Genomic DNA, 72089 nt, shown 5'->3' with positions numbered 1-72089 from the left:
TCAACGTAGTTCGGGGAAGGGTTGTACGCCTTAGGATTTAGAATTTGATTTGGTATGGTTTGAAGGCTTTTTGAATGGCCTATCGTAGTTTTGAATAAGGATGAAAATCCGCAGTTTGATTTGAAATGTTTTGAATGTTTTAGATTTGGGAAGTGTTTTAGGATTGGGCGTACAACCCTGATTTAATATGTCACATTAGTTGCAATAATCAATAGGTTTGATTACCATGGCTAACAGATTAAAGGGAGGATTGCTAACCACTATAATCGATAGATTCGATTATCACGAATAGCAAATGTGTGTATTTTAATTATCGTTACTCCTCATAATCGATAAATTCAATTACAAATAATAACGAATTTTGATAAACGGAGAATGCTAATCATCGTAACCAATAGCTTTGGTTAAAACCATTTAGCAAAATAAAGTGTATTTTTATTTCTCACCAACGCGACTATTAGATATAATCGGATCGAAGAGAAAATTGATAAATTAATCAAGAATTAATATTAATATATTAATTTATTTGTTTTATTTTAAAAAGGGTGTATTTTGTTAAAATTGTTGTTTTTGTTATTTTTAAATATTTTGAACCTACATCCAAATCGAGAATTATCTATGAGTGGTATAAACTAGATTTTAATCGGAGAATTAGAAATATTTACAAGCTAATGATTTAATTCAAAGACTTAGAATCTATTTTTCGTATTTTATTTATCTTGTATTGTTTTTGGTGTTTTAATTAAAATAAGTGTATTATTTACTAACATCACTATTTTACAAATTCTTGTTCTCCAAAAGAAAAGCTGAGACAAATTGAAAGAAAAAAAAAATGAAAAAAGAAAAAGAAAAATTCTAAACAACACCAAGTGAGTATGATAGACATTTAGGTGCAAAACCAACCTCTTCCACGTTGCAGCAAAACTCATTACTAAATAATATAATAATAATAGTTATATATGTAATGGCATGATGATAAACAAGGATAAGAACAAAATGTATCTCTCCCTTTTGATATCTGTGAGAGCAATAGATCAGAAAACCAAAATCCATTATTTACTCTTATGAGTTCTCTCTATTCTATTTATTTTGTTTACCCACATAATCAAAACAACCAAACAAATTTCATGAATAAAGAAAAATCAAATAGTGTAAGAACCTGAATGCTATGGCTGACTCGAATGGTGGCACAAGATATTCCGACTGGGAGTGGTGGTGGTTACCTGCGGTGCTGCTGCGTTGGGATTCTGTACGGTGTGAATTGACCTCCCCCTTTAATTGTTAGAAAACTTCTCAATTTATAATGGTCTAGTTAGGGTTTTCTACACCCAATGGGCCTATTGCCCAACTAATTAACTAATTATATTACTAATAATAATAATTGAGAATAATAATAATGATAATCCTAATAATAATAATAATAATATCCTAATAATACTAGAATTAACATTAATAATAATTAAACAAATATCAATTAATAAAATATTAGTTAATAAACTTATAATTATATCTAATAATGGTTAGTAGATTATTGTAGAAAAAGAAAGATCTAAACCTTATAGTGGGATAATTGGGCCAAATGATTGGGCTCAAAATTTATAAATCTAAATTTAATTAAAAAGGTTTTATAAGAGGGTGGGTTTAACAATAGATATGTTAAACCCCATAACTCTTAATTTTAATACCTTTAATAAATTAGTAGACGCATACTGGATCAGGCAAATTTTGGGATATGACAATAGGTAAAATTCCTTACTCAACAAAATTAACTAAAGAAAAAAAAAATCACCTTTCATATGTATTATCCATCCATTCTTTAAAAAGTAATACACAAAACACAATTTTAGAAATATTCATAAATCATATTTTTACAAATTTACCTCATATATTTTCAAAAATAAATATTCAAATTAGACAAAATACAAACACATCCACCCATTGGAAATTTCTTCTCATTGTATCAACTTCGTTTAGATTTTCAAGTTATAAGTGATAAATTGAGTTCATCTTCTTAGCGTGAATCACTGAATATAACTACTTTTGTGTTGCAAAAAACTCTTAAACCAAATGGCCGACATTTTTGGATATCTTTTGTTATTATTGTTGTAATCTATGAAGTAAATTCCAAATCTTTTGGTGTAGCCTGAACTCCATTCAAAGTTGTCAAACAATGACCAAGCAAAATATCCTTTCACATTGGCGCCATCCCTAATAATTTACGGATATAATAAACATAGATTATCAATTATTAGAATATTGTAGTACTTTAAAAATAATTAATGCCTAAATACTGAAAAAATGAAATGTAAATGTTCTAAAGCTTTAATCAAATAATTTAGAAGGAGAATTAGAGACAAATTTCACACTATTTTTTGAAAAATATTATGTCACTAATTAAATTATTTTCTAGTAGTGTTGCTTTTATAGTTTGACAAAACATACCTTATTGCAGTTTGAAGATAATAGAGATGATCATGGTAATAATCAATCCTGATTATATCTTCAAGGGCTTTCTCAAGAGACATTGTTGGATCATTTAAATCATCCATGCCTACGTATAGATTCACATGTAAATTTCATTCCTAAATTTTAGTATAGATAAAAAAAATAAAAATTTCACTTTGTAAAAATAAATTGAAAATAAATATAAATGTTATAGTAGTATTACCATTTTCAGTAATGTAAATCAAAGGATTGTTATAGTTTTCTTTAACATAGAGCAACAATTCACGAAGTCCTTTTGGATAAATTGACAACCAAGATGAAGCAGCCTGGATGAATAATACATGTTTTATTTATGTTAAATATTTCTATTAAAATTTAAAAAATAAATAACTAAAATAAATAAAAAAGTATATTCAATTGAAAATAAATAAATTACATATACATACTTTTGGACCAATCGGTATTCCATTGCGCTCCTCTGTAAAAAAAAATAGAGGCATCATATTCTATTCCATTGTTGACAAAATATTATGAACATAATGACCATTGATAAATATTTATGTCTAACACTTCATACCCATTTAATCAATATCTTTTTAAAGACTTTATCACTTCATAATTATTATAACTAGCGAGTCTTCCTATTCAAAGATTTGCATCTTTCTTTGAATATGCAATTCGACTTCTTAATTAGTGATACCTTTAGCCAAATTATCATACAACATATTGTTTTCTCACACAATTAAGACATGTTAATCATTTTTATATTGAAATAAAATGCACAATGTACTCTATTAATGAAATGTCTTCATAAAACACTTACGTGTAAGAATTATGAGTGGATCTGTGATGTAGTTGGACTCTTCTTCACTTAGTTCAGGTGCATTGGTTGCATAATAAGAAGTATAATAGTTTAGTCCAATAAAATCAAAAGAACCTCTTACAAACTTTACTTGATATGCTGAGAACTTTGGTAATCGACCTCCTACTAAGGACCGCATGGAGCTTGGATAGTCTCCTAATGTCAATGGATCCATAAACCTGCCATCCATACATTTTTTTTAAATGGTTCGCATAATCAATGTCATGATTTAAAGAGTTAAAAATTAGTTATGTTGCTAGTTAATTTAATCCTAGGTTAATAAGAAGTTTGTTAATATGATGGTTATGTAGTTATAAATCTATTTTTGTTTACTAACTTGAAATTAGTTTTATAGTAGGATGACATTGTATAAATGTTGTAACTCACATTGTATGATCAATAAAGCCTAATCGAAATAAATTCACTACTTTGATCTCTCTTAAATTATCTGTTTATTTTTCATTTCTTCATTCTTGTAGAGCGAGCAAGCTTTTTCTCTAGTAGATTCGATATCTCGATCCTTTTTCTCAATTGTGTAGAATAACATATACTTTCATCTGTTTATTTCTCATCCCTTCATACTCCATCTGTCTCATAATAAGTGTCTTATTTGAGCTATGCGCAGTTCTTAAGAAAATGATTAGATGTGTTGGTTTTGATGATAAAATTAGTATCATTTACTAAAATACCCTTATCTATTATAGGTAATAGAGTAGATGAAAAGCGTGAAAGTTAATAAATAGAGATATAGTAGTGTAAAAAAATAATAAATATTATATTGGTATTCTAAATAGACATTTATTTTGGGACATTGAAAAAGTGCAAATGAGACACTTATTATAAGACGGAGGGAGTAGTTTGTTCTCATTTATTTATTTCTCATCCCTTCATTCTTGTAGAGCAAGAAAGATTTTTCTTTAGTAGATTCGATATCTCGATCCTTGTTCTCAATTGCGTAGAATGCACAGATTCAAGAAATTGTATCCATTATCAACCAAGTAAATATGATTGGCGGTATTGGCCTTCTAAACTCACTTCCAATCCTTGATGGCATGAATTAGGAAACATGGCACAAATGAAGGTTTTGTTTGGCTATCAAGACACATTTTAATGGTTGCATATGGATTTCAAGAACCCCCTTCAAATGCAATAAAAGCACATAAGAATGTTCATAAGAAAGAGAAGAAGAAAAATTACAACGCAATATACTTGATACAAGCATCAATAGATGCTACCAATTTTGGCAAGATTTCTCATGCCGAGAATGAAAAGAAGGCATGGGACATTTTGATCAAATAATATGAAGGAGTTAACAAAGTGAATAGTGTGAAGTTGAAACCACTAATAAGACAATATGAATTACTTTATAAGGAGAAGAATGAAACTATTACATCCTATACACCAGAGATTCAAGGTTCGGTTCATATAATGAAAAATTATTGTGAAGTGATGATTGGGAAAATGGTGATTGAAAAGTTAACAAGGACGCTCACTCCTTATTTTAATCATGTGATAGTTTGTATACAAGAATAACGTGAGTTGAGAATTCTTGAAAGAAAGGAAGTGCGAGAATTAGTTTAGGCTATGAAGGTTTAAACTTTCAAGAAGAATGGTAGTTTTAAGGGCCACAAAGGCAATGAGATTGAAGATAAGATCAATAAGTATGTAGGTTAAATCTCCTAAATGACTAATCTTGATAGTAAACCTAAATCCTTCAAGAAAGAAGCACATTTATTATTATAGTTGTGAAAATAGGGTCATTATGCTTCATATTGATGGTAAAATAAAGGAAAGGAGAAGGCTTAACATTATGATAATGATGAAGCCATGCTAGTCAAAATAACTCAGATGACGATACTGTAGTGTTCATGGTTGCAATCATCGATATTTTTAGATACAAGTTGCTTAAAACATATGACACGCCACAAGAACTGGTTGGGGAAATTTGATATAAAAAAGAGTAAGATGAGGCTAAAAGATAGTATAACCTTATAAGATTAAGGAGCTGGGAACATGGTGATTAAAAGGAATGATGGGAGATATGCAATCGTGGAGGATTTGTTGTTTGTACCAGTAATGAAGTGCAATCTACTAAGTGTTGGCCAGCTTATAGAGAAAACTTTCTCTATAATATTGAAGAATGATGTATTTGAACTACTATATAATCCTACAAGAATCCTTGTCTTCAAGTCACTACATACAAATATTAAGACCTTCAAGATGGTGATCAATCCCATATAGGTAGAGTGTTTGAGAGATACGCTGAAGCACAAGAAAAGATGGCAATGGGATATAATGTTATGTCAACTTAACTTTATATCCCTGAATCAATTAGTCATCCCAACTATGGTGCTAGGTTTTCCAAGCTTCACAATACCTGATAAGATGTTTGATGGTTGTTTGGTTGGTAAGTAATATAGAAACTCATTTAAGGCCATCATACAAATGAAGTCATCTAATGTTCTAGAAGTTGTCCATTTATATGTTTGTGGAAGTTTTAAAGAGAAGTCACTAGGAAGCAATATATACTTCATAAAATTTAATGATGAGCACGACATAAAGATGTCAATCTATTTGCTTCAATCTAAGGATGAACTGTTTGACTTATTCAAGAAGTTCACTACTTTGGTTTAAAAACCAAATCAATAGAAGAATAATTCTAAGAGCTTATGATGGTGAAGAATACATATCAAAGGGTTATGATTCATTCTATGGTGATCAAGGTATATAATATGAATCCAGATCTCATTATACATCAAAACATAATGGCTTAGATAAACAAAGAAACATAATTATCTTGGATATGGCCAAATTTTGGAATGAAGAAAATAACCTTGAAACATACATGTTAAACAAATGTCTAACTAGAAGGTTAAGGAACAAAGTACTTTAGGAAGTTAGGAATTCTAAGAAGATTAATTTGCAAAATTTTAGAGTATTTGGTGCACTATGTCACAAACATGTACCTGATTCCAAGAGAAGGAAGTTAGATTACAAAAGCACACCAATAATTTTAGTTGGCTATATGAAACTGGTGCCTATAAAATGCATTATCCATCCTTTATAGCCTGTCTATCATCATAAATATGGTAATAAACGGGGTAAGCTCATATGATTGACAATTAGGGAGCAATACAAGAAAGTCTCAGATGAGCTCATTACTCAATGATAATGGTGATTGTAATGAATCAATTGAGGAAGATGTGGAAGCACCTGATGTTGAGGTGATTGAGAGACCACAATGAATAAAGAACATTATAAGAAGGCTATAATAATGTAAACTGATCAATAATGAAGTGAGTGAAGAGGGTGACTTGGTTCATATGGAACTATTAGCAAATGCTGAGCCCATCAAACATCAGAAATCCTTAAAGAACAAAGCATGGAAAAAGGATATGAAAAAAGAGTTAGTGCAATTGAAAGGAATGATACATGAAAGCTAATAAAATTCGCATCCGATAAGAAGGATATTAAAGTAAAGTGGGTGTTAGAGTTGAAACACAATCTAGATTGACCAATTCCAAAGCACAAGGCCATATTATTTCCTAGAGGTTTATTTCAAAGACCTGGCCTAAACCATTCTGAGGTTTATGTTTCGATAGCAAAAACTAAATTAATTACGCTTGTCATAGCCATAGAAAATGCAATGGGATGTCCATGTTCCATCTAGATGTCGAGCCAACAGTCTTAAATCACAAAATGAAGGAGTTGGCCACTCAACAAATATGATTTTAAATCAAAGACAAGGAATGGATGGTGTACAAGTTTAACGGTAAACAAACAATAGAGCCTGGAACAAGAGAATGGATGGATTTCTATTGCCATTGGGCTTCAGTAAATGCATGATTGAGTATGGTGTGTATGTGAAGAAAACAACATCAAACATAATTCAATTTGGTAATAAAGTGGATAGGAGAAGTACCATAGGATACTATGTTATGTTCTTTGGCTCAACAATTTCTTGGTGATCAAGGAAACAACCAATTATGCCTTTATCATAATGTGAATCAGAGTACATAGCAAGATTCTATGTTGCATGTCATGCCATATGGCTGAAATTAGTTCTAAAGGAAATAAAGATTGAAGTCAAGAGATCAATCAATTTGTGCAATGATAACAAGTTAGCTATCAATATAGCAAAGAAACCATTTTTGCATGGTAAGAGTAAACATATTGAGGCAAGGTTCCACTTATTAAGGGAAAAAATTAATCAAGGAAACATAGAGGTTTCATATTGACTTACCTCTACACTGGTTGCAAATGTGCTATCAAAGAGTTGAAGACTGTAAGATTTTAAGAAATGCATTAGGTGAATTTATTGTCAAATGAATGTTATAAGATTGAATTCAAGGAAAATTTCAATAGTTAAGTCAATCCTAGTTTAATTTGGAGTTGGTTAATGTGGTGGTTAGGTAGTTATACCTAACTCTATGATTGATTACTAACTAGAATTTAGTTAGTTAGTAGCATGACATTGTATAAATGATAAAACTCACATTGTATGATCAATCAAGCGTAATTGAATGAATCTCACTACTTTGATACCTCTCAATTTATCTCATTATTTTTATTTCACTAATTTCTTGTAGAGAAAACAAGCTTTTTACCTAAAAAGTTCTACATATAATTTTATATTCATAAAGTAGTTAATTACCATCCAAACATGAAATCAATGCCTCTTTGTGCAGCTTGATGATCCAATTTTGTATCATAGAGTGGCATTATCCAATGAGACACTAGCGTTATCCCTATTTTTCCTTTTTGAGATGCCTACATAGGTAAAGGAAAGCAAAGTTTAAGTCTCAATATAAATAATAATTAATCAAGTAACACACAATACATGAAAATTAAAATAAAACCTGATACTGAGTTTTGTAGACATTGACAGCATATGCATGAGCAAGTAATTGATTATGAGCCACTATATATGGTTCAGTGGCAGAGTCTCCACCAGTGCAATTAGGGTTTTGCCAGTGTGAACATCGTCCAGGTGCAAACATCCCTTCAGCATAACCATGTTTGGCATAGACCCATGGTTCATTCAATGTAATCCAATGTTTTACTCTATCTCCAAATAATTTAAAGCAAAGCTCTGCATAATCTCGAAAATCATTCCTGGATATAGTGATAATAAAAGTAAAAACTTGTGACAATATACTTAATTTAATAATGACATTTGATTATTTTGTGTTATAACGAATGTGAATTACACTATATTTGAACTTAAAAATCCACCATATTCATCTTCAAGTTCCTGAGGAAGGTCCCAATGAAAAAGGGTTACAAAGGGTTGAAGACCTACATTCACATATAAAATTAAATTATTTTAGAAAAATAATTTTTTTTGGGAGATTCAGGATTCAAGTCCTGGAAATGATTTAAATATATATATATATATATATATATATATATATATATATATATATATATATATATATATATATATATATATATATATATACTAAGAATTTATCATTAAAAAACTTGTAAAAATCAAATCTAAATTAAATAAAGCTAATATACGACAACCTTTAGTTAACAGTTCATCGATAAGGTTGTTGTAATAATGTATTCCTTCTTTGTTTATACCTCCACCAAGTTTTCCTTCTGAAATTAGTCGTGGAATCAAACATTAAGTGAATAATAATTATATTCGTTTACATAAAAACCTTAATTCGTTTATTATAATCATTAAAGAAAGCAAATATTTGAAAGTTTTCACAAGATAAATCTTTGCTCCTAGTTTTAGATTTCTTACTTGGCAGTATTCTAGACCAGGAGATGGAGAATCTATAAGCATCCATATTCATGTCTTTCATGATCTCAACATCTTCCTGTTTTATAGAAACAAATATTATTTTTAGAAAAATCTCAACTATATTAGCTTTAGCATGATTGAAGGTTTAATTAGTAGTCATTTGATAAAACAATTGAACTTTTATTAAAATGAACAAGAAACAATTGTTCTTGCAAGACAGACTCTAAAGCTCTCTAAAAACAACAAGATCCCCTTCGTAGACATAATATAAAAAACAAAAAACAAAAAACAAACCAGAGCAAGATTAAGTTTACTCCTTGTAAAACTATTTATGATAAATCACTTCAGCAAAGTTTGAAAAGATCTAGAGATCATGAATACACACATATCAAAATGGGAGAAGAAAGACTAAAAACATCGACAAGAAAAGTGGAAACATAGGTTGGAAAAGCATATATATAAAATAAGCACCATTTCAAAAAATAACAAAAGAGAAATATCTAGGATGGCCGCGAGCTCTATATTTTTTCGTGGGCCGAGCCGCAAAAAACCTTCAAAAAACACAACACTATCTTTTTGGGCTAGTTCATCGGGCCTATGTTTTACATGGACCGGGCCGGCTAAGCGGGTTTCGGGCTGACCCATTAAAAATAAAATTTTAAAATAATTTTAGTTAATTTTGGAGAATAAATGTTGAGTTAAGGTATAAATGCATAAGTGTATTTCAATTGAAAAAGAAAAGTTAAAGAGGATAAAAATATGTTTTAAGATGATATGGTTAAAGAAATAGTTGTGAGATAAAGAGAAATTTTGATAAGTATTAGAGATAATATTTAGTTTTTCTATACTTTTACATAGATATCTTCGTGGGATTCCTATATATGGATGTTGATTTGATGAATATTTTAAGTATCACTTAACTAAGTTTATCATTACTCTCTATTTATATTATGTAGTTTTTAACCATTACATCTTTTTTATAAATTTAAAACTATTATGTTAAAATAAAGGACTGACTGACCCATCGGTCAGGTCCACCGAACCACAGAGCCTACTAGTAACTTGGTCGGACTCATTTTTGGCAGTCCATGAAATAATCGGGTCGATTCACTTCAATTCCTTTATATATTTTGACCCCGGGCCGAAGCGCACTGGATCGGGCCGACCTATTTGAATTATTTAAATAAAATTGAGACGGGTGACATGGTAAACATACAATGGTACAAATATGGAGCATAATTTCTACTATTTAAAACAAGGTTGTATGGAATTTCTATAACATCTAATGAACTTTTTCAAAAGTATCGAACCCCAAAAAAACATCACATGCAATTGGCCTATCAAATGATTCTATTTTATGTAAGACTTCATTGTCTAGCAAAATAAGCATAGAACAAACCATGGCTCTTCCATAACAACGAAGTTAAAGCATAGAAAAATTTGAAAAATGGTACAAATTAAATAGTTGCATTAATCTTAATTATCAACAATCACAAACAAATAGCTAAGTTTAAATATCTAACGAGTAACTGATTAAAAATTATATCTTCAACCAACATGATTATTTTTTTAATTATATTAATCACGTACAAGTGAAAAAGTCATGGTCACTTGTTTGTAAGAGCTTAGTATCTCACCTTGTAAATATGATATTCATCAATGGCCACGTCTCCATTACTTCCGTCAGTTATCATTTCTGTTTTAATAACAAAATTTAGAGGTGTTTTAACCCGAAGGAATAAATGAAATTTTTTTATTAGTTATATCTAAATAATAATTGGTTAGAATCAACATAGCTTTTTCATACTACTCATCATGATACACTAATGCTTATCAAATTTGACTCTTAGTGTTATTCCAATATTTTATCTTTCTTTTAGAAAGATGGCTCAAAATGTAGGAGGAAGGTGGTAAAAATTCAAAGAGAATTCTTGGTAAGAATTTTGACTATTATATTTGTTTCTGCCGAATTTAGTATTACCAAGATTGTTGCATCGTTACATAAAATATTGATGGATAGACTCTTGTGTGATTAAAACTAAATATTCTTGCAATTTGGAATATAAAAAAAAACTCTTGCTTCAAACGAGTTTAGAAATATACCAATTTTAAAAAAAAATAATTGAATTAAAAATCTAATCACATGCAATCATGCACCAGCCTCATCATTAAGTTTTATCAAATAAAATTGTGTAGGACCCATCTTAATGGCGTTGAAAAAACGAGTTTAGACTAATAAGTTTAAAAATTTAATTGAACTGCACTGATTTGATTTTATATTGTCACTTAATCACAATAGTTGAAAAATTAGTAATATTTCATTTTAATTTTAATTTTTTAAAAATAATCTAATTAAATGATCATGATGCACTAAAATTGTAAAACTTTTTACATATAGCAATTAAACTCAAGAGTTAAATATTATGCATCTTTTAAAATAGCGTTAAATATGTTTTTTTTGTCTCTATAAAATTATTAAATTTTATTTTATGATTCTATTAAAAAAATGAAATGTTTTAGTCTGTACAAAATTATTATATACATAGTTTTAATACTATTGTCAAACCAATGTGTATTTTTAAATGATTATTTTACCGATATGTTTAACACGTTATAAAAAGTTCCTTAACAAAAAAAAACTTCAAATTTGATTTCTAAGTCGAGATTTACATTACTTTTATCATTATTTTTTGAAATTTAAAAAATTCATATTTAATTCTTCTCATTTTAAAAAATTCTAAAATTTTATAATTAAATATTTCATAGTATTTTAAACATGTATGAAAAAAATTAGTAAAAAATTTAAAATTTAAAGGATAATTAAATAATTTCAAAAATTTTATAAAATAGGAAGGACTAAATGCATAAAATTTTTGTAGGAACTAAAATATGTATTTTTTTAATAGAGATTAAAAATAAAATTTAAAATATTTATAAACATATTTAACTCTTGAAGTAATAGAAACCTGGATAATTATGTGTGAAAGTATCCCATATACTTGGTCCTCTTCCACCAACATTTGCTGCACCTTCAACCTAAAAATTGTGCATTAAATTAAATCAGTGATTAATATTAGAAATAGAAAATTAAAAATTTGATATATTTTTTGAAGTACCTGGTAAGCTGATGTAGCTGTTCCAAAAATAAATCCTTCTGGAAAACTACTCCGATTGAGAGACTTAGTAATATCATTATTAGTTAACGATATTTTAGCTTCAGTTATTATAGACACAGAGCTGAGAATTAGAACGATTTCAGAAAGAAGAAGAAGAAGAAAAAGATTTATTGCCATGACTCTATATTTTGCATTATATTTCAACCAAACTGGGATAGCTTAGGCCCTTAAATAGTGGATTAATTAAGATTATAAATAAAGTAACACTTGAACGTGACGATTAAAAAATGTATATGAAAATCAAAACATATTTTTTGGATGGGATAATTAATTATTCAGACATCGTGATCTATACATTTAATTAAACTAATTAAAAAAAGAGTTGAAGAAAATTAAATTTTTATTAAACTTAATGGAAAAAACAAGACTTGTTCATCGCCGTGTTGAGCGCATATCTTGGATTAACTAAATGAAAATGAGCTCTTTTGATCTCATTTAGATTTGTTATAAGGATTTGCTTACACTTATTTTGTCCTATCTATTTCTCATGTTATTTTTTTAATATGAGTTTTTTCTTTGGTTTAGTTTAGTCACATAAATGTTATCTTTAATAATGAATAAGTGGGATGTGGCCGATTCGAAACCGCGCTCTTGCATTTAATGTTTTTGTACAAGTATTTTAAAAACTGGATCAGACATTAAACCGGTGGTGAGGGTATTGGGTTATTGGTTTATTGGTCGAACCACTGGGTCATTGGTCGAACGACATGACTAAACAAGATTAAACCGAATAACTCGGTTGAATAGACCGTCGTTATAACAAAATTATATAGGTATAAAATATTGAAGGGTAATTTAGTATTTTTAGTATGTTGCCTATATGACCATAGTTTTCTGTGTATAAATAGACTAGTAGTAGCTTCATATAATTGGATTTTTCTAACCTATGCAACATTACATAGGGTAAGGGCAATTAATACATTATTTCTTTCCATATAAATTATCATATTAATTATTTTTCTTTTGAAAAGTAATCTTTTATATTTTCTCTCTCATATCCAATTAATTGATCAACATAAATAATAATATATATGGTAATTTATATTTAAAAAAGTTGTATATTAATTGTCTCTTATCCTATGCAAGGTTGCATAGGTTAGAAAAACCCTTTATAATTAATCATTTGTAGCCTTCATTGTAGAGCATTAAATATAATATTCCTTTTGCTTTCATCACCTACTAACAATTGGTATCTAGAGCTCCAGTTCAGATCCATAAGGATACACGGGAAACACAAGTGAAACGGTGAGCCATTGTGTGATTGATTTCCTTTCTTGAATTCGTGTTAAATCTTGAAAGGAATCGTAACACAATCACATTTTCTGATTTTGTGGGATTGGGAAACACCGTGTTTGGTGATATTTGAGTGACTTGCACAAGGTTGAATATGAACGAAAACAGTAGTCTGAGCACAAAACTTCTAGTGTTCGATGGTAAGAACTAGAAACGTTAGATGATTCATATTCGTGTGTTGTTTGACGCTCAAGATGTTCTTGATCTCATCAATGATGGTTATGTTTCAGTTGCACTTTAGAAAATGCAACTGATCACAAAGAAATGCACAACATGATTTGAGGAAGAAAGATCATAAGGCATTGTTCTACATCCACCAGTGTGTAGATGTGAATGTGTTTGAGAAAATCGTTGATTCAACGATGGTGAAGGAGGCGTCAGGCACACTGGTCAAATGTTATGGTGGTGACGCATCCGTGAAGAAGGTGAAACTTCAGTCCCTGAGAAATTAGTATGAAAATCTCAACATGAAGAACCACGAGAAGGTTTCTGAGTATATCTCTAGAGTGATTCTTATCACTAATCAAATGAAAGCGTGTGGAGGAAACTCTTTCTGAACAAGTAATCATAGGGAAGGTATTGAGGTCTCTTACTCCTCAATTTGTTTACATTGTTGTAGCAATTGAATAATTTAAAGATCTGGACACCATGAGAATAGAAGATCTGCAAAGCATTCTAGAGGCGCAAGAGTTGCGTCTGACTGAAAGAATTTCTGAGAGGGAAGTTGAGCAGGCTCTAAAAGCTTCTTTTGTCAAGAAGGTTCCAAAAGCATTCTTGGTCAGAAGCCAAGAATAGATGTGGTGATAGAGTCCATAAGTCAGAAACCTCTACTTCTAATGAGAAAGGGAAAGGAGAAGTTTGACAAGAAGAAGGTTCAATGTTACTGTTGTAAGCAGTTTGGCCATTTTGCTAAAGATTGTTGGTCAAATAAGGGAAGGAAATCAGAATAAGCAAATATAGCCAGAGGATTTTTTGATGATGAACCTGTGCTATTGATTACTCGATGAATACACCTAACTCCACCACTACAAGAAAATAGCCCCCCAGCGTCTAGAATTTGTGACGTGTTATTCACGTGGGAAAAAAAGGTTTGTTCCGACGTGAAAAACACGTCAGTATAATATTTAAATGATTAATAATAACAATCACGTAAACACATGGGGAGTCAGAAAAAAATTTAAAAAAATACTTGTGACATGCTATCCACATCGCAACAAATAAATTAAATTTTCAACCATTGAAATCTGTGAAGTCAAATGGTGGGAAAATAAAATTTTCAAATTTTTTTGTTGTGATGTGTTTATCACGTCGGAACTCCTCAACTCTGACTTTGAATGGACATGAGTAGGCTTTGGCAGGTGAGTGGCAGCTGAGGACAGATAAAAAAATTAAAGTTTATGACCGTTAGGTCATTATCGACGTGATGTTAATGTGTGTAAATAGCGACGTGATTTAAAAGCCGGAAGCCAGCTGACCGTTGGATTTTGTGACGTGTAATACACGTGGGAAATTATTGACGTTTCTATCACGTCGCTAATTTCTCCATGATTATTTCAAAAACGCTCCCTTCTCACTTCCATTCCGTCTCATTTTCTCTTCACTCTCTTCCTCACTTATCTCATTTTCTTCCTCTCTTCCATAGCATTTCTGTTCCTCTTCCATTAACAATTTCTCTCTTCAACTCTTCTCATTTTGTTCCTTTTCCTCACACCATTTTTGAAGGTATATTTTTTCTAATTGTATTTTATATTTAGTTTATTTATTATTTATTATTTGTATTGATTATGATTCTAATTTATGTTAATTTTTTTATTCAAGATTTTGAAGTATATTTTGAAGATTGAGGAGATATAAAAATTGAACTAGAAGATTGGAGGAGATTAGAAGATTGAGGTAACAAAATTTAGTTTATTTTAATTTAGTTTAGTTTTATTTTAATTTGAAATTGTTTGGGATAACAAAATTTTACTTATTATATTTTAGTATTTTGGATATTATATTATAAATTTAATATATTTTAGTAGTTTAATATATTTTTATATTTAGTTTATTATTATTAATTTAACTAAATAAATATTTTTATAAATATTTATTAATTTCCAACAAATAATATTAATAATAAAACTTGTTTTATAATAATAAAAATCAGATTTTTTTTTTAAAAAACATTTTAATATTTGTGGCGTGTTTTACATGTCACTGATTTGTGACATGTCAAACACGTCGCTACTTTCATAATTAATTTCAAAATTAGCGACGTGATAGCCACATTGGAAGTTTGTGTCATTTAAATCACGCCACAACTTTTCTTTGTGTCCTGTGCCACACTGCTTTTTGCAGTCCTTGTCTGTCCCAACTGTAGATGGAGACTTTTATTGTGCAACATTAGCGACGTGTTTTCCATGTCACAAAGTTGTGACGTGATGAACACAACACAACAAAGTTCCCATGCGACGTATATGACCATGTCGCTAATTTGTTCTCTGACGTGATTTTCCATGTTGTGGCATGGAATTCACGTCGCTACAGACGTGATTTTTTGTAGTGCACCATCAACTAACATCCCTTATATCATCCTTATAAACTCGGCAAGTATTCACTAGAAAATACCATATCTTCGGCACTTCGTTCTCATCTCCACAACCCACCAAATCAAACATGTAAATCAAGGCATACCATTCTCCTAGGCTTCTGATACCTAGTTCTTCACCTCTAACAAACACATACGCATAGCAACTGCGTCACCTTACACATCCGCTGCACAACTCTGATAATCCATCTTAAGTCACCATCCATATTATATCTTTCCGTCAACTATATGGTTCACAAGTCTTAATCTAGCTCAGACTTCCTTAAACATCAATCACAAAATCGTTGTTCACTCGACATCTTCAATCCTTCACTTTGCGATGTTATCTCGCCTACAAACCAGCTCCTCCGACTTGTTCATTACTTCTCAACTGTTCATGGATAGTTTCAGAAATGCATCTCCGAAATCACTCTTTTTTTTAACTTCGGAGATGCATTTCCAAAGTAAAGGAGCATTTAGAGAATTTCAGCGAGGGTGGCCAAGAAAGTAAGAAGGTCAATAAAGAAAATTCCTTCATTCTTTTTGACTTTGTTAAAGATAAGCCTTTATTCATCTCTTATTAATATTTCATCTAATCTTCATTTGAATTTTTGAAAATACCTAATTAATATATATATATATATATATATATATATATATATATATATATATATATATATATATATATATATATATATATATATATATATATATATATATATATATATATCAACTATTCACGATTTTGGCGCAATGAAACCTTATTCTAAATATAGCAATAACAACCCATTGCAGCATATTGTCATAAAATAAGAGATGTGAAAGAAATTAAACTAGGGGAAGTACTTTTGAATCTATAATAAGCATAAAAAAGAAAAAAGTGAAACAAACTATCAGACTTTTCAATCGAAGAAGATGAATACTCTGCATTCAAACAAACCAAAAACTATATTTTATGATAATGTGTGATCAATATACATGTTTCCATTTTAAGTTTTAACAAATCTTGGCCATTGATATAACTAGACGATTTAGATTAAATGACTCACTCATGAGGTATTTACTAGAAGGTGCACCTTAGACACAGGGACGGATCCAGACATTATATATTAGTGTGGCTAAACATGAAAGTATGACTTAAATTATAATGAAAAATTGATAATTTAAACTGCCGGTCAAGTCCGGTAAAACCCAAAAAATCGATAGTTTTCAAAATTTGGTGGTCAAAACTGATAAAAAAATGGAAAATCTGCCGTTTTCAAAAAATGACAGTTTAAATGCTTACTTTTTTTTCTCAGACAAAATGACGTCGTTTTGATAATTTTTTTAAAAATATTAAAATAAAAATATCAATAAACTTTGTGCAAAACTTATTTAGAACAATTTTTTTCATTGAAATTAAATTTATTAGACATTGCAATATTTATTACATTATTTTGTACTATTTTGTTGTGTGTGATAACTATATTTAAAATTTAAATTTAAAGAATGAATTTATAAATTTTAATATTTTAAAGTTTCTCTTGATTTTTTTAGAGATAAGTCATCTGGTTTGACAGGTTTATTAACTATATAATTTTGTTATAGATATTGTTTTATTTGACTGAATTATCTAATTTAGTCAGATTGAATAATACAGTTCGACCAGTGATCAAATAGTTCGACTAATAAACCAATGATACAGTATTTTCGTCATTTAAATGACCGATTTAATTTTTAAAGTACTGATGGTAAAGTTTGAGAAGGAAAAAAATATAAAATTATAAAAGAAGAAAAGTTAAAGAAAAAAATAATTAAGTTATTATTTTATTTTTAGTTTAAAAACATTATATAATATATAAATATGAAAAAAAATTAAAAATTTTGGTGTGGCTATAGCCACACCTTGCCTCAATCTAGATCCGCCCCTGCTTAGACATCACCATTTTAAATGATTTTTCATAAAAATCATTTTTGAAAGATAATTTTTTTGAAAAAATTGTGATTTCGATTATGATTTGATCTTCAATAATGTATGTTTATGTGGTAGAATGTCAAAATTAGTTTTTCAATTTAAAAAATCAAATATAAAAAAACTTATTATATTATTAAAAATACAAAAAAATAAAAATTTAAAGGTAAATCTAACATGCCCAAAATTATTAGGACTAAGTCTTCAAATAAGTCCAATAAGTCAATATAAGTAAAGGATAAGTGAATAATATTGTGTCTCACACACACAGATATCGTGTTGTCATGAGTGTGTTCTTTCCTAATGAATACTAGATTACTAAAACGAGCATCAAGCTGCATGCTTGTAAAAATATTTGGCAAAACATAAACAATTAAATGTAACCGAGTATCAACACCAAGAAAAAGAAAAAAGTTAAATAAACTCATTTCGAAAGTGAGATGAATCAGGCGACTCAGTCATCATCTTCAAGTCCCTACATTGTATTATTTCTAGAGCTATATGTATTATTTCTAGAACTATATGTGGTATTTTCATGCACATGGGCGACTTCTTAAAGGGCATCATGCTGGAATCTTATGGGGTATCCCAGTACCTACAAGCGGCTTCCTATTGGGTATCATGCTAGAACTCTACAAGGTAACCTTAGGACTATGGGCAACTCTCTATGGGGTATCATGATGGAACCCCACATGTTATCTTAGCGCACACGAGGGAATCTCTATGAAATATCATACTGGAACCTAAGAGGGTTATTCTTGTGCTTTCAAACGACTCCCTGTCGGGTACCATGTTATAATCTTAAGGGGTATCCTTGTGCCTACAGGTAACTACCTACGGGGTATTATGCTGGAACCCTGTGAGGTATCCTTGCACCTATGGACGACTCCCTACAAGATATCATGTTGGAACCCTACTACTTATCCTTACGTCTACGAGCGACTCTCTACGAGGTATCATGTTGTTATCCTACGGGGTGTCTACAAACCACTCCCTAGGGGAATTATTGCTTGAACTCTAAGGAGTATCCTTGCTCCTACATGCGATTTCCTACATGTATTACCTGTCAATTCCACAAAGGAAAGATCACTTACAAAGTTAGGGCACCCAAAAAGGGGAAGCCACAAGAGGGCGTGTTCTCCCCTACCTCAAAGCTATTAAACGAGGAAGCTAGTTAAAATTGATAATACATCAAGTACAATGTAAGATTGAATTTTTGTTGACTCACGACCTCACCACTGTAAAAATAAACTCTAATTGATGTCCACTTGCTGAGTTATAAAGACAAACTTGCCATATCAACTTCTTCAACCGATCACGAGTCATATCGACCAGCTTATAAAATCACTCTACCCTAGGTCGAGAAAATGACTCAGAAATAAAAAAATTCAATCTAGAATTGGACAACTCAAAATAAGTAAATCTTCGGTATTCTAAAAAACCATAGTCTTAGAAACTCTCCTTAAAGCATTTCACTCATACACGACTCGTACTTGAGTGATTGAGAAACCTCTCCTTAACTCAAGGCTAGCTCGATATGAATGGTAAGGGTGAGTCTTCTAAATGTATGACCAAATTAGTATTGTACTACTAGGATTTCTTACTTAAATCACTTCTCCCTTTGAAGTCTCGTGCTTGACGGACTGTGTGCTAGTATTCCCATAATGACTCAAAGTGGTATAAGCAAGCTCAGGCCAATCTCGAGTCATATCGAATTTGCCATTTAGAGACAATAAAACAAGATCGATAATGGACATAACATCCACGCTCAATGTAACACCATATGATAAGTATCTTGAATTTATTATACAGTATTAAATATAACATTATACAAATGTGGTCTTTTGGAATGTAATCGGTAAGATCTCCTTAAAAGAATACGTAAAATATTTTTTTCATAGGACAAAGCAATGGATAATCACAAGGCTCGTGATCCAATGTTCAAATAAAACACTAAAATCCAGGGGATATAAAAAGACCATCTTGCAAAAGTGAGAGGGAGGTTCAAAAGTTGTGAGACTTGAGAAATAACTTCGGAAAATATCTTGTTTGTAGAAGAAGTCTGAACCAGAAGTGAAGAGATCCTTTCTCTATTGAAGAAGTGTTGAGCTGTCCGGCGTGACAAAACCCGCCTCCTATTGATTAAAAGATTACAAAGAATAGAAGTGTTATACATTTAGGTCTTGATTTTCTTTTCACATCTAAATCTACTATCACATCAACCATTTTGTAGGTTTAGACAACATGCTGCAAACTTTTATTTTCATACCATATAAGTCTACAAATTATTAGCATTGTCATCTCAATTTAACTATTGCTTTTGTAAATCAAAGAAAATGTCGATGAAGCCAATGCTGGAGATGAATGGGAAGTTGTTACATTATAATTTAATATTTCATCTTTCACTTAATTTTTCCGAATTTTCACCAGATTGACTTGCTATCTTACTAACCATAGTCCCATTACTTATCTAAATTTATTTTCAAACTGATCTTAGGACCTCGAAATCACTTCAAAGCATAAATCTTGACTTGTGACACCAACTGCGGCTGCAAAAGGGTTGCTCCCGATGATTCTAGTGAGTCAACAACTATGAAATATCTTTGTGATGAAGAAATGTCGTCGACCAAAGTGAACAAACACATAAAAATGGAGAAGAAATAGATAATCCCATTCTGCCTGTTCTGCTATAAGTTGTAACACAAAAATTAAATTTCTATTAAAACCACTATGTCTGACATGAAAACCATTTGGAACCATAATGTGTGGTACCTTTTTGCAGGTATGTTTCGTTTATTACTAACACTACACAATCCTTATTCTTTACCATATTAAAAACAAAAATTACTCATTCAATTAAATCATAAAATTGAGTTGCTGTCACAAAAAGTTAAACAAACCTTACATTTAAGCAGCATCGCTAGTTTGCATTGGAGAATTCAAGATAACAGACATGAGTGCAGAATTCAGATAATAAAAAAGATGAAAAATGTAAAGAATGACGTGACTAAGGAGACAAGGAGGAACTAGCAACAAACAACATGAATTGTTGTCGGAGTTTGGCCCACTCCGCCTCAATATTTGTTCGAGTTATCCCTGCCAATTGTTGCTCAGCCTTCAGCCTTGGAACATTCTTCATCAAATCATCCCTTTTGTATTTCACTTCTCTTCCTTTCACGTACAATTCCAGCTTTCCCCTACGAATTTCATCTCTCTTTTCCGTAGATTTTGCAATCTCAATATTAACTATTTCGATTTCTTCTTCGAGCTTTCTCTTCCTTTCCTCCAAGCTCACCAGTTTATTACACAAACACTTCTCCTGTTTGACCATTTCATAGAACTCTTTAGCATTAGCTTCATAATCATTCATCACTTCAGTAGCTTTTGATAGTTCTTTTTCTGCAATTTTGGAATGATGTGATGCATTGTGATACTCCGAACTCCATTGTTCAAAACATTGTAACATATTCTGTATTTCTGATTTTGTGAGCATACAAAATCCTTCATTTTGTGGCAACGTGAGAAGGTATTTGAGAGTATCTTTCATAGTTATAGAGCGTCCTGGATGCAACAATAGAGAGAAATCTCTTGAAAATAAATCTTGGAGAATTTGAATTGCTTTCTTGGTTTTTTCACTAGGGCTAGAAGATACATCATGTGATGGAGGAGTTGTCCCCGATGATTCAAGAGATGTTTCATCATGTGCCTCCTGATTTTCCATAGTAATTTTGACTTATACATTTTGCTTTGATATATTTAACCTAGTATATATACTAGTAACAACATTGAAGGCTGCGTGGTGACGGCTCAAGAAGAAGAACTAGGTTTTATAAAAGAGAAACCCTAAATTAGCCCAAAAAAATAGTCTTTCAGTAAGAAAAATAAAAATATGAACTCAATATTTGACACGGTTGTAAAAACCTTATTAAAAATTATTTTTAAATATATTATGTTAAAATATAATATTATTAATTTTCACACATATACAATCAAATCATATCTTTTAAATATTTGTGAGATATTTTAGAAAATTTTATATTGAATTAATTACTTTTTTTGTTATTTTATTTTATACATTGTTAAATAATCTTCAAATTAATCAAAAGAAAAATAATAATTTTATAAAAATCTTTATATACTTTTTTACATGGCAAAGAAAACTTTAAATTTGTCAAAAGAAATCATCATATTAATAAAAAGAAATTTCGAGTACATTATAAAAAAGACATTTTGTACTAAATGTAACTTTTATTTTGAAGAAACTTCTATATTTTTTTCCTATACAAATCTGTTAGAATATCTCATTGCACAACATCCGTAACTTTTCAGATAAATTAAATATTAAGTAAAAAAACCGAAAAAATTATCAAATACATATAATATTAAGTAAAAAAATCGAAAAAGTTTTTTTTATGTGAAATTAAAATATAGAAGTTATATTGTTTAAACAAAACTATTAAATTGATAAGAAAAAGATCAAAAGTAGTATTTATTTGTAGAATATGGTTTAATATAAATAAATAAAAGATTTAAATGCACTTTTGGTCCCTCTATTTTCAGTTTCTTAAAGTTTCAACCCCCAATTTAAAAGTCAGTTTTCAAGTCCCTAAACTTTACATAACTTGGGATTTTTGTAGCCCCCCTCCACATGGCTGTTCATTTAATGACATGGCAATGAATTTTATCTCCCACGTCAGATTTTCTAATTTATGTTATTTCTAAAACATTTTTAAACAATAAAAATAATTTATAATTTTATAAAATCAATTATTTATTTGGTCTCTCTTAAATACTATTCAGAATCCTAATTCCTAAATTCCATCCTCAATCTTCATGAACCAAGGTAGCAAACTTCATCTTCAAGAACTGCAGCTGCTGCGACCTTCATCTTCAATATTGCATCTTCGTCTCTTACTTCTTCAAGATGTCCCATAAATCAGTTTCTAATGGTAGCTGGAATCGTGCGTTTAGGAATGAATGTCATTGCGGTCTCGATGCTCCATTAATTACGGCATGGACTGATTCAAACTCAGGGCGCCGCCTCTACAGTTGTGGGATGTACAAGGTATGAACTCATTAATTTATATTGATGACACTTGATTTCATGTTCTGAAATTTTCTTTCATCTCCATTGATGCAGCTTCAAGGTTTCAAAAAGTGCAGTAACTTTATCTAGTTGGATGAGGAAATGAACCCCAGGTCAAAGGAAGTGATTTCGTCGTTACTGAAGAATTTGAATGATGAGAAGCAGAGGTCTAAAGTTTCTATCGCAAAAGAAGAAGAAATGAGGATGAAGATGAAATTGTTGAATAAACAATTGAAATTTAATTGGTCTATAACCATAATTGTGTTAGTTGCACTAGTGGCTGCAATAATAGCGAAATGAGGAAATACTTTAGGTTCACTTGTTGGTTAGGTTCAGTGTTTGTTTAGATTGAGTCTTGTCTAGGTGTGTTTATGTTCATGTTGGTTAGGAAATGTTTATGTTCAATTTGGTGCAAATGTTGCATTGGTTGTAAGGATCATTATCATTAACTATTAAAATGAAGTTGTTTTCCATTTGCTCACTTTATGATTCCACAATACATAACATTAACTGTATAAACCAGTAACACAACTTAAACTTGTTTATCAAGTCTAACTTATAATACATGACTTATAATACATTACTTGTTCATCAAGTCTAACTGAAGTTGTTCATAACATAACATAAGACAATAACATTAACTTGTTTATAAACCAGTAACACAACTCAAAACAATAACATAATTGGAGATAACTTGTTCATAACATTACCATATGACTTGAGTACATATTACTTGTTCATAACATTACCATATACAAAACATTCAACCATTCCTTAAACATATTCCAAAACATTCAACAATTCCTAATTTCATATTACCAAAACATTACATCCAAAATATAATAGACCAGAAAATGTTTAATTCCAAAAAAAAATGCAATCATTCTTAATTTCATCTAGTCTTGGGTAGCTGATGGTGCTTGGGATCCCTGTCCAATTTCAACTTAGGTTTCCTTGCCCTTCTTTGTAGTCTTTGCCTTCTTTGTTGAATTTGTAGTGTTTGCCTTCTTAGACTTGTTACCTCCTTTTGGTATTGTCATATCAGCCGCTCTCTTACCCTTACATGTTCTCTTGTTGTGACCAGTTTGTCCACACTTCATGCAAGTCACTGTTGCAAATTTTCTTGAAAGCACGTGAGGGTTCTTTGGCTCATCAGTTGCCTTCTTTCTCATCTTCTTTGGTCGTCCAATTGCTCTTCTGATGACAGGAGGACTAATGACCACGTGGTCAACACTAGGCCATAGTTGTGGGCCATTTGTAGGAAAGACAATATTAGCATATGTCTTCTCAAAAGTTACCTTGCTGAAAAAACATAAATTAACATTTACATCATCTAACAAAAAGTAACATGTTTTAACAATTTGCAACAAACCTGTAATAGTGGGAGACATAAGTTTCTGGCTTTTTCTTTATGTTCCATATGCAAGAGATTATAACATGACAGCATGGGGTTCCAGATAATTCCCATTTTCTGCAACTGCAAGTTTCATTCTCAAGATTCACACAGTATATATCTTGTCCTTTGGTCACTCCAAATATGGAGAGATCATCATCACCATGCCAAGTTGGTGTCCACTCTTATGCCAAATATGTATCTTGTCCTTAGTAATTTCTACATCAACATCATTATTATGACTTTGTCTACTTCACTTGGATCCACAAATTCAGGTGGGTCAGCCACTTTATGCTCAACATAGACATCTACTACCTCATGACCTTCAACATCTTGCCCAAACTATATCACATCCTTGTCATTGTTTAATGGCCTAAGACCACGAGCAAAGCTAAACTTGGGGTTCCTATACCAGATACTACTTATGTCTACATAACCCTCAGCTCTAATCAATTCCACCAGATCCATGTATGACATATAGTCAACATCCCACTTCCATTCCATTTCAGTGATCTCACCACCAACATACAATTTAACAGGTTCAGTTACAAATTTACCCCTATGGTGGAGTCTTGACCTAACTTTTGTCTCCTAACTTGGCCTGAAATTTACAATATTAAAATACGTTATTAATAAACTAACCCTAAGATAGCATCCCAACAAAGAAACATGGTGGTCCACAAACTGACATCGTTTACCACAAATGGTCCTCAAAACAACACAAAAATAATGGAGGTGGACCACAAACGACAACGACACAGAAGGCGTTTACCACAAACAGACAAGAAAACATACCTGAAACAAAATTTCACTTGTGGGTTTGTCATCTTCTGTCGCGTTCTTCACAACCTTCGCGTTCTTCACTTCTCTAACAATAAAATAATAATAAATTTGCCATGTGGATTTAAAAAAATTAAAAAAAAAACTAAAATTTCCACATCAAATAAAAAATGCCACATAATAGATTTTGGTGACTGAATTTCAACCGGTCAAAATAGGAGAATCTTGAAATGTTAAGAATCCAATCTTAATTTTTGTTTTTACAAGTTTTTCAAAATTCGTTTATATAATGGGAGGTAAAATACCTATTAATCCAATTTAAATAAATGGACATTTAGAATAAGAATAATTTATTTTTTATATTATTACAAACTATTATAATAATTTCATGGGTCATGCTAACGTGTGCCCTAAGGGCACATGTTAAGGATACTATAATTAAAAAAGTTAAATGTAATTAAATGCAATAGAGTCATATTTAAAGTTTCAATACATTGAATGCACGCGTTCCAAGAAAATATTTCTATAAATATCTCATTAACTTGTGCCCTTGGGGCACATGTTAGCTTTTCCCTAATTTCATTTCTCTTTTTAATCTTTTGGCTATCCAAATTAAAACTTTTAATTAGTGATAACTTTTTTCCTTTCAATTGTATTAACTCAATAAAAATATTTATATTATCTCAACCATTCGTTTTTTTATTGGTTGAAACATATATGTGTTCACCGTCATATGTGAAATTTATTTTCAAAGTAAAATGTAATTTTTCTGATAAAGAAGTGAGTATTAGAGAGAGTATAATAAGGAATGTTAGCAACACTATACAAAAGATATAGTACTACAAATTAACCACTTTAATAGCCATGTCAATATTTTGTGTGTAAAAAGCACTCCGTCCGTTCCTTTATAAATGTCGCTTTTGTGAAGAAAAAAATTGTTTCAATTTAATTAATTGTCATATTCAAATTTCAAAATAATTATTATTATAGTTTTGTTTGAATTACTCATAACTAATTATTATGAGAGAAAAAAGTATACTTAAATGATTAAAAGTTAAAGATATTATAAACAAAAAAAAAATTATAAAATTATAGTTTAAAACTAGACGTCTACCCGTACGATGTACGGATAAGTGTTATTAAACAATTATTGATAAGTATTAAAACATTTAAAAGTTAATCATGATATGTTAGTATGATTTTTTTCTAAGGAAAATAAAGAAATGAATAAAAACATAAACACAAAATTAAAAAAAGAACAATAAAAGCAACACAAAATATAACAATATAGTAAATTGATAAAATAGAAATTTTTAATATATAATTGAAAAATATCTTATTGTCATGAGCAATTCCTCCCATCCTTAACATACCACGTTTATACCTGCAAAAACAAAAACAAAAACAAAATGAAAATAAAACATGTATATAAAATTAGGGTCAAACAATAAAATATTAAACTTCATCCGTAATAATAATCGTGAAAAATGATAGAAAAAAAATATACATATAAAAATAGAGGAGACATTATAAGAGTTTAAGTTATTTTATCATGAGCAAAAATTTATGAAAAGTTAAAGTTTATATTTTGAGGAATAGATGATTACTTAAGTCATTAATTTCTCAGGAAAATTTGTTTAAGAATGGGTCATGCTAACATGTGCCCTTAGGTCACATGTTAAGGATACTATAATTAGAAAAAGTTAAATATAATTAAATGCAATAAAGTCATATTTAAAGTTTCGATACATTGAATGCACGCATTCCAAAAAAATATTTCTATAAATATCTAATTAACTTGTGCCCTTGAGGCACATATTAGCTTTTCCCTTTAAGAATTTCTAAGAGAGAAGAAGATGGTCATTAACATGGGGAACGATTGTCAAAATAGAGATAGTGGAAAGGAGTTTTAAATGGCAAATTAGAGATGGAAAGTAGTTTCAAGTTATATAGATTCAATATAGGAAATATAAACCACTAAGTGTATGTTTGGTTTGGCTTTTGGAAGGGTCAAAAGCACTTCTATAGATTTAGAATTGATTTTGAGTGATTTAAAGATGTTTGTTTAGGCAAAAGTAGAATTGATTCTGTCTCCAGAATTGATTCTACTTGAAGCTAGAATTTGTACCTTCTGCCTCCAGAATTGATTCTGGATGTTTTTTACACTGAAATTTATTATTCAACTCACTTTTACATAAATGTATCCAAATATAAATCAATTCTGCTAAACTCAATTCTGATATAACCAATTCTACTAAACTCAATTCTACTAGAATCAATTCTGTCTACCGCCAATCCAAACACACCCTAAGCCACGTTTTCTCCTACACTCCCTCACTCTTTTATTATTAGTTAAAAAAGAAAAGAAAATAAAATAAGTGAAAGGTGAATTAATTAATGCTTAAAAAGGTGATGCATTTTTAGTTAGTGGGAAAAAGATACTATGAAATAATAAGTAATAATATATTAATTATTAAAAATCAATAAAAATAATTATTGGAAGAGGTGGGTATATAGAAACTTATTATAATAATAATAATAATAATAATAATAATTATTACTATTATTATTATATTTATCATTATCATTATTTATTTATTTAATTAATTGAAGAAGTGGAGAGATTTATAGTAATTAATTAATTAATATTATTAAATTAAATTATTATTATAGTTTTGTTTAAATTACTCATAACTAATTATTATGAGGGAAAAAAAAAGTATATTGAAATGATTAAAAGTTAAAGATATTATAAACAAAAGAAAAATTATAAAATTATAGTTTAAAATGTACTCCAGTTTGATTTATAAATAAAAATATTCTTTTTAGAATCATTGAATAATGAATGAATGTATCTATGTAAAAGACAAGATACATTTATTATTCAATAAATTTTAAAAGAGAATTTTTGCTTAAAAATAAGGTGAGTAAATACACTCTTTTGTAAAGAGTGACAATGGAGTACTACATTGGAACTCTTCATTTTTTTTTTCTTTAACGTAAATCTTTTGGTTTCCCAAGTAAGGCCATTGAATGTACTATTTGTCTTGATAGTAGTGCATATTAAAACCTACTTGGCCTAGCTAGTTTTTGTGTACGACTTTTCAAAATCTTTAGCTTATATAATGTGGTTTGCATCGCTTCAGAATCTCTATGACCAAACTGAAGATGGAAAATCAGATAGAACATGATGAAACTAGTACTAATATGAAAGCATTCTATGCATCTTTTGATTCATCAGACACAATTTCTCCATCACTTGTAGTAACTTTTAGCCCTTGTGAAAAAACCAAGAAAGCAATTCAACTTCTCCAAGATTTTTTCTCAAAAGATTTCTCTCTTTTGTTGCATCCAGGACGTTGTACGGTGATGAAAGATACTCTCAGATACCTCCTCACATTGCCACAAAACGAAGAATTTTGTATGAGTACAAAATCTGAATTACAGAAAATGTTACAATGTTTTGAACAATGGAGTTTGGAGTATCACAATGCATCAGAACTTTCGGTAACCGCAGAGAAAGAACTATCAAAAGCAAGTGAAATGATAAATTATCTCGACGTTAATGTTAAAAAGTTCCATGAAATGGAAAAGGAGGAGATGTGTTTGTCTGATAAATTGGTTAGTTTGGAGGAAAGGAAGAGAAAGCTTGAAGAGAAGATTGAAATGGTAAATGTTGAGATTGCAAAATCTACAAAAAGGAAAGACAGCGTTGGTAAGAAAAAGCTGGAATTGTATAAGAAAGGAAGAGAAGTGAAAGGCAAAAGAGATGATTTGATGATCAATGTTCCAAAGCTGAAAGCTGGACAAGAAATGGGAAATAAAACACGATACTATATTGAAGCGGAGTGGATCAAAGTTCGGCAACAATTCAGGTTCATTGTTGATAGAGTTGCTAGTTCGTTCTTGTTGTCTTCTGCACCTTCTTCTACAACCGCATCTCAGGCTTGGCCGTGTTTATTTTTGGGTCCACATTAAATTATAAAGTAGAAGAGAAATATGGTGTAAAAAAATGAGCACGAGAGAGAGAGAGAGAGAGAGAGTCCATATCATTCCTTTTGGGTAGTTATTATCTGCATACTATCAATGTTCTTATTGACTGTGTCTACAAGTGATTGTTGGTTGTGCTTGTGAACTTAAAATACCACATCCCATTGCTATTTTAATGTGATTTTTCTAAAGATTTAAGTTGGAGCTTTGTGATATATGTACTATATAGTATGTTTATAATCAATCTAACATGAAAGCATGTATGCACTAATATTTGATAACTATTAACTTCATTTTGAATATTTGTTTAAAGAAATGTTCGTAATGACACTTTGTGCAGACACCACCATTCTTATTTGTGAAGACTGTTTTTGCAGTGCTGCGAAGAATAGAGTTTTGAAACTAGAAAGATTGAAACTAGAAATGATTTAGTAGTAATGTGTGACACTATTTTATGTCGGACAATTTCTATGGAAGATGTGAATTACTACTCCATCCGATACTTTTTAATTGTCATTTTTTGACTTTTTACCCATACTAAGAAAGTTTATAATTGTTGATACTTTTCAAGCAATTCACATCTACTACTAAGAAAATTTATAATTGTTGCTTATAAATGTTTCCGGAGGGTGTAACTCTAAAGATTTTAAGTGTATCTAACAGCTCGCCCACAATGGGTGGAAAATTCTCAAGACTATTACAATATGAACTATCAAGTTGTTCCAATAAAGCCGACTTGAGAGGTGGAAAACTTGTAAGCTTTCGACACTTACTTGCACTCAAGACTTTAAATTTATGCAACAACCCAATTGAGTCATCAATTGTGATTAAACATTCACAACATTCAAATAAAAATTCTTCTAAATTTAGGATACCAGACATGTTAGGTATCTGTGTTAAAAGTTTGCTAGAGTTTAAATTTAAAATTTTCAAGTTCTCGAACTTCTGCAAAAATACAAAGAAAACAATTAGAACCAAATAAATAATGTTAGTGAATTTGGTCTATAAGTTGACCCATAAAATTTATTGCACTTGCCTTCTTGAACAAGTTTCTCAAGACAGGTGATGAAAAGTCGCAAGAGGCTAACTTGCATATGGCAAGTTTCTTTGGATGAAAATCATATAGTAACTCCAATGTAGGATATTTCCACCATTTTAGTACTATTACAGAATTCGGAAGATGTTTGGACTTTCAGAAAAATGAGCATCTCCTAAGATAAGTGTTATGAGGATTTCCGTTTTCTTGAAAGCATTTCCATCCCATTTTACTTCAATCTGAATCTTGGGAGTTGAGAAGATCTTACAAGAGCTTTTACTTACAGAGCTCAAAATACATACATATGAGGAGTAAGGTGAAGTAACTATAAAAAACAAGTCAATAGTGTGATAGTAACTTATGAAGACAAACATGAATATCGAACTTGACACTAACACGTAGACAATGATAATAATATAAGGAAATGAGAGTGATTCATACCTGACGTGTGCAATATAGGCAATTATAAGTGACTGTGTGTGATTGTTGTTGGTGGATTTGTTTGAATGAAGCAATTCAGAGTTCTGTGGATTTATTTCTTAAGTTTAACAATTTAGGAATCATCTGAAGGCCGGAATTTCATGTTAAGTCTGAATACACAAAGAATTGACATTACAAAGAAAAAGACTAAGCAGAATATACAATATCTCCAGCAGAAACCAACCGTTTAGTAAGTATTTTTCACTACCATCCATGCAAATCTTCCACAGAAACTTCAATTTTTCAATTTATTTAGAAACAGTTGTAAAATTACTAAGACAATAGTATGATTCCTTTACATTACATAACATTAATAATCCCCACTGTTATGTTGAGGGGAAAAGAAGACATACGTATTACACTTGATGATGTACCCCTAGAGTGGGCGCTGCAACTTAACAGAGCCACCAACCTATAACGGCGATTTAGTGAGCACATAGAAAAATACATCATCAAATTATGAAACAAATTAATAGTACTACACTACAGGAAGAAAATTTATGACAATTTGGGCAAAATCAATTGTATACTTCAACATTCTGAGGGAACTCAATATTAGCATCATTCTCTGGGTTGGTGAATCGAATATCCTTCATGCTACTTTTCTCTTTCAATACATGGATTCCGCTATTCATGAATGGGAATCCAAAGTTAACCTCTGCATGGTTCCACTTATTTTCTAAAAGTGCTCTGTCCATATTATCATTGAAGTTTTTCATTTGCATGTGAAAAAGATTTAAAGTATACATTTTGGCCGGTGACGTACGTATCTTCAAACCATGTGTATATAGAAATGTATTTCCATTGATGGTCACTCTTACACGATGTCGAATATCATCTACCCATGTCAATGGAGAAACAACACAGAGAACTATGGCAGGAAACTTATTGCGAAACCAGAAAGAAGTTGACAATCCTGCCAAGCATTGGTAGTCGAACCATTCTGGAATCTTTGCTCGTGGCAAACAGAACCGAGTGTTTCCATACTCATGCCATTCCTGTTAAGCAAAAATAATATTGTAAGTTAATATCAATAAAAATATCAGTTTTTATATTAAATACATTGTCAAAACAGTACCAAATAAATCATAACCTGACTTAATAGTTTGCTTTTACATGACGAAGTCAACGATTTGCAGTTTAATGCAGATAATTCTTTTAAGCCTGGTGGAATCCCTTTAATTTCCTGAAGTTCCTCACAATCATCCAAGACAAGCCTCCATAAAAAGTGACATTTTTCAATAGATTTAGGAAGTGCTGTGACTTGGCAGTCAGTTAAATGTAATTCTTTCACATTAGCAAACAACATGAGACCTATTGACAAATATTCATCTGAAAGTTTGCATTTCGTGAGACAAATATATTCTACTTGTGAAGATTGCACCGGGCTCACTTTTTTTTCAGCCTTGATGGTAAGTTTAGCCAACATTGACATTGCAGCAACTCTATTTGGTAAATTAACAATTCCACAGTTACATGGATATGATGTTGGGGGCGGAGTAAAATTTCGAAATGGAAATGGCAATTTTTTTATGGGAGTGCTACCCAAGTAAAGTTGTGGTATATTTCTCATCTCTCCTAATATTTCTGGAAAACACTCTAAACTTAGACAATATGAAAGATTGAATTTTACCAATGAAGTCAACCTCAACGGTGGGATACTCCTAAGCATGATGCAATATTCAATACTCAAGATTTCAAGTTTATCCAACAATCCATCCACTACAATTGGAAAGCTCTCGAGATTATAACAATGAGAAAGGTCGAGTTCTTTTAAGGAATTTAACTTGAGAGGAGGAATACTCCTGAGACTGTCACAACTTTTAACAAGCAGGGTTTGAAGTTTGCCAAGAAACCCGTCCATCACAAGTGGAAAACTCTCAAGACTATAACAATGTGAAAGATCCAGTTTTTCTAGCGAATCCAACTTCAGAGGCGGAATACTCCTTAGCTTGACACATCTTCTAACACTCATAGTTTTAAGCTTATCCACTAACCCATCTACCACAGGTGGAAAGCTCTCAAGACAAGAACATTGTGACAGATCAATTTCTTCCAGAGAGGCCAACTTGAGAGTTGGAATACTCCTAAGCTGGATGCAATTAATAGCTCTCAAGGTCTTAAGATTAACGAGCAACCCGTCTTCCACAAGTGGAAAACTCTCAAGGCTGGTACAATTTGAAAGATCTAGTTCTTCAAGAGAAGCTAGCATAAGAGGTGGAATAGTTCTAATTTTGCGGCAACTTATAACCCTCAAGATTTGAAGCTCACCAACAAATCCATCCACAACGCGAGGAAAACTTTCTAGACTATCACAATGTGAAATATCGAGTTCTACTAGTGAAGCCCAATTGAGAGGTGGAACACTATGGATTACATTGCAATGCATAATTCTCAAGATTTTGAGTTTGTACAGAAACCCAATCGATTTACCAATTGCAATTAGATTCCCACAATTTTGAAATGAAAGTTCTTCTAAATTTGGGAGACTAGATAGGTCAGGTGTTTTTGTTAAAAGTTTAAAATGGTCAAAATTTAAAACTTTCATGTTCTGGAACTTCTGCAAAAAAAAATTGGAAATACATGCAAATAAACAAATAATGTATTAATAATCTTAAACTGGATTTATTAATATAAGATAAGAGATATAAATATGTTACACTTGCCTTCTGGAGAAAGTCCTCACACTCAAATGGATTTGTTGTAAAGTTAGAGCCAAAATTGCATATAACAAGTTTCTCCGAATAAAAACCAGATGGTAAATTTGATGAAGGATACTCACACCATTCCAGTACTCTTAGACTATTTGGAAGATAGTTGGGACTTTTAGAAAAAGTAGCATGCCTAATAATTAGTGTTTTGAGATTTTTCATCTTCTTGAAAGCTTCTCCATCCCATTTTACTTTATTTAAACTATCCAAATAAATGATTTCAATTGAACTGGTTCCCTATAAACAAAACAAAACAAAAAAAGGAAAAATCAAAAAAATACATTGCAGAACTTATCCCACATATTTAAAGGTCTTTACATATTATAGAAGGAAAAATTGTAATGTGACAACAATAACATTATTTATGCAGAAATCAAAGTTGAATATAAGAAGCCAAATCTCCAGGGAGCCATAATCTACTGCGCTTTCCAGGCTTTTTCGTTGACTCTTGTCTTACAATATCTTTCCCCATGTCCTCTATCATATCATGTAATGTAATTTTATCAAACTCACTTATCTTTATGAGAGATTTTTCAAGTAGCACATTGATGTGGTCTTTCTTGCTCTCACCATAATGAGCATGAAGTATTTTTTTCAACCTTTGCCAATTTACATCCTTTGAAGCAACAGGCAATATCAAGAAAAACACTCTTTTCTTCTTCATTCAAAGCATCAAAGCTCATTTGTAGTATGATTTGAATCTTTTTGTTAGGAATCCTCCTATCATAACTATCTAAAACAAAATTACATTGTTCTATTGTTTTATTAAATAACTGAGAAGATATTACTTCCAAAACCAATGGAATCCCAGAAGCATATCTTAAGGCACGTCTTAAAACACGCAAATAATCTGAACGTTTTTTGTCTGACTCGGAAATTTTTCTTTTTCGTTTAAGTAATAATCTATAAGAGTCCCAGTAGCTCAACTCCTTCACCTCATATGTGCTTTCAACTCCATGATCTGTCAGCAATCTTTTGTCCCGAGTGGTGATGATGATTCTAGTTGTAGGACCAAACCACTCGTGTCTTCCAGCAATAGCCTGTAATTGCTCTGGCTCATTAACACCGGTTAACTCAATTTTCTCTCCAACTACTTTAGAAAGAAAAATCATTTGGAGATATGGCAACCCATGTTTCTCAGAATTTTCTCTAACATTTTCAAGAAAGCACGACCCTTCAAATTGATGGGCAATCGAATTAAAAACTGCTAGAGCAAGAGTTGTTTTTCCTATTCCACCAATTCCATGAATCCCTACCATGCGGACTTTCTTATCATGCCCAACATTCAAAAGTGACATTAGATGTTGTATTTGAGGCTCCAGTCCAACTAGGTAATCATCAACAGGTAAAGTAACCGGTTTTATCTTTTGTAAGACTTGTTCAACAATCTTTCCAATAAACTCATGCTCATACCCATCCCTATCCAATAAGAGAAAAGAAATAATTCAAGTGCATCAAGTCTATGTTTGTAAGTAACACTTATTTATTATTTTCTCTTAATAATCAATGAATTTAGAGTGTGGAATAACTATTATGATGATTGAATAATAAATTAACAAATAAAGAAAGCTAGAAAAAGAAAAAAAGAGTAACATACCCTTTCTTGTAATGAAATCCAGACAAATTAGCAACTTGATGCAGAGACGTCTTCCATTTGTCATTCGTGTTATGACTGGATGAGCTGGCTTCGTCATGTTTATCCATGGCTTCTCCATAAGTTCTTTTCAACTTTCGTACATCAGAGGGATCCACCTTATAAAAAACCGGCAAAATAGAACGATCCTTACCGTTCACTGAATCAAGGATCTTAGAGAGTTCTTGTAAGCAAAAGGATGAAGAAGCGTAGTTCTTAGAGAGGACAACGATGGCGATTTTGGAGTGTTCAATTGCTTTGAGAAGTGATGGTGTGATTTCATCCCCTTTTTGAAGCTTTTCGTCATCCATGAAGGTTCGAACACCTTTGTCATCAAGAGCTTTGCGGAGATGGCCGGTGAAACCATAACGAGTATCGTCGCCTCTGAAACTAAGGAATACGTCGTAGGTAAATTCCTCGTTGACGGAAGCCATAGCCATGTCAACTGTCAACTGTGAAGTGTAGAAATGTAAGGCAATGGAAAATGTCTTTATATTAAGACACTCAAATACTACTCCTCTTTTATTAGGAAAAATGATATTGTTAAAGGAAAAGGGAGATATGCACTGACAGTGTAAAAAATAATTTTACACTGTCAACCAATAACGATTATGAATCAGGATAAGTCAGACTGGAAATTTAAAAAAACTTGTATCACAACGTTATATTCTAATTGAATGACAGTGTAAAACTTTTTTATATTGTCCGTGTATAACCATTAAACTCATTGTTAAATAAATGCTACACCTATACCGAAAATACTACTCACATGTATATGTGAAAAATATTTTCATTTTTTTAAATATTTTCATAAAAAATTATTTTAATTAATGAAATTTAAAACTTAACACTAAATTATATTAAAAGTAGTTTTAGAAAGAAATATATTAGAAGTAAAATAAAAATAAAAATATTGTTCATGTACTTGTGAACAGTGTCTACAATGTAGGTGTGATATTTAGTGTATGAATGTTATTTTTCTTTTTTATACCTAATACATACATTGTATACACTGTTTATCACATTTATACGGTAACAATAATTTTACACTTAATACATGACGCACACTCATGCGTAGCCGTAGTGCCTATATTGGGCCAAGAGACTTGCCTAAAAAGTTATGGACTTTAGCCATGCCTCATGGATTTTAGAGAACCAGCCACTGGAGTGGTTGTTAAATTACATGAGACTCGGTTTAGACATCATTACAATCACACTAAAAGATAATCAATAACATTAAGAGTATATTTGAATAGACGGTGGACATAATTTAGTTTGGTAGAATTGATTTTAATAAAATTGAGTTAATCAAAATTAATTAATGTTTGGATACATTCATGTATAAGTGAGTTGAACAATAAATTTTAATGTAAAAATCACTCAGAATCAATTCTGGAGGAAAAAACTACAAATTTTAGCTTCAATTAGAATCAATTCTTGAAGCAAAATCAATTCCACTGTTAGAAAACCAAACACCTCAAAATCACTCAGAATCAATTATACATCTCTAAAATTGATTCTAGATCTTGTAGAAGTAGAATCAAACATATACTAAGAAATACACATATACAATAGTCTCTCATCTCACGTGAGTTAACTCTCAATACCATCAACAACCTTAAAACCTCTAACAACTCAGTATAATTGGTGTCCACTGTGGGGCCCTAATAAATCTGACCCGTACACCCAAAAAATATATGCCTGCCAAACCTTAAATGTCGACAATCCTCTTGTTGGTTTCAAAGTAGAAAACATTATTTCTTCCGGGGCCAAAACCACCTTCTTCGAGGAATATGCATTCGTCATTCACTCGTACAATGATGACCCCCATGGTGATCTCCATTTGGTGTGATGAATGGGAAATTAAGGGGGTCCTAATTGATCAGGGAAGCTCTGTGAGTATTCTCTATTGGGATGTATTTGAGAGGCTCCGCCTAGATTTGGATGATCTCAAACCATTTCAAAGATCTTTGGCAAGGTTCACGAGTGAGTGGTGTAGCAGGTGAATGGTATATAATGTTGAAGACTATTTTTGGGACGGAGGAAAATACCACACATGTCAAGATAAGGTATTTAGTCATTGATGCACTTTCATCATATAATATGATCATATGGCGACCAACTTTTAACAATTTAGGACCGCCTTATCCACCTTGTATCTATGTATGAAGTTCTCTCTTTCAGATGGGCGATTGGGCGTTATACAGGAGGCAGGAGATTACCAAAAAGTGTTATGTGGGAAGCTTGAAGCTAAAGAAAGTTAAAACATTAAGGGTGAACATCATGGTCATAAAAGTGAAGGCCTCCAGGAGAAATTCTCGCAGAATAAAGTCTAATCGTTCCAAAAGAAGAAAACATGAAAGATGGTGAAAAAAACCCACTATCATGATGTGACGACTGACGACCAAGACAGTGGAACTCTTTTAGTTTAGTTTATTGAGTATGTTTTAGGGAAGTTATAGTCTCAGTCGTGTTTCTATGAACAATGACATTTCCGTGACGATACTTTTTTCCTCTGTTGAGAAGAGTTAAAATAAATGAATTAAAATACTTGTGAATGAGAAGTTATTGGTGGTTACTTCCTACTCTCATAGAAATTTAAGATTTCCACTATAACATGTGAATAAAAATGGACAACATCATGTTTAAAATAAATTGGAATAAAATTTCGTAGACATCATTTATCAAAACTTAAGATAAACATGGAAATGAAAAAATATTTCAACCTATATTTTTTAGAAATAAATTTGCAATCCATAAATCAAACCTCCCCTTATTTATTTATCTTCAAGGATATAAGTGTCAAATTATGGCTGACATAAAAACCTACTAAATTTGTTTTTATTATTGTTATTTATTTATTTAAACTTTTTGGCCAATGAAACTTCCTGGAGGAAAAAAGTGACAACGCGTTATTAACAATATGCACTAGATGAATAAATTTGGTATGAAGATGATGAGGTTTCCTTGTCGTCAGAGAAAAATAAATAGGAGCAAAAGAAGTTTCCTTTGTTTGAACAATTAAATAGGATAAGTTAAAAAAATCAATTTGTAAAAAAAAAAATTTATAAGTTAACATTTAAATAGGAGATCACCCTAAGGGCAATGGTTAAACATTTCAAAATAGTAAATTTATCTCGGTAATCTGTGTATTTAATGCCTTGAAAATTGAAAAATTAATCTTCCTATAAAATATTTTCTTTTCTTAGAATGCTTAACCATTGCTCTGAGGGCACTGGTTAGCAAGACCATTTTTTTTAAATATAAAAGTGAGAATAAATTTGTCAAATGTGTGTATTTTTTTAAATATAAGTTTGTCTCACCTTTTTTTCAGCCCCATGGATTATGGATATAGAGAATTTGCCAAATGTATCCATAGAATGTAACCTTTGAACAAAATATCTATTATGAATTTCTATTTTCAATCACAAAACTTGTTTACATAATAACAAACTCCTAAAGTTTGGTTTCCTATTGCCGCAAAACACTTCAAACCTTGGAAAAAAAATAGAACACAGAACAGAAGAGCCACCAGAGGCTAGTTATATGAATTATAAGCACTGAGCTGAGCAGGATGCAAACTTCCTTTGCAGCAGAAGCACTAGCTTGCTTGTTTTTTCCAATTACATTCATGTGTCGGCTTCGCAGATTTAAGAACCTCTATTGTGGTTGGTGCATTTGTATTAGCCTACAGGGTGTTAGTTTGAGTCTCTAAACCTCTGCTGGAATGCTAAAGAAAAAGATGCTAGCATGTGAACTATTGATGATCAAGCAATTCATACTAGAGATGTCAGTGGGTTACATAAGGCAGCCTTATTAAATGATCTCAAAACCACCAACTCTACTTGTTCCACCTTTCTTATTGTGTTGGTGATGTCTCACTATCTTGTGTACAAAGAACTTGCACTCTACCCTGAGTTTAAATTCTTAATACACTTTAAACACACGTGTCATTGAACTAAAACAAGAGTATTGGTATAAGATAGAGCAGGATAATGAGGGGGGGCATTCCCCAACCAGATTCAGGAACAGAATCTCTTAGCTACTCCCACAGGAGGTGCGTGTGATTCTTCGTCTAGAAAGTAATTTCAATTGTCGCTGGCCATGTAGTGAAGCAGGAAATCTTAAGTAGGATCGGTCGGCTTGTGAAAGATTGTAAAACTCAGGTTGATAGTACGGCACGAAGGGAAAAATGGTAATTTTATACATACACACACACCAAAACATGAAAATTATAATTGAGGCACAAAAGAAAACACCAACACGTTTTTTTTTACGATCTTACTTCAAAACGCTCAATCTTGACCACACCGACGACGAAAACGATCTTTCTCTGATTGTAGCACTCTCTCCGGCACCATTAGCACGTAAGATTTTATGAGCTTACGATCAAGCACTCGATCTTGACCACACTGGTAGTTGGTGTTTTGAAATTTTTTGCAGGTATCAATCCACTCTAAAACTTGCCTAATAATTAATAGAGTTTATAGATTATGGTTAATGGTTTAAATTTGCAAAATTCTAGTTAATAGTTAGAACTTTACGAAGCATAGACACTCCGAACACGACACCGACACGGCAACACTGATAATACTTTGAAAAATGAATAAATTAAAGGTAATCACAAATGTCAGTTTAGGTGTTAGAGTCTGACACGGACACGGACACAGACACACTATTTTTCAAGACACACTATTTTTCAGAGGAGTCAGTGTTACTTCTAAGACATTAATTAATCTATCACAGTATCTAGACAATACAATCTGTATTTTTTTACTTTATAATGGCAAAACAGTATAGTAAACATGTTCATGGGATTCAACGATACGCATTAAGCACAACAATGTTTGTATGTTCTATCATAATATCAAGTGGCATAATGTATTGATATTAAAAGCACATTATTGAATATTCCAACTGCCTATAGGCCACACCAGCAACCATTATAGAAAACATCTGTATTTTATTTACATTCAATATTAATGAACTGTAAACAGAATCAAATGTATAATCCTGTGCACAGTCTATTTAATTATGTGCTGTTATTAAAAAAATGATTTTTTTAATCTCATTTTCCTCCTACTTTTATATAACATTTCCTTGTATATGCAACCAAACAAAATTTTGACTAAAGGTTTGAGAGTTGTGTTATCTGAGTTACATGCACAGAAACTACATGTTTTATAATAGACTTGAGAGTAAGAACCACGAGGAAACCACTGGAAACATGTTCTATGCACAAATCAATGGAGATAAATACAAGTATCAGATGCATATATAATGTACACAAAATGTTTGACACTTGAAAAGTGAAGAGGTTGTTTTCCAACTCGCTGATACTTGTAATAGTCTAAATAGCAAAAAATAATTGGTAATGAAGAATGAACATACTAAACCTCCTTTCAAACCCTCTAAAAATGAATATCCCAAAGCAAACAATATCACCTCATTGACATTATATCAATATCCATCCAAAGGGTCATAGAGAGGTATAGGAAAAGTAAAAACAAAATTAAAAGTATTCAGAAACAAAACTATAATCTTTTTGGCCCGCTTAATGTATTCATAGACACAATCTTGTAGTACAGTATTTGAGGTTGTTTATAACATAGCAGTAAAATGTGATAGTCAAAATAAAAATATGATTATGTACACTTGAACTTTCTATGTCCAAAATAATTCTTGAGGGTTCTATGCTTCCCAAATAAGCGAATGAAGTAATAGTCAAAATGTGCACCTATAAGAAATATGTCACAGATAGAGGCTAATGTAGCAACATCCTATTGTTAAAATAAAATAAGTAATCTGCCACACTATCATTGGACTTGAGGGTGCATTCTTCTTTTCTTTTTCTTTTGGTAGAAATCTTGATTTCGCGTTCTATGCACATATCAATGTGAGACAGATACTAACTTGGGGAATATCTGATAGTTAGAGAGCTCAGTACAGAGAATCCAATTAGTACAGGAGATCTAGTGTAAGAACAGGAAAATGAGATCAGAGAATATTAGAGAAGAAATGAACTATGTGGCGAAATTGATGATGGTAAAAGAAATATTCCAACAGCCTATAGGCCAAACCAGCAACCATTACAAAATGCATGTGCGCCCCCTACAATTGTGAACATAACAAGACATATGCTAAAATTACTTAATTCATAATGGTTCAGGTATGTTGCAGTATGCAAAAACTGTGACACAATGGTGATAAAATATAAGCATCGAGTGTATAGATAATGATGCAACACCTCTAGAGTAAGCACCAAAACAACAAACAAAACTAGAGACACCTAAGCATGGAGCATTAAAACTTACATTTAAAGAATCAAAAGATAATCTACATTTAGGATTCATTTACTCTCCTTTATGTTACTAATTTGAGTATGATGGTTGAAACCTCAGCCACTTTGACTAATTTTTCAAATAATTCCTTCGTTCTAAACTATCCATTGAAATTTGAAATAGAATAGAATCTCACTTGATGTAAAAAATCTTATCAGAAGTAAGAGCCCTCAGTTTCCCTCTAAAACCACTCTTGTAGCCATTTAAAGTTCTAATTTTGCACAAGCAGCATAAATTAAGTATTATAAAAAAGGATAGCTTCCAAATTCAAAAATTAGATTTAATTGAGTATATGAAACTTGTTGGAATTTATAGAAACTTAGAGAGCACACTCCAAGTTTCATTGTACAAAAGAAACAACAATAACAGAAGTTTGTTTCTCATTAGGTGAGGCAACTACAAAAACATAATGATGTCATATAGTTTAAATATAAATTCAAGATAAAAATGAGTATTAAGATAACTATTTACCTAAGAACTATTGGTCAAGTTCTAGTCTTACACTAGACCTCTCGCAATCATTTCTCTAAGAAGCTTCTCTGCTTTGTCATTTTCATTTTCTTCAAAGAGTGAAAGAATAATTATTTCATAAGTTGTAGCATTTGGAGTGCAACCATTGTCTGTCATTTTTGATAGCAAGTCCAATGCTTCATCAAACAAGCCCTTATCACAAAACCCTTGGATCATAATGGTATATGTATAAACATTAGGATTATATCCTTTGACCAAAAGATCTTCAAAAACTTTTAGTGCATCCTCTAGTCTTCCACCTTTGCAGAGTCCATTGATAAGAATATTATAAGAGAACATATCTAGTTGAATACCCTCCTCCTTAATTTTGGTTAATAACGCAATCGCCTTGTCAAGACAATTAATTTTGCAGAAAGCATCCAATATAGAATTGTACGTAATTATATTAGGTGGTTGACACCTATCATGCATCTCATCGACAAGCTCTAAAGTTAACCTCATTCAATTACGTAATTCGAGTCATGCACAAACTGTGATTCGAATCACATAGTTGCATGATTGGAATTACAAACATCTTGACAGGCACTGACTTGTCTGATTCGAGAGTTGCATGATTCGAATAAGGTATAAACTATGATTCGAATCACATATACCAGAATTTTCCTTTTCACAACTGTTTTTCTTGATTTGAATTATGGATTGTAAGTGATTCGAATCACAGACAAGAAATCTCAATTTTTCAAAATAGTTTGAGATTCCACTTCCCACATGACTTAAAATGATATCACCTATGATTCTTGTTTTATTAACTCAAGCAATTGACTTAAACCTTCATGATCAAATCTCAAATATAACAATTGATTTATGCATGCTAAAAACGAATAAACGAATTGATTCAAACTTGATTTTGAGAGGTGCAATCATGAAGGAGACGCAATAAACGATAATAAGTGAAAGCTAAAGACAAGCAATAAAATAACCATATTGAGGGTGCTCTCCTGAATGTGTTAAGGACATGTAACAGTCTCCCCCTAGAGATATGCACCATCAATATTAGTAAGATATATTACATTAATTTATTATTAATTGGTTTTTAATTTTTTAATACAATTATTAATTTAATTTTAAGCTTAAATACATTTTTGGTCTTCCATATTTTGATGGTTTTTAATTTGGTTTAAATATGTCAAGGATCCCTATAAATATGACAATCTTCAATTTACATTAGAAAAAGATACATGGATTGCGAGGATTTTAAACCCATTTAAATAACTTAAAAAACAATAAATTTTTACAAACAATTAATCAAACAATTGATAGGAAAATCTTTGTTACCCTCGTCAACATCCATGATGTGTATACAAGTGATATTGTGAAAATTTATTAATCATGTTTGATTTCGTAAATAGTTAGAAGCTGTGAAAATCTATATGATCTACCCCTTTAATAAGCAGATCATTAATCATTGTAACAGTTCATTATCATGATCAACATGTAAAATCAATCCAGCAAAATTTATTGAATTAGAATAGTACAACAAAATAAACAACATCATTTTATATACATTTAGTTTACATACATACTAGTGCAAACATTGGTTGCTGCTGTTTCAAAACAATATATGCATAGCAGCTTAGCAGTAGATGCCATAGGCAATAGCATTGTCTAAAAAACTCAAAAAGACTTAACGAATAACTAGCATAGTCATTTGTATTCTCCACTTGCTATCACATTTTGAAATCATTCGAACGATAAGCATCCAAATCACATATGATGAAGGGATCCATGGATGTCTTTTCTATAATTTTAAAAGCCAAGTCCAATGCTGCATTGTTACCAAAAGAGTAATTTCTTTGAGGTTGTGATGTTACACAATAGTAGTCACCACAACTACTAGGCATTTTTTCTTTCCCTTTAAGATCTTGAGTGCTCTTCTGTTTTTTTATCGTCAATGATCATTGCTTCCTTTAGCTTCTTGCTTTCCTCCACAAATGGCTACATGAAAAAGTTTTTAGAAATGTAAAATTCGAAGCAACAATATAAAATCTTTCAACTACATTATGTCAATTTCATCTTTTGTACCTGTTTATCAATGTCTGACAAACTCTTGCATCCTTCGACAGCCGTGCGCAGGATTGCTTTGCAATCTATGTCCTGACGACAAGCTTTTAATCGGGCACATTCCTGACGACAATCTATGTTTGATATTTTTATTTAAATTGTATTTTCAAAAAAAATAAATAATAATTCTAATAAACATGAAATTATAACATTAAAAAGTGTAAATGAGTAATAAAACTATTAAAATTAAATTTAGTTGGAGGGTGCAGGGCGGGTACTAGTACCACCCGCACCCGTAAATAAAAACCAGGTTTTCCCCGCATCCGCCCCCGATTAAACCGGGTTTTCTCCGCTAATTTCGGGGCGGAGACGGGTTTATTTGCCATGCCTACTCAAAACTATGTACCTTGGAGAGGCAACTCAACTCACCTCCCAACAGTTTGTTCACATTCAGAGCCAAATTAGTAAATTCTACCTAGAGAAATAACATTGCACAACTCAGCCCATTGATCACAGGTAGTAACAATGGTGTAATAATCACAACAATATATGAGATTGCAAAAGCCTACCATAGTACCATATGTATTTCATGGAAGATACAAAAACAAGGCTGGCAGCTGTAATTTCAAACTGGACACTTATATTTCATGATGCAAGGGATTACAATATTTATTCTTTACTGAATAGTGCTCCTTCAAATATTTTTGTAATTTAACATGTCATCATAATTTATCTCCAATCTGTATGTTCCATCATAATATCAAGAAACATAATATTCAATAACAATAAAATTAATGAAACTCGTGAAGAATAACATTTGAATAACATGTTCTTTGCTTAATCAGCACACTGTGTTTATATATATAATGATAACACTTATAACAATGTACAAATACACAAACCCAAAAAATTAGTATTCAGAAACAAAATTATAAGTATACGGAAACAAAATTATAATCTTTTAGCCCACTTAATGTATTTATAGACACAATAGTATTTGAACTATCTGTGTCAAAATAATCCTTGATGGCTCTATGCTTCACAAATAAGACATGTGCACCTATAATAAAACAACAGACATACACTCTCAAACAGTGAGAGAAATCCACCTAGCATATGAAATATGCCACACATAGAGGCTAATGTAGCAACATCCTATTGTCAAAATAATATAAGTAATCTGCCACACTATCATGGGACTGAAGGATGCATTCTTCTTTTCTTTTTCTTTTGGTAGAAATCTTGATTTCAATTAAAGCTACGCTCAGCTCATATGTTTTTTACGAGAAAAGGAGTAATAGTATAATTAGTATTCAATAATAAGTCATATTCGAGTTGAAAGATAGAACAAGTATATGTAGAAAAAAAAGTCATCTAATTACCTGGTGTTTGAGTATCAACTTTAAACTTTATAGTAAATCACTGGACGCACGCTCTATGCGCAAATCAATGTGAGACAGATACTAACTCAGGGAACATCCGAGAGTTAGAGAGCTTCGCCAAACAAGCCCTTGTTACAAAATCCCTTGATCATAGCATTTATATGTATGGACATTTAGATTGTAGCTTTTGACCAAATATCTATTTTGCATATGAATTTCTATTTTCAATCACAAAACTTGTTTACATGAGAACAAACTCCTAAAGTTTAGTTTCCTATTGCCGCAAACAACTTCAAAGCCTTTGCAAAAAATAAACCACATAATAGAACAGCCACCAGAGGCTAGTTTTTATGAATCAAAAGCACTGATAAGGATGCAAACTTGCTTTGCAGCAGAAGCACTAGCATGCTTATTTGCTCCAATTACATTCATGTGTCGGTTTGGCAAATTTCAGAACCACTTTGGTGGTTGGTGCATTTGTATTAGTCAGCTGGGTGTTAGTTTGAGTCTCTAAACCTATGCTGGAAGGCAGCTGTATTAAATGATATCAAAACCACCAATTCTACTTGTTCCAGCTTTCTTATAAAAACAAAGTATACACCAATGCATTGAATTCATTAAAGGTATAAAGACATCGGGGTTGATGTTTTCTAATGAGTTTTATAACAAATCAATAGCATCTTTCAATTGACCCATAACACATAAACCACTAATTAAAGAACTAAAAGTGACAACATTAGGAGAAATTCTCTTAGCAACCATTTCAAAATATAAAGCAGCAGCACCATTAACAAGTTTATTTTTGCACAAACTATCAATAATCATGTTGTACTTTACCATATTAGGCTGAACAAATTTCCCATCAACTTGTCTCAGCAATTGCAGAGCTGCTCTTGTTTACCCTGAATTACATAACCCATTGATTAAGGTCCCATAACTAACTACAAAATTGCTTTAACAAAAGAGACTTCTGTCAAAAAATATCATAAGCCACCAGAGTAACAAAAACAATATCATAATTGGGCATGAGTACAGGGCATGCATGATATGCTATACTATGTCTTTGAGTAACACCACATGTATTGAAACATAAACTTCAGTTAAGCAAAATTTTAATCATGCCAAACAAGTTTTCCAAGAATCAAATTAAACATCAAAATTAGCAATTGTGCAGAAAACATAATCAAGCTTCCCACGAGCATGCAAGTTCTAAATTCTAAACAACATTCCCAGTGACCAAACCATTTTAAGACTTTTCTAGCTCTCAATAGTCAATACTTCACTCCAATGCTTAATAAGTAGATTATGAAGTTGTACTGGGACTTTTGGTACACAATAGGCAGCAATTTAATTTAGGCATATGAACACACTAAGGTATTCTTAGCTTGCTTCAATTAAGTTCCAAGCTTGTGTATGTTGTTTACAAAGGTTTTGGTGTTTCAAGCTTGTATGTGTTGTCTGCAATATTTATCAATCCATTCTCCTACTAAACTAACTCTTAGTAAATTCAGGTATTACCATTGACCAAGAAATTAGGTCTCAAAACTACATAGATAAGTATAATGCAGAAACACAGATTCTGCATGCATCCTTGCGCTTCAGTACCACTAATTTACTTCTAGTAGTATCTACAACTTAAGTAAATATTTGATCATGAAATTGCATTGAAAACCCATGAACTAAACTTGAATTCTTTCTTGCATTGAAAACCCATGAATTGAACCTGATTTAAACCTTAAAAAACTAGAACATCAAGTTCCCTTATAAAAAACAGTGTTGCCTATGGCGGTCCATGGTGGAGAGCCAAAATCCCACCATACCTGCCGCTTTTGCAGCGCTGTTATAGGGAATTATGGTGGAAAAACCTGCAATATCGGTCGATTTTTACCATTTCGGCGAGTCCGAAAACCGACATGTATATCCACCATAGTGACCATGGCGCCGCTATTTGATAACACTACTAACAAGGAATATCTGAGTGTTAGAGAGCTTGGTACGAGGATTCCAATTAATGCAGGAGATCTGGTGTAAGAGCAGGAAAATGAATCCAGAGAATATTAGAAAAGAAATGTACTATCCAACAGCCTATTAGCCACACCAGCCTATTCTCAGTTTCTGAAATATATAAACACACTTAACAAAAGAAACAGCAATAACAGAAGTTTGTTTCTCATTTAGGGGTGGGAATAGGCTGGGCCGAGCTAGGCTTTGCCAAGCCTGAGCCTGGCCTGCTATAATATTCAAAGCCTAAGCCTGGCCTGTAGTTTATCATAGGCTTATTTTTTTGGCCTGGGCCTGGCCTTTTTGAAGGCCTGACTGGCCTATTAGCCTACTTAAAAGCCTATTTCATTTGAACATTTATAAATAAGTCATTCAACTCGTCTTTATATAGACTAACAAATTAAAAGATCAATGAGATTAAATGTTTGTTTGCATTAGTTTATTTGAGTTTACCTAGTAGCATAAATTTTGTGATATTATTTGTTTGAGAGAACTTATCGAAACAACTTATGACATTGTTCATAAGATTCTTTTCATTTTATTTTCATAATTTCTTCAAGAAAACTAAAATTTATTTTTATATTTTTAATTTAAAATAAAAAATATAATATAATAATAATAAAATTATTCATATTTATTTAAATAGGCCGGCCTCTTAGGCTTAAAAGGCTTTTTATGTGGCCTGTGGCCTAGCCTTTTTAGCTAAATAGGCTTATATAAAAGCCTAGGCCTTTTCTATTTATCTAAAAAGCTTGGCCTGACTTAGGCCTATGTAGGCTGGGCCGTAGGTCCCTGTTAGTCGGCCTGGCCTATTCCCACCCCTACTCATTAGGGGAGGCAACTACAAAAACCAAATGATGCCATACAGTTTAAATACAAATTCAAGATAAAAACGAGTAATAAAATAACTATTTACCTAAAAACTATTGACCAAGTTCTAGTCTTATAGTAGACCTCTCGCAATCATTTCTCTAAGAAGCTTTTCTGCTTTGTCATTTTCATTTTCTTTGAAGAGAGAAAGAATAAGTATTTCATATGTTATAGCGTCCGGAATGCAACCGTTGTCTTTCATTTTTGACATCATGGTCAATGCTTCATCAAACAAGCCCTTGTTGCAAAACCCATTGATAATAGTGTTATAACTATAGACGTTAAGAGTGTATCCTTTGACCAAAAGATCTTCAAAGACTTTTTGTGCATCCTCTAGTCTTCCACCTTTGCATAGTCCATTGATAAGAATATTATACGAGAACATATCTAGTTGAATACCCTTCTCCTTAATTTTGGTTAATAATGCAATCGCCTTGTCTAGACGATTATTTTTGCATAAAGCATCCAATATAGAATTGTACGTAATTATATTAGGTGGTTGACATCTATGATGCATCTCATCGACAAGCTCTAAAGCATATGATATTCTCCCAAATTTACACAAACCATCAATGAGAGAACTGTAGGTTATTGTATCAGGAATAATATTTTTGCGATGCATTTCTTGAAAAAGATTCATGCCTTCATCGACCATTTTAATCTTACAAAATCCATTAATCATGATGTTGTAGCTGTAAACAATAGAAGTCACTCCCATTTGGGCCATACTGTTGAATATATATTTGGCCTTGCATACATCATTTACCATACAATATCCATACATTAAAGAGTTATAAGTAACAACATCAGGTTTTGTGCCGTTTTTCATCATGGAAGCAACCATTGTGTTAGCTTTTTTCACCTTTCCTTCCTTACAAAAAGCATCAACCAAAATATTAAAGCTATACACACTTGGGTTGATGTTTTTTAATATCATTTTGCGTAACAAACCAATAGCGTTTTTCAATTTACCCACAATGCAAAAGCCATAGATTAATGCATTATAAGTAAAAACATTCGGAGAGATTCTCTTATCAAGCATTTCAGAATATAAATCAAAAGCATCATTAACAAGTTTATCTTTACACATACCATCAATGATTGTAGTGTACATTACCACATTAGGCTGAACCAACTTCCCATCAACTTGTCTGAGCAATTGCAAGGCTTGTCTTGTTTTTCCAACTTTGCATAGACCATTGATCAATGTCCCATAACTAACTTGATTAAAGTGAAACCCCTGTGCTACCACCTTATCATGAAATTGCAATGCTTGATGAACTTCACCTTTGAGACAGAGACCCTTGATGAGTGTAGTGAGAGTTATGGCATTTGGGTGGTAACCCTTTTTGAGAATGTTTGCAAAAACAGAAAAGGAAAGAGAGATATGACCCAATTGAGAAAAGCAATTGATCAAAATGCTCAAAGTGACTAAACTTGATTGAATTCCAGTCTTCAATTCCAATTGTCGATGAAGAGAAACAGCGGTGGAGTAATGTTTGGCCTTAACAAGTGAATCTAAGATCTTGTCAAATTCAATGATAGAAGGAGTAGGATTGTGACGGAGCAGCAAGTGATTGAACGCAGAAACAAGATTGTCATGTAATTGAGAGTATAGCCGCCTTGAAGGAAAACATGGAGTGAATTTATTAGGGTTTTGAAGTTGAAATTTGGGAATGAATTTATTAGGGTTTTGAAGTTGAAAATTGGGCATGAAAATAGAGCCGATAACATACCTCAACGACATTGTCGTATTGATTCGCAATTCAAACTTGTTTTTGTTCGAAGAGTTGAACCCTACAAATCAAACTCGTTATAATAGAGTGCCGGTTTCTGTTCCTAGTTACACGCCAAGATGCCACTTCTTTAGAAATTTATTGCTAAACAATGGGATTCATTACAATTTACCATTTTTTATTTATATTAAGTCTTTAGTTTAATAAATCAATTAGAGAAATACAATACACCCTGGCAAATATGATTGAAGATTTTCTTTCAAAGTTTAAGCCCAAGAATAAAACTCTAGGAAGATTAATTACTATGCACTGTCAGGGTAAATTTTTTTACACAGTCAGTGAATCATAACCACCTACTAATACGAATTAGTAAATAATTAAATTAAAAATAAAATATAATTTACAATCCAACGTTCATTATTCACTGACGGTGTAAAACTTCTTTACACTTACACTGTCAGTGCATTCCAATTAAACTCATATATATATATATATATATATATATATATATATATATATATATATATATAAATATATATAGGGGTGCTCGCGGTGCGGTTTGGGCGGTTTTGACGAAAAAAATCATCCGAACCGCAAGAGAAAAAATAGTGCGGTTTGGTTTGGTTCGGTTGACTTTTAAAAAAAATCCGAACCAAACCAAACCAAACTAATGCGGTTTGGTTCGGTTCGGTTGGTTCGGTTTTTTACAAATATTTTATTGAGCCATACATACACACACACACACATATATATATATATATATATATATATATATATATATATATATATATATATATATATATATATATATATATGACAACATAATTTTATATTTAGACATTCATACACTAACAAATAACAACAAAACTCGTCATATTTTGACAACAATTTTCCATGTAATATGTAAAAATTAAATTAGATAAAAGTAGAATATTAAACATAAAATAATAGCATAAAACAATATAAAATTATTGTAATGAAACAAAAAAATAGAAGAGACGAAAGATTAGTGAAGGTGAAAAAGAAAAAGAAAAAGTGTTGAGAGATTAGAGAAGAAGATGTGCGATAAAAATGAAACTGAAATACGTAACATTTACATAAAAATGAGAAGGTGAAAAAGAAAGAATATAGGAGAGTAAAGATTATAGAAGAAGAGGGAAGATGTATGTGGCAAAGAAGGTGAAATAATGTTTTTAGAGATTTGAGAAGATCAGGACTGAAATTATATGTGTAAGGATGAGAAAATTGTTCGTATTCATAAGGCTAATGTATAATAGGTTTAATTTTGGTTGGATGTGAGTTAAGTAAAATTTAGGTTGTAACATAATGCGGTTTGATTCGGTTTGGTTCGGTTTACAAAATACAAACCGCAAACCAAACCGAACCGTGCGGTTTTGTTAAAAAATGACCCAAACTAATCCGAACCAAATGCGGTTTTTTGCGGTTTCGGTTTGGTTTGGTTTGGTTTGCGGTTTTCTATTGGGTTGGTTTGGTTTTGAGCACCCCTATATATATATATATATATATATATATATATATATATATATATATATATATATATATATATATATATATATATATATATATATATATACTCCCTCCGGCCTTATTTATAAGCAAAGATTCTCTTTTTAGATTCATTGAATAATGAATGTATCTAGTCTTTTATGTAGACTAGATACATTCATTATTCAATGAACCTAAAAAAAGAACTTTTGCTTATAAATCAGGCCAGAGTAGTATAGTTTAAAGGTAATGCACTGACAGTGTAAACAAACTTTACACATACATCCAATCAAAATTCTTACACTTGTCATGTCATATTAATTTTTTTTAATTAAAATTGTTGTTTAGTTGGATACATGGTTGTGATTGGTTGACAGTGTAAAAATATTTTACACTGTCAGTGCATATCCCTTTTTCTCATATATATATATATATATATATATATATATATATATATATATATATGTATAAAACATGTCGAACATGATGATTTAGTTTACAATATAAAACCGGCACTTAGTATTTTACAAAGATCATATCATAAATAAATTCACAAGTTCATAATTTAAATTCAAATTTTAAACATAGGTATCACACATAACAAAATAATACAAAATTACAAAATATATTTGCAAACAAAATTTAATCGTAACATAATCTAATTGAATAAATTATAATAAAACAATTTTATTGTCTACTAAATTTAATTTTTAGGAAGAAAAAATTGTTTCGATGTTGGTATCCCTTTTTTCAACTTCAAAATCAAATGTATCCGAAACATCTTTATTTTTATTTTTTATTTTTATTTTTTATTGTATATATTTTATTTTATTTTTTATTTTAATTTTTTATTAAAATAATCAAAATGATGTTGTTTTAAGTTTTTAAAATAAATAAAAAATTAAAAAATGCATTTAAACCACCGGTTCTGAAAAACCGCTGATTTTTCCGGTTTACACCAATTTTTACCGGTTCACACTGGTTTAATAACATATCTGATCCAACAATCGAACCAGACCGGTTATCTGGCCGGTTCCCAGTTCAACTGGTCCCACCGGCCGGTCCAGTCCGATTTTTAAAACACTGCATATTCGTATAACAAAATTCATTGTTAGGTTGAAAACTAACATCATATTCCCCGGTCACTATTATAAAAAAAAATACTTAAAATCTTGGTCATTATTACAGGCAAAAGTCATTTACTTTTAGACTAATTAATACTTGTATTACTATTATATCCTTACTTTAATTCAAAAGCAATTAATATTGGTAGTTGATTCATCAAATATAAATAATGATACTATTGTAAATTTTACATACATGAAATCGAAAAAATTAATTGCACTTAAGTAACTTTCTTAATTAGTGTAAAAAGAGTGATTTTAGCGTATAATTATGACCGGAGAAATTATAGATCATGTCCATAAAATTTAACATCAATCAGAAATCACTTAATATGTTTTATATATATATATATATATATATATATATATATATATATATATATATATATATATATATATATATATATGAAAAGCTAACATGTGTCCCAAGGGCACAAGATAATTAGATATTTATAAAAATATTTTCTTGGAACGCGTGCATTTAATGTATCGAAACTTTAAATATGACTTTATTATATTTAATTTAATTTAATTTTTTTTAATTATAGTATCTTAACATGTGCCCTAAGGACACATGTTAGCATGACCCTATCTATATATATATATATATATATATATATATATATATATATATATATATATATATATATATATATATATATATATATATATATTAAAATAAAAATTCACGTGAATTTTAAAAAATAAAAGAAAATCCACGTAGACATATCACTTAAATAAAATTGAAGATTCTATGTCACTTGATCAACTAAGAGGCCAAAGGTATAAATTTTTTTTTTTTGTGTAAGCATTAAGATATGAAATATTAACATTAAAAGCTGGAAATCCAAAACTATTAATTAACCACTACAATTAATTAAATAAATATATAAAATTGTTTAATACGTCATTTTCTTTTCAAACAACTTCCATTACTTTTAAAACTTTTAATAATAAAATAAAATTCATTTAATATTTAATAACTATATGTTTTATTATTGCCACGATTCTTATGGTATCATGCAGTTAACTTCTCTCATAAAAATTTCCCGCCAAAACTATTAATTAATTATTTATTATTTTATTAATTCAATTAATTCAATTAATTTATTAATTTAATACTTAATATATATTTATTAATTAAATTTAAATAACCATTCCATATTTATAACAACTTCCATTACTTATAAACCACTACAATTAATTAAATAAATATATAAAATTGTTTAAAAAGTGGATACGTCATTTTCTTTTCAAACAACTTCCATTACTTTTAAAACTTTTAATAATAAAATAAAATTCATTTAATATTTAATAACTATATGTTTTATTATTGCCACGATTCTTATGGTATCATGCAGTTGAAATATTTTGACTCCAACTCAATGCACACTTCTCACCAGAATCACCTCCACTCCCACATTTCCACTACCATTCAATCTCTCACCTATTAGTATGAATAATTTTCTCCACGTACAACAACTAATTTGGCCACGTACAAAAACCAACCTATAACTTCACTAATTAATTAACTTCTTCCATCCTCCATAAACCATCTTTAAATTCACCAATTCATCAACTTCTTCTATCATTCATCTTTCATAAATTTTATACAACATTTACCTACTAATTATTCTATTAGTTCTCATGTACCGCTTTCTTCTAGCCAAATGACTACCAATTGTTCTATTAATTCTTATGTTTCCATTTTTTCTAGCCAAATGATTATTATTTCTCAAATATTTCTCTAAATATGTTTCCTCTTTCCATCTATCAAAGTTTGATTCTAATCCAAATCCACACAAATACATTGGGCCTATTTTCTTTTATTTTAAATTTCTTTTTTTTTTCCTTTATGTTTCCATTTCTTCTAGCCAAATGATTATTATTTCTCAAATATTTCTCTAAATATGTTTCCTCTTTCCATCTATCAAAGTTTGATTCTAATCCAAATCCACACAAATACATTGGACCTATTTTCTTTTATTTTAAATTTCTTATTTTTTTTCCTTTATGTTTCCATTTCTTCTAGCCAAATGATTATTATTTCTCAAATATTTCTCTAAATATGTTTCCTCTTTCCATCTATCAAAGTTTGAATCTAATCCAAATCCACAAAAACACATTGGGCTTTTTTTCTTTTTTCTTTTTTTTTGCTAATTATAGTTGTGTTTATTTGTAGGTGATTTTGAAGCATTCTAAAATACAATTTTTTAGCAAAAAATTTGTTGAAGAAATCATAATATAAAATAGAATTAGTTTCAAGATGAATTGGTATTGTCTGTCTAGAGATTTTTATTTCTTTTCGTATTCTTATTGTTGCTAATTCTGCCAATAAAAATATTTATATCTATATATTTCTTTTCGTATTTTATTGTTGCTAATTCTGCCAATAAAAATATTTATATCTATATATTTAAAAAATTATTAATATTATTTATTAATGTTTAGTAAGTATTTATTTTTTGTGTAGATAAAAAGACTTGAACAAAGAAATCAAATTAATAATAAAAATCATAATGTGGTGGTAGTACTCATCAATTGATTCATAAAAATATTATTTATTCATTGTGTCTACACCACTACATACAAGGACACTATTTTTAACATTTTACAAATTATTATTATTTTATTTTGTTAAGAATATAACTTTTTTTTTATAAAATACAATTATCAAATTATTGTTAATTTTTCTTAATAAAAACTAAATTTAATAGAAAATTAATACAGATTTATTTTATACTTTTTAAAATTAATATTTCTCGATAATACTTACCCGTGCGATGCACGGGGTAGACGGCTAGTTCTTATAGAGGGATGGATCGTTAGTGTTTTAATCAATTTCTGGGTACTAGTACTCCATGGACTGACTACATATGATGGTGGTCCAAGGCATAGTTTTAAATTGCGGTTGCAACTGCAGATGCGGTTGCAGGTGCTGCGATTGCGGCCGTTGCGGTGAAATTTTTTATAGAGAGGTGTTTGAAATACAATTTTGAAAAATACTTAATGTTAAGTTTTTTCATTACATAAGTAAATTAGGTTTTAAGATTCTAGTATTTTGATTAAAATATTTGAAGAAACATGATTGAAATTGTATGATGTGGTTCCTAATATAGCTGGAGGCGTAATTTTAAAATCACACCGCAATTGCGGCCCGATGATCCATGGACTTAACTAGTTAAAAATCTAGAATTTAACATTATGGTTAAGGGTTAAAACTACAAAATATTACTACTAGTTAATAGTTAGAACTTGAAAGGTATATATAGAAAACAGGACAATCTATATTGTTTACTTTCTATGATGCTGATGCAGAGTTAACTGATAAATAGCACCTACCATGCGCCCTTGCGATCTACACCCTGCAATATTACATCCAATAGCTTATCATGATGCACTTCAATTTTAAGAAAAGTGAATGCATATGCTTCACTGTGTCTATGACTTAACACCACATGTATCGAAAAGACATACTTCCTTTAAGCAAAATTTTAATCATGTCAAATAATTCTTCCAAGAATCAAATTAAACATCAAAATTGGGAATCTTATAGAAAATATAATCAAGCTTCCTACAACCATGCAAGTTCTAAATTCTAAACTACATTCAAATAATCAAGCTTCCTTTGAGAAAAAGATAGTGGTAAGTAATACGGTAGATCACTAAGGTCTTGATAAGGAACTTTTCTAAGATTTGTGACAACCTCGGATTTATTTATTTATTTGCGTTCGGTATCTTTAAGTATACCGGATGTTAGAACTGAGAAAATTAAGATTAGTATAGGGTGACAATTCTAATGTAAAGCGAGGTGACATTATCAGTAAGTTTTCAAAATTCAAACCTCTCATTCTTTGAATTCATTCATGATGTGGCAGGTTAGCAGCAATTAGGAAGCAGATGATAGAGAAGCGTTTTTTGCCATCATAATGAACTTGAAGTTACGCATCAAGAGGATCTGTAGAGAAAAAGCACTCTCTGTGAGACTTATTCAAATAATTAACTAAGAGGAAATCATAACTTTGACAACATTTTTTTGGAGTAAGCAATATGTTCTGCTCCAGCATAATAGGACATTCCTAATTTTGTTTTTATGAAAGGAATTATAAACATTTTGTTTCTGTGTATGAACATTAAACTATGTACTTGTTGAATAAATCAGACAAACCCCATTTTCAACATGCTTTTAAATTGAATCAAAATGAAACAGTATACATCATTTAAGGGACAAGGGATCAAAAAAACTGTTGAAAAAAGTAACCAAATGGAATCCTAAACAAAACCCTATGGCTCCTCATCACAACATACACTTCTTTGGGAAGATATCTCTTCCCAACTACATAACAATCTTTTCAATTCCTTTTCTCTCTAACCATCCCACCTGCTTATTCTATCATTTACTAACAACTGTCAATCTCACCCTTCCTCACTCATTTACTTCTTTTCAGAATAGACTTCCCATATTTTAGGGATGCCATTTGTTGGTCTATGAGGGAACCACAGGAGTAACTTAATCATCGTCTTGGTCTCAATTAGTATTCAATTGAAATTTTTATTATATCAAGCATCTAGATGTTTTCTATTGTTGAAGGTATTGGCTAGAGGTGTAATACAATTGAGACCTGTTTGGATAAACAACTAATAGCACATGCACAGGCTATTTCTATAGCAAAAGATAAAATTAACTAAAATTACTTTTGTATATACTATAATTTGTATTTATAAGCTATTTGGGAGAACTTGTATAAATAAGTTGGAAAAAACTTATGAAACATGTCGTTAAGTTGTTTTCATAACTTCTCCCAAACAGTCTCACAAAGCTTATGGCGGTAGATAAGCTCAAAATAGTCAATTCAAACAAACCCTTAATTCCAAACTCAACCAAAGAACACTCCTAAGACAACAATAATTAAAACATTCTACCAATTTCCGTCAATTTCAAACTCCTCAATCTATCATTTTGTGAAGTATAAATAAATTAAACAAAAGAAACAACAATTACAAAAGCCTTTTTCCAATTAGGAATAGCAGCTACATAAATGAAATGATGAAATGATTTTGAAACATAAATTCAAAATAATAACAATGTATAAGTAGAAAATTTTCTTACATAGTTTCGGTATTACAGTAGACCTCTCGCAATCATTTCTCTAAGAAGTTTCTCTGCTTGGTCATTTTTTATTTTCTCTTAAGAGAGAAAGAATAAGTATTTCATATGTTATACCATCTAGAATGCAACCGTTGTCTTTCATTTTTGACATCATGGTCAATGCTTCATCAAACAAGCCCTTGTTGCAAAACCCATTGATCATAGTGTTATATGCATAGACGTCTAGAGTGTATCCTTTGACCAAAAGATCTTCAAAAACATTTTGTGCATCCTTAAGCCTCCCACTTTTGCACATTCCATCAATAAGAATAGTGTATGTGCATACATTTGGTTTAATACCCTGGTCTTTAAATTTTGTTGGCAAAGCAATAGCCTTGTCAACATGATGGGTTTTGCACAGAGCATCCAATATAGAATTACAAATCATATGTCACACATCTAATCAAAAAGCTCCAGAGCATATGAGATTTTCCCTGATTTGTACAAACCATTGATAATGGAATTATAAGTTATCGTGTTACAAATGATTTTTCTACAATGCATTTCTTTGAAAAGATTAATGGCTTCGTCCACCATATTAGTCTTACAAAATCCATTAATCATGATATTGTAGCTACGAACATCAGCAGTCACTTTCCACTGGGCCATAACATTGAATATATCCTTGGCCTTGTCCACTTCTTTAACCATACAATATCCATCCATCAAAGAGTTATAAGTAACAACATCAGGTTTGATGACTTTTTTAATCATCATAGCTAATATGTTTTTTGCTTCTTGCAACTTTCTCTCCTTACAAAAAGCATCAACCAAAATATTAAAGGTATACACATCAGGGTTGATGTTTTTCAGTATCATTTTATTGAACAAACCAATGGCATCTTTCAAGTCACCCACAAGTAACAACATCAGGTTTGATGACTTTTTTAATCATCATAGCTAATATGTTTTTTGCTTCTTGCAACTTTCTCTCCTTACAAAAAGCATCAACCAAAATATTAAAGGTATACACATCAAGGTTGATGTTTTTCAGTATCATTTTATTGAACAAACCAATGGCATCTTTCAAGTCACCCACAATGCAAAAGCCATAGATTAATGCATTATAAGTAAAAATATCAGGAGAGATTCCCTTATCAAGCATTTCAGAATATAAATCAATAGCATCATAAACAAGTTTATCTTTGCACATACTATCAATAATTGTATTGTACATTACCACGTCAGGCTGAACCAACTTCCCATCAACTTGTTTGAGCAATTGCAACGGAGCTCTTGTTTGTCCAGCCTTACATAAACCATTAATCAAAGTACCATAAGAAACTTGGTTCAAATGAAATCCCTGCACTACCACCTTGTCATGAAAGTACAGTGCTTGATGGAGGTGACCTTTGAGACAGAGACCCTTGATGAGTGTAGCGAGAGTTATGGCATTTGGGTGGTAACCCTTTTTGAGAATGTTAGCAAATACAGAAAAGGAAAAAGAGTTTAGACCCAATTGAGAAAAGCAATTCATCAAAATGTTCAAATTAACTAAATCTGAGGCAACTCCCTTCAATTCCAGTTGTCGATGAAGTGAAAGTGCAGTGGAGTAATGTTTGGCCTTGACAAGGAACCTAAAATCTTGCCAAATTGAATGATGGATGGAGTAGGATTCTGACTGAGCAAGAAATTGAATGAGGAAATGAGATCATCATGGAATTGAGAGTATAGCCGCCTTGAAGGGAAGCATGGAGTGAATGTATTAGGGTTTTGAAGTTGAAATTTGGGAATGAAAAGCGAGACAACGACATACCTCAGCGACATTGTTGTTTGGAATACCAATTCTGTTTAGTTTTTATTCAAAGAGTTGAAACCCAGGGCTAAAACTAACGAAATGGAATGTAGCAGAATGAAATATAATGGAGCTGAATGAAATGAAATGGAGCGGAATGAAATATAATGGAGCAGAATGGAACCGAACATAAGTTTTATTCCATTGTTTGAATATTTTAAGATGGAGCAGAATTAATATCTCATTCCACTGTTTGGATATTGGACAAAGCGGAATACATAATAACTTTTTTATTTCATTTTTATCCTTTACTTTAAAAATATTATTAATTAATTATCTATTTAATTTCGATACAAATGAGAAGAATCCTCAAATTTTAACTATCAAATATGAATTATTAGAAAACTACATAATTATTATAACATGAAAATATATATCATCCTGGAAAATATTAGCTTTATACTTGAAAAAATAGTAAAACATATTGTCAAAAATTTGAATATTCATATACTTGAAAAAATAGTAAAACATATTGTCAAAAATTTGAATATTCATAAATTCAACATGGTAACTATAACCTGAAGTTGCAATCATCCAATGTGAAAGTTTTGATCAACACCATACTTGATAATCATGGCAATTCATAAACAAAATAAAATTTTGCTAAAATTAAAAGACAAATATAGGTCCATTGTCGATAACGATACCGAGTCTTGCTAAAAAAAAAGACAAATATAAGTCTATTAGAGATGATGATTTTCTTCTTTTAGTATTCCACAAAACCTGAAAAAATACATAAAATAAATTACTCAAAATTTTCTTTGTTAAATTGTTATTAATATCAAAATATAAGGCGTATAAATTGAAAATTTTGATACTGCTATCAGTATTTACTTCCGTTCAACATAATCATATATTCATATTTAATAGAATAAACAATATTACTACATATACATATTTTTGTAAAGGTAACAAAATATTTGAAAACGACATACAAAACAAAAGAAGACTCTTGTCACTGTACTTTGCATCGCTTCCTTTCGGTATATGAAATTTTTTTGAAAACGTATCGTACAACAAAGAATTTTAAAATATATAATTCATCTTGTAATATAAAATAAAATAATGAAAAAAGCTATCATGCAGCACACAATCAAGAAAATATATAAATAAAGATAAAACAAAAGTATACATAATTTATGAAAATTAAAAAAATAAAGTGTCATATGAACATGAAAATAAATCAAAATTTTTAATTTAATAGAACACAAATATAAATATATGCAAAAAAATAGAAGAAATATGGCATACCTTGTTAGGGTAGAAGAAAAATAGACTCTTTATAAGAAGAAGGTCTGTGAGAGAGAAGGTCTGTGAGAGAGAAGAGTTACAGTGGAAGAAAGGAAGAATATCACGTTAATTAAAATAAGGAATAGAAACGATTAAAAAAAATTTGGAGGATAAAATTATAATTGTATTAGGAATTGATTTCATTCCATTGGATACACCCCAATTTAGGGAATGAAAATTGAGTAAAGATTCTCTCCATTTCTTTTTAGAAATGGAGGTGTCCATTACTATAGTTTTCAAGAAAATAAAAGATATAAATGCAAGTTTTTTTAAAAGTAGTGACATTAATTAAACATTTATACACCAAAACCATAGTAATGGATACCTCCATTTCTTTTAAGAAATGGAGAGGATCCTTACTCATGAAAATTGAGATGGACTAAAATAGTGGTATTAGATGGAATGGGTTTCATCACACTCCATTTCATTTCATTCATTTTTTGTAAATCCAAACAATAGAACACAAATCCATTTCACTCTATCCCATTTCATTCCATCACTCTCCATCAATCTAAAACAGACTCATTATAATATAGACCGCTAAATGTAACTTTTCTAGAAATTTATTGCTATAGAATGAGAATTTATTCAAATTTATTAATTCTATGTATTTAGTTTAAATAATAAATCGAGGAAATATTAACGTTTATTTTGTTTGAGAGATACAGGTGTTAATTCATTTTCAAATCATAACAATATAATGCTCATTTATATAAAATATATATATATATATATATATATATATATATATATATATATATATATATATATATATATATATATATATATATATTTAAATTCCATTTTTTTTATTTTCGAAGATTCTCTATAAAAATTTGGTTGATAACGTTTCCGTGATTAATCTTACTAAGAACTCAATTATATATTGGAGGAACAAATATATTAAGATGATGTTTCACTATTTTAGGAACTTGTTAGTGAATGAAAGTTGAAAATGAAATATTATAAAAGTGAAGACTAAATCGTCGATTTGTTAATTAAGGGAGTCACAGATGATGTGTTCAAAGGATTGAAGATGAACATATGCATGGAAGACTTGAAGCGCTTGAATTAAGGTGGTGTGTGGTGTGAAAAATATTAATTCAAGTGTTGTAACCGGTTAACGCGAAAGTGTAATCAGTTACATGCAAGTGAAATAGTCAAATAAACTGAAGAAAAAGTGCTTCTGGAGTTGTTGTAATTGGTTACGCATTTGCAGTAACTGGTTACACCTGATAGTCAATTTTTTGTTTTTGTCAACTATAATCAATTACAGATTTTGTGTAACCGATTCCAGACTCGAGTTTTCTATTTTTCGAGTTATTTGATTGTGTGTTTTGTGTTCTAATGAATTTATAATATTTATATAAATGTTTTAGATGCATCCTCATCACAATTAATACAAAATCATATTCTCACCCTCAATTATATTTGTCTCTAATTTTCTCAATTCATCATTCTCTCTTTCACGACATACTCAAACTCTCATTTGTTTGCCAATCATGCGATTGCATGTTAATAAAAATATCATAAATCAAAACTTAAATTGGTTATTGTTTTTGAAAATTTAAAACTCAAACAAAAAAGTAGTTTTGAATTTTGAAAACTTCAAAACTTAAAATAGAAAATCATCCTGAGAGCAAGTTAATCGGCTTTAGGTATCATAAAGCTTCTAAATATCTAACAAATAACACAATAAAATTTCAAGAGTTAGAAAGTAAAATTAACAAAAATTTAAAGTAACCAACACATTTTGTTGAAGGGATCAGAATTGTCATATTTAAATATTTAATTAACAAAAGAAAGAACATTGCATGCAGCCGACAATTGTAGTTGTAGAATTATTTAAAAAACTCCATTACACAAAAATTATAGATGCAACATCCATATTTAATGCCACGAAATCCAGCTTTAGTCGCTAAATCTTTGAATTCATGTTCGGTTCTTTCTTTCCCTTCTAAACAATGAGTCATCATTAGAATATCCATATGAGAGATAGATTTCCAAACAACTTTTTTTTTTTTAAATAAGGATATATTAATAAAAAGAAGCTGTTACAAAAAGATAGGGGGAGCCAGCCAAGTCAAAATCCTATCAAAACGACACAAACCTAAAGAACGACATACCGAGCCTGTTCTTAACAAAATCCGCCCTTAAGAAGGAAGAAATGGAAGAAAAAAAGGTATAATCAGGTAAAGTTAACCCATGATTGGCAAGGGCATCCGCACAACTATTCCCTTCCCTAAAAATATGAGAAACCAAAAAATTCCAATGAGTAACAATATTGATGCAATTCAACCATCTATTCCTAACTTGCCAAGGAACCTTATGCGGAGAATTGAAAGCTTTGACAACTGCGGTTGAGTCCGTCTCTAACCAAATATTATTCCAATTTCTTGCAAAGGCGAACTCAATTGCTAGGATAGCACCATAGAGTTCGGCCGTGAGAGAATTGGCTCCATCCAAATAAGATGCGAATGCTCCCAAAAAAGCACCATCACTGTTTCTGGCTATCCCACCACAACCAGAAGGACCCGATAAAGTAGCAGCCCCGTCACAATTAATTTTGAACCAATCATTAGGAGGGGGCTTCCAAAAAACCTCCAATATATTCGGAGCTCTAGGCGGACGGATAGAGACATCGAAACTCTTTATAATCATAAAATCTTCCATGTTGATATAAGAACTAACAGAGGAACAATTCCCCGCTAAGGAGACAGCGTCAAGAATATAAGAAATGGAGGAAGAAACAGAACAGAACATGTTATGGAATCTAACCTTTTTTCTAGCCATCCAAATTGCATTGAAGATGAAAATGAAAGCCGCTGTCGAGATCGTTTTGCATTGGGCAGAAAAAGGCCTTTTACAAATGCTCCAAATGTCGGGCCATCCGGAGATAGGAAAGGAAAGATTAAGAATGTTTTGCAGCCATTTCCAAAGATAAGAGGCATAATCACAATCGAAAAAAAGGTGTTGATCGGTTTCTTCTGCTGCACAACACAGGCGAAGCCATAGAGAAATTCTGACGTCTCCATTGCTCATCCGTTGGCACCTTCCGATGCAAAAGTCTCCAAACCAAACAAGATCTTGACGGAGGTATAGATTTGGCCCAAATCCACCGCCACCACTCTTTCTGATTACCGTTAAGCCGCTTAAACTCATACGCAAGCTTTGTAGATAAATCACCAAACTGAGAGTGAGACCAAACACGCCTATCCTGCAAGGGCTCTATAGGAATGTGACATTTAAAAATTTGCACTTGCATATAAGGAGGAATGATGGTGTCAGCTTTAGAAAAGTCCCAATTGCCATTGACAATGATACTGCTTACATTTTGATCCTTAATCGACGTCGGGTCAGTGAAGCTACTAAACAGCGGCGCACCACACCAATTATCATACCATAAGCTAATATCCTTACCGTTGCCCAGGCACCAAGAAGAGTTTGCAAGAACAGAGGGCATCTCCGATTTGACGCTAGACCAAATGGAAGAGAAGATATGATGATTAATGATCTTGTGTTTTCTCATAACTCTCTGCCTCATAAGGATGGCCCAGGAGTCCGAAGAAGAAAGAAGATCCCAAGCCAGCTTAAGATTCGAAGCTTCATTAAGCTTAACTAAAGATCGCAGCCCAAGGCCGCCTTCATCAGTAGGAAGACACATATCACTCCAAGCCACGGTAACCACTTTGGTTTTATTGGAATCACCGCTCCAAATAAAACACTTAATCGCGCGCTCCAGACGACGCATAAGAGAAATCGGCCACGAATAAATGGACATGCTATGAGTTAACATCCCTTGAATAGAGGACTTCACTAATTCCACCCTACCGGCAAAGGACAACAGAGAACCTTTCCAAGAAGATAGTTTATTTATGATTTTGTCTGCTATAGGTTGTAAAAACACAGCTCTCGGTTTACCTTTAAAAATCGGGACGCCAAGGTAGGAAAAAGGCTGCGATCCTATCTTGAAACCCGATAGATCAGCCATGATATTAAGCCTGGAACTAGACATAGCACCTCCAAAAATGAAGGATTTGTCACAATTAACCACTTGTCCCGAGACTGCAGCATATGCCTGAAAAGTGGAGATGAGAGTTCTGACATTTGAAATTTTATCTTTACAAAAAATGAGAATGTCGTCCGCGTACAAAATGTGAGATGGAACCAGAGAGTTGTTAGGCCCCTTGATTAGTTCCAGCTTATGACAAGAAACTACTTGCTTGAGCAGTCTACTAAGAACCTCTTCTGCGAGACAAAAAAGTAGGGGGGACAGTGGATCGCCTTGTCGAACACCGCAGGAGCACTTGAAAAAGCCACTGAGAGCACCATTGATGTTGATAGACAGATTTGCAGAATTGAGAATAATGTTAATCCACTCACAGAATTTGCTATTAAAACCAAACTTTTGGAGGACTTTCAACAAGAAGCGCCAATCAAGCGTATCGAAAGCCTTTGCTATGTCCACCTTGAAAGCCAAATTCCCACACCAAGCTTTAGAGTCAAGCATATTGAAAGCCTCCGATGCCAAAGCAATGCAGTCATGGATATGTCTACCATGGATAAAACCCCTTTGTTCTGGAGAAACTAGCGAAGGCATGATAGCCGCGAGTCTATCTGCTATAATTTTGGAAATAAGCTTGAACTTGAAATTGGAAACCGCAATAGGCCGGAACTGATCAAGAGAGTTAGCTCCAGTAACTTTAGGAATAAGAATAATAGTGTTAGAATTATATCCAGGCAGCACCCAGCCAGAACTAAAGAATTGAAGAACCGCCTTTGAGACGTCGCCTTTGATGATGTCCCAATATGTCTGGTAGAACACAGCTCCAAAACCATCCGGACCCGGGGCGCTATCTTTGTTCAAGTTAAAAACCGCAGACTTAATTTCCTCCATAGAAGGGAGCAAAGTCAGAATCGCATTTGTATTGTCATCCACCAGAGTAGGAATAATATCGTCCACCACCGTAAAATCCTGCACAAGAGCATTGTTAGTGGAAAAAAGAGTTTTAAAATAATTAACTGCGTAGTCCGCATTATCCTTGGAATCCGATAGCAGAGTATCTCCATTTCTCAGCATAGATATAGGCCGAAATTTTTGCTTGATTCTGGAAATCCGGTGAAAGTATCCAGTGTTACGATCCCCCTCTAGCTGCCACTTGACTCTAGCTTTTCCTCTCCAGAAATGTTCTTCAGTCTCTAAAGCCTTAGTAAGATTAGTTTGGGCTTCCTTCTCTTGCTTCTTAAGGATTTCACTACTGCCATCGTGCTGAATAAGGCCTTGTATATGATTAAGATTCTCTTCTGCATCTCTAACATTGGTCGTGACATTCCCAAAGATGTTCTTATTCCAGCCCCTAAGTTCTTTTTTCAGCAGCTGGAGCTTTTTAGTAAGCACAAACATGGGGCAACTGATAATCTCCCGAGACCACAACAACTCGATTAACTTCTTGCACTGCTCATGAACCGTCCAAGCACTCAGAAATTTAAACTGAGCAACATATTTACTCAAATTAATGTGAAATTCCAACAACAGAGGGTAGTGGTCGGAACAAACTTTGGCCAAAGTAGAAACCGACAAACTGCAGCAAGCATCAATCCAGAGGAGATTCCCAATGCACCTATCGAGTCTCCTTTCAACCAACATCGGATAGTCTCGCTTATTAGACCAAGTAAATTCCGCTCCAATGGTAGGAAAAAGAATGAGATTATTCGAGTCGATCCAATTTTTAAATTCTGACATTGGCATCTTGGCGGGGCTGTTCCTACCTCTGTGCTCATGAGCACCAACAATAGAGTTGAAATCACCATAGAAAGCCCAAGGACAGATGTGAGCAGTTTGTAAGTCATTAAGATCTTTCCAAAGCTCCCTCCTTTTAATGATATTAGTAGAAGCATAAATAACCGCTACGACCATCAAACAGTTGTCAAGAGAGAAAGAGAAAGCAAAGTATTGGTCAGACTCTGCAATGAAATCAGGGTGTAAGTCTAGGCTGCAGAATCCCCAAAGGGAGGGATGCACCAAACTATTTACAGAGAAGGGTTTGAAACCTAATTTATGGAACCAATTCATCAAAAAGTTTGCAAACTCCATCTTCGGTTCTGCAATGAAAATAAAATCTGGATTGTGAAGCTTAATCAATCTCTTTAAGGCTAATCTAGAAGGAGCATTAGCCACACCCCTTATATTCCAATACAAGCACTTCATGAGAATGACAGAGCTGGTCCTGCTTGAGACCTATTGAGAGATTTTGATTTGTTTCTAGCTGCTTGTTTCTTTTTGAGGATGGATATCGCATTAGTGAAAGCACCATCAAGGACTGGCTCTTCTTCAAGATCAACAAGATCAGCCCAGGAATTATGCATTAATATAGCATCCTCATTCTGGACAGACTTTCCTCTATCCACAGAAAGTTGAGTAGGTCCTACAAACTCAGAGAATTGAGTACCTGAATCCTCAAGGGGCTGAGAAATAAAGTTCATAGGGTTTGGTACCAGGATAGGTGCCGCGGGAACAACCAAAGGATCTTTTGGTACCACCTCCTCAACCACAGTATCGCACTTGTCGGCCACAATGTCATTAGGCTTTGATTTCGGAACATAAGAAACTTTGGTCTTAGGAACTTGAGGTCCGACTTGCTTCTGCAGTAATTTACAATCTTGCACAGCATGTCCTAGCTTCCTGCAATGCTCACAAAACTGAGGAATGTTTTCATATTCAATATCTGCAAAAAAAGCGAAACCAGCACGTTCTACCAACACATTATGGTTCAGAGGCTTAGTCAAATCCATGTCTATAAGTACCCTAACATACTGCCCAAAAGTTCGGTCGATACGTGATTTGGACGACGCTGCATCGATGCAAATGGGAGTCCCTATGCAGCTGGCAATAGCAAAGAGGATTCTCGGCCTCCAGTACTCCTGAGATAAACCAAAAAACCTGACCCATACCTGCGCCGAAGTGTTACTTTGTAAAGAAGGATTGAAGTCTTTGGTCCAAGCAAAAAGCTTCAAAGACCCAGGATGAAGATTGATAGCACCAGATGCCCGAACTCTTCTCATATCTTCAATGCTCGCAAAGGTAAACTCGTACTAACCTTTACCCAGAGACAACACTCCCCAGTTCTTTACTTCAGGCCAGAGAAGAGTCAGCTTTTCTTTGAGAGCTAGCACCGTTAGCGGAGATGATCCTTTTGGCCAAAGCACTCTGCCATGGAGATTGTTTTTACATTCTGCTATACCAGCTTCATATTCCTCCTCTGGGATTGTAATGGAGGGGCGGTCCCCTTTTATGACCGGATTTGGGAGTTGTGAAAGAGGAATGTCACAGACACCTTGTAAAACCTGAGCAAATGATTTGGGGCTATGAGCTAAGGGTTTGGAAGCTTGGGGTTTCATCCCCGTCGGGGAAGAGAGGACTTGAAGAGAAGAAGGTTGCTTTGAACATAGAGGAGAAACTACAAAATCAACTCTGGCTTCTGGGAAAAGGTCAAGGATTTCCATAGTTTCCAATTTGTGGTGTTACTCAAGATCAACGGTTCATTCCCTAAAAATCTCCGCCATCGGTTCAACTCTATATAAAAGATCCATAATATCTTGTATTAGAAAGGACTTCATTCTTAGGCATAATAGGTAGAAGTGCCTCCAAAACTTTCACCTTTCCATCATTGGGAATAGCATCATAGCAATTCTTCATAAATTTTAAACAATGTTCATAGCTCCAATCATAAAGTATCCACTGTAAAATTTTGTCCACCAATTAATATATAATTTGAAAGGTAATCGATGAACAAATAAACTTTGAAGTTATTAATTCTTATAGTTGTATTTGAAATTATGTGTAGTTTTACCCTTTTTCTAAAACTAAATGTTTATTAATATCATTCCATCAAATATATTATTCTCATTCACTCATTTTTCCGTGAATGAACAATTCACATTCACTCACCTTCATAAAAATGGCATCTCCTTTAGGCAAACTTTCAAACATATCACGGCTGATGTGCTCCACTCCTATCATCATTAGGCATATTTTACAAATCAAAATACTAAAAGATGAACAATATATATAAGATATAGGTTTAAATTTCTTATACCAGGATAGGAAGGAGCGTGTTTTATGACATGAGGCAAATCAAAATTGATACCCTGGACATGAGTGTATTTTGAAGTGATCAAGTTAATGTTCATCCCAAGACCACCACCAACATCCACAATTCTTTTTATGTTCTTAAAACCATCGTAGCATTCAAGAACCCTCTTCATGACTATAGTTGAATGATTGTTCATTGCAGTATTGAAAATTTGATTGAACCTCAAATCCGAGTTAGGATAGTCAAATAGATGTGTACCATGAGCCTTATTGAATGGAGTACCTCCTAACTGAATTGCATCTTTAAGTTGAGACCTAATAATTAAAATAATAATGTGATTAGTCAAATTTGCTTTTAGTCTATATGAACATATGATATATGTAAGTAGAAGGAGTAACGACTTACCAACTAGCAAGGAGGATGTTATCAATATTCAACGAAATCAAGGGTGCTAATGAAATACCATCAGAATTAGGAGCAAAGAATTTGGCAACACGAGTCATGCTATAGTGACTTTGAAAATAATTGGTATGCTTTCCTTCATGAGAAATATTGATGGAACAATTAAGCACCGAGTGAGAGGCAAGAAAAGCAAGAATGCGATCTAACATCTTAGAAGCTTTTGGATTGTTAATGTTGGAAAGACGAGACACAATATCGTTGGCAGAGAGGTAATTACCCTTACCAGCTTTTTGCAACACTTCAAATACACGAAGCACAATTGAAGTGCAATAGATGTTGCAAGTTGCATTGCATAGGAGAAGCTTTCTTCTTCATCTTTTAATGTTTCTTGTTCTTTTCTCTTTTCTGTGTTCGGACTCTCACAAGTCATATTCATATTTGAAAATATATTTCTATCTCCCAATGTGAAACTTTTATAGTTTTTAATCCGAACACTTACTATTTTTTACTAAATATCGACCACAAAAAGGGTTCAAACATTATCATTTTAACTCAAAATGATGAATTTAAATTTTACTAAAATGATCATTGTCACCAACAAACATAGTTTTTTCATTATATGTTTGTCTCAAATCATATGGTAACGTGGAAGAGTAATAGTCTCCCGTTGTTCATTGATGATACATGTGCAACACATTATGCTCTACAATGAAACTGCCCATATATTCACTTGAAATTATATTCCTATATGCCAATGTACCATTTCTACTGATTCTAAATTCTCCAAAAGCTACATAATATTTTCATGTTAATTTATCCATCAAAGTTTTAACGTAATAAAATATATATTTGGTTTTATCAAAGTTTTAACGTAATAAAATGTATATTTGGTTTTATATTTGAAGCATTCAAGTATAAATGAAATCTACCACATCACGCTTTTATTTTAAATTTTTTTAAATATTTTTATTTTAAGTTTTTTTTAATGATATAGTAGACTGTTGATTTCTTATTAAATGACAGTGTAAAACTATTTTACGTTGTCAATGCATATCTATTAAATCCAGATTAATTATGAATGTGTAAAATTAATTTTGATATATTTGGTTGCTTTTAGTAGATGTTATGATTTATAATTTTTTTTAATTTAAATATAATTTTAATATTCAAGTTTATAATTCTATTTTTTAAAAAAAACTTATCTAAACATAAATCATTTTATTTTAAATTTACTTTTAATTATAATTAATTTATTCAAAATTAATTTTTCTTCATCTTAGAACTAACTAATTTATATATCTTTCATTCCGGAATCAGAAATGTGTAGGTTGCGAAAGGTGTGGTGGAGGAGGGTTTCCGATGCAACATAGCGAAAAATGTAACTGCAAGGTTAGCACTTCAACGCTCAAGTCAATTTGTGAATGATGGAGAACTATTTCTTTGTGTTTGAAAACTTATTAATTGAAATGACGTCAATATATATATATATATATATATATATATATATATATATATATATATATATATATATATATATATGTGGGTTTTGCTACAATAGACCCATTTATTTTTATAAAGGTCTATTTTAGCAACATGCACCTTAGGGTGCATTTAAGTATTTTTTTAGTTAAAACTTACTAAAACACATCTTCGGGTGTATTATAGCAAACCCCACTGAGATTCGCTATAATACACCCACTTATTTTTATGAAGGTTTATTTTAGCAACATCCACCTTAAGGTGCATTTAACTATTTTGTAGTTAAAAGCTTGCTAAAATAGACCTTCATAAAAACAAGTGGGTCTATTGTAGCAAAACCACACATATATATATATATATATATATATATATATATATATATATATATATATATATATATATATATATATATATATATATATATATATATATATATATATATATATATATATATATATATATATATATATATGAGGAGGGTTATATTTATTATTCCTTATTATTTTTAACCATTAGATTGAAAAGAATTAATGGTCAAGATGTGGAGTAAGTTATTATAACTTACTCTTGGAGTAAATATAACCCTCCTCATATATATAAATAGAGGAGGGATCAAATTACACCCGAAGAGTTACACCACGAGTTACACTCGTTCAAAAACTACATCTCGAATTAATATTTTTTAAATTCAACCGTTGGATTGAAACATAATATCATATAGATCATACCTATAAAGTTTGAGCTTAATCTATAATGATTTACTATATCATCAAGATATTCAAAGATTAACGTTAAAATGAGCTTTCATATAACGTTAATTTTGATGTGATTCAATGACATAGTAAATCATTATAGATTAAGCTCAAACTTTATAGGTATGATCTATATGATATTATGTTTCAATCCAACGGTTGAATTTAAAAAATAATAATTCGAGATGTAGTTATTGAACGAGTGTAACTCGTGGTGTAACTCTTCGGGTGTAATTTGATCCCTCCTCATATAAATATATATATATATATATATATATATATATATATATATATATATATATATAAAAGGAATTAATTGTGTTAATATCAGTGTTTTTGTGTTAATTCTTACATGGTTCTCCCCAATTCCCATGTGAGTAAACTTTTCTAAAATAAAGTATGCTTAGATTGTTGGACGGATTGTATCCGAAATGATGTTATTTGTTTGTAAACTAATTTTTAATGTTGCAGTTA

At 31.4% G+C, this 72089-nt stretch overlaps 9 protein-coding genes and 1 pseudogene across 18 annotated transcripts; all 10 read right to left on the bottom strand.

Annotated features, from left to right (window-relative positions):
* Positions 1-1674: 1674 nt before the first annotated feature.
* On the bottom strand, positions 1675-12435 carry LOC131653296 (beta-glucosidase 12-like). Of its 2 annotated transcripts, XM_058923398.1 has the most exons (13): positions 12182-12435; positions 12032-12101; positions 10703-10761; positions 9066-9141; positions 8837-8914; positions 8518-8605; positions 8167-8422; positions 7962-8077; positions 3269-3486; positions 2892-2923; positions 2669-2771; positions 2443-2551; positions 1690-2208 (listed from the first exon to the last, which is right to left on the bottom strand). In XM_058923398.1, the coding sequence occupies exons 1-13, from the start codon at positions 12356-12358 to the stop codon at positions 2022-2024; spliced, it is 1569 nt and encodes a 522-aa protein (XP_058779381.1). In that variant the 5' UTR covers positions 12359-12435; the 3' UTR covers positions 1690-2021. The 2 variants fall into 2 exon arrangements, with proteins under 2 accessions (XP_058779382.1, XP_058779381.1); XM_058923399.1 differs by lacking the exon at positions 10703-10761 and having other exon boundaries at positions 1675-2208; positions 12182-12401.
* Positions 12436-31041: 18606 nt separating this feature from the next.
* LOC131653294 (disease resistance protein RPV1-like) lies at positions 31042-35656 on the bottom strand (annotated as a pseudogene).
* On the bottom strand, positions 31338-35603 carry LOC131650905 (disease resistance protein RPV1-like). The gene is made up of 5 exons (XM_058920608.1): positions 35128-35603; positions 34130-34949; positions 33486-33767; positions 31913-33379; positions 31338-31817 (listed from the first exon to the last, which is right to left on the bottom strand). Exons 1-5 carry the CDS (start codon positions 35601-35603, stop codon positions 31338-31340), a joined length of 3525 nt encoding a protein of 1174 aa, XP_058776591.1.
* Positions 35657-40720: 5064 nt separating the features above from the next.
* Positions 40721-42460, bottom strand: LOC131653293 (pentatricopeptide repeat-containing protein At1g62930, chloroplastic-like). Its single transcript, XM_058923395.1, has one exon. The coding sequence runs from the start codon at positions 42444-42446 to the stop codon at positions 42003-42005; it is 444 nt and encodes a 147-aa protein (XP_058779378.1). The 5' UTR covers positions 42447-42460; the 3' UTR covers positions 40721-42002.
* Positions 41845-42476, bottom strand: LOC131650904 (pentatricopeptide repeat-containing protein At1g09900-like). Its single transcript, XM_058920607.1, has 2 exons — positions 42014-42476; positions 41845-41900 (listed from the first exon to the last, which is right to left on the bottom strand). The coding sequence occupies exons 1-2, from the start codon at positions 42474-42476 to the stop codon at positions 41845-41847; spliced, it is 519 nt and encodes a 172-aa protein (XP_058776590.1).
* Positions 42477-43240: 764 nt separating this feature from the next.
* On the bottom strand, positions 43241-50165 carry LOC131653290 (pentatricopeptide repeat-containing protein At1g12300, mitochondrial-like). Of its 9 annotated transcripts, none has more exons than XM_058923387.1 (4): positions 48336-50161; positions 46256-46320; positions 44058-44776; positions 43241-43970 (listed from the first exon to the last, which is right to left on the bottom strand). In XM_058923387.1, exon 1 carries the CDS (start codon positions 50034-50036, stop codon positions 48363-48365), a length of 1674 nt encoding a protein of 557 aa, XP_058779370.1. In that variant the 5' UTR covers positions 50037-50161; the 3' UTR covers positions 43241-43970; positions 44058-44776; positions 46256-46320; positions 48336-48362. The 9 variants fall into 9 exon arrangements, with proteins under 9 accessions (XP_058779370.1, XP_058779375.1, XP_058779371.1 ...); XM_058923389.1 differs by having other exon boundaries at positions 43242-43970; positions 44058-44170; XM_058923391.1 differs by having other exon boundaries at positions 43242-43970; positions 44058-44159.
* On the bottom strand, positions 48363-50036 carry LOC131650903 (pentatricopeptide repeat-containing protein At1g12300, mitochondrial-like). The gene has a single exon (XM_058920605.1). It carries the CDS (start codon positions 50034-50036, stop codon positions 48363-48365), a length of 1674 nt encoding a protein of 557 aa, XP_058776588.1.
* An 8489-nt stretch (positions 50166-58654) lies between the features above and the next one.
* Positions 58655-63652, bottom strand: LOC131650902 (pentatricopeptide repeat-containing protein At1g63070, mitochondrial-like). The gene is made up of 3 exons (XM_058920604.1): positions 63000-63652; positions 59561-59591; positions 58655-59425 (listed from the first exon to the last, which is right to left on the bottom strand). Exons 1-3 carry the CDS (start codon positions 63650-63652, stop codon positions 58655-58657), a joined length of 1455 nt encoding a protein of 484 aa, XP_058776587.1.
* A 3441-nt stretch (positions 63653-67093) lies between these two features.
* On the bottom strand, positions 67094-67951 carry LOC131650900 (uncharacterized). The gene has a single exon (XM_058920603.1). The coding sequence runs from the start codon at positions 67949-67951 to the stop codon at positions 67094-67096; it is 858 nt and encodes a 285-aa protein (XP_058776586.1).
* A 511-nt stretch (positions 67952-68462) lies between these two features.
* On the bottom strand, positions 68463-69485 carry LOC131650899 (cathecol O-methyltransferase 1-like). The gene is made up of 4 exons (XM_058920602.1): positions 69388-69485; positions 68986-69296; positions 68838-68902; positions 68463-68579 (listed from the first exon to the last, which is right to left on the bottom strand). The coding sequence occupies exons 1-4, from the start codon at positions 69483-69485 to the stop codon at positions 68463-68465; spliced, it is 591 nt and encodes a 196-aa protein (XP_058776585.1).
* Between the last annotated feature and the right edge of the window lie 2604 nt (positions 69486-72089).

Source organism: Vicia villosa, linkage group LG2, assembly GCF_029867415.1.
Source record: "Vicia villosa cultivar HV-30 ecotype Madison, WI linkage group LG2, Vvil1.0, whole genome shotgun sequence".
Lineage (NCBI taxonomy): Eukaryota > Viridiplantae > Streptophyta > Magnoliopsida > Fabales > Fabaceae > Vicia > Vicia villosa.
Note: the sequence above shows the minus strand (reverse complement) of the source record. Positions and strands in the feature narration are given on the sequence as shown.

Bases quoted from the DNA above. Each gene is read 5' to 3' on its own strand.
- LOC131653296 (XM_058923398.1), bottom strand. From the start codon at position 12,358: ATGGCAATAAATCTTTTTCTTCTTCTTCTTCTTTCTGAAATCGTTCTA. The intron at 8,915-9,065 runs GTAAGAAATCTA...GACTAATTTCAG, and splicing joins CTGGTCTAGAATACTGCCAA to AAGGAAAACTTGGTGGAGGT. The intron at 2,772-2,891 runs GTATGTATATGT...TTATTCATCCAG, and splicing joins GAATACCGATTGGTCCAAAA to GCTGCTTCATCTTGGTTGTC.
- LOC131650905 (XM_058920608.1), bottom strand. From the start codon at position 35,603: ATGGCTATGGCTTCCGTCAACGAGGAATTTACCTACGACGTATTCCTT. The intron at 34,950-35,127 runs GTATGTTACTCT...CTTATTGGATAG, and splicing joins GGATTTCATTACAAGAAAGG to GGATGGGTATGAGCATGAGT. The intron at 33,768-34,129 runs GTTGAAAAAAAT...TTTTGTTTATAG, and splicing joins AAGGATGTAAATTGGCAAAG to GGAACCAGTTCAATTGAAAT.
- LOC131653293 (XM_058923395.1), bottom strand. From the start codon at position 42,446: ATGCATGATAGGTGTCAACCACCTAATATAATTACGTACAATTCTATA.
- LOC131650904 (XM_058920607.1), bottom strand. From the start codon at position 42,476: ATGAGGTTAACTTTAGAGCTTGTCGATGAGATGCATGATAGGTGTCAA. The intron at 41,901-42,013 runs GTCTAGTGTAAG...ATGTTTTTGTAG, and splicing joins TAGAGAAATGATTGCGAGAG to TTGCCTCACCTAATGAGAAA.
- LOC131650903 (XM_058920605.1), bottom strand. From the start codon at position 50,036: ATGTCGTTGAGGTATGTTATCGGCTCTATTTTCATGCCCAATTTTCAA.
- LOC131653290 (XM_058923384.1), bottom strand. From the start codon at position 50,036: ATGTCGTTGAGGTATGTTATCGGCTCTATTTTCATGCCCAATTTTCAA.
- LOC131650902 (XM_058920604.1), bottom strand. From the start codon at position 63,652: ATGTTCTGTTCTGTTTCTTCCTCCATTTCTTATATTCTTGACGCTGTC. The intron at 59,592-62,999 runs GTTTGTGTCGTT...AAAACTAAACAG, and splicing joins CTCGGTATGTCGTTCTTTAG to AATTGGTATTCCAAACAACA. The intron at 59,426-59,560 runs GTATGTCGTTGT...TTTCTTGCTCAG, and splicing joins CAAACAACAATGTCGCTGAG to TCAGAATCCTACTCCATCCA.
- LOC131650900 (XM_058920603.1), bottom strand. From the start codon at position 67,951: ATGAGAAGAGTTCGGGCATCTGGTGCTATCAATCTTCATCCTGGGTCT.
- LOC131650899 (XM_058920602.1), bottom strand. From the start codon at position 69,485: ATGACTCGTGTTGCCAAATTCTTTGCTCCTAATTCTGATGGTATTTCA. The intron at 68,903-68,985 runs GTATAAGAAATT...TAATGATGATAG, and splicing joins ACACGCTCCTTCCTATCCTG to GAGTGGAGCACATCAGCCGT. The intron at 68,580-68,837 runs GTGAGTGAATGT...AAATTTATGAAG, and splicing joins GAGATGCCATTTTTATGAAG to AATTGCTATGATGCTATTCC.